The 71,484-nt window shown below is 38.2% G+C and overlaps 3 protein-coding genes across 6 annotated transcripts; all 3 read left to right on the forward strand.

Annotated features, from left to right (window-relative positions):
• Positions 1–5,185: 5,185 nt before the first annotated feature.
• On the forward strand, positions 5,186–48,196 carry LOC105938865 (high choriolytic enzyme 2). 4 transcript variants are annotated; one of them, XM_036135914.1, is made up of 9 exons: positions 5,187–5,238; positions 5,355–5,420; positions 5,679–5,709; positions 19,204–19,344; positions 39,277–39,397; positions 40,270–40,448; positions 47,429–47,510; positions 47,592–47,716; positions 47,894–48,196. In XM_036135914.1, coding segments are annotated over exons 2-9 (735 nt in total). In that variant the 5' UTR covers positions 5,187–5,238; positions 5,355–5,366; the 3' UTR covers positions 47,896–48,196. The 4 variants fall into 4 exon arrangements, with proteins under 4 accessions (XP_035991804.1, XP_035991807.1, XP_035991806.1 ...); XM_036135913.1 differs by lacking the exons at positions 39,277–39,397; positions 40,270–40,448; positions 47,429–47,510; positions 47,592–47,716; positions 47,894–48,196 and adding exons at positions 19,463–19,583; positions 21,555–21,733; positions 22,114–22,195; positions 22,275–22,399; positions 22,569–22,661; XM_036135912.1 differs by lacking the exons at positions 5,355–5,420; positions 5,679–5,709; positions 19,204–19,344 and adding exons at positions 38,340–38,405; positions 38,662–38,701; positions 39,017–39,157 and having other exon boundaries at positions 5,193–5,238.
• Positions 48,197–51,693: 3,497 nt separating this feature from the next.
• LOC105922486 (low choriolytic enzyme) lies at positions 51,694–60,271 on the forward strand. Its single transcript, XM_036135697.1, has 10 exons — positions 51,694–51,708; positions 55,029–55,055; positions 55,164–55,229; positions 55,490–55,520; positions 57,600–57,740; positions 57,850–57,970; positions 58,373–58,551; positions 59,419–59,500; positions 59,583–59,711; positions 59,812–60,271. Coding segments are annotated over exons 1-10 (792 nt in total). The 3' UTR covers positions 59,813–60,271.
• Positions 60,272–64,748: 4,477 nt separating this feature from the next.
• LOC105922485 (high choriolytic enzyme 1) lies at positions 64,749–68,682 on the forward strand. The gene is made up of 9 exons (XM_012858376.3): positions 64,749–64,870; positions 65,134–65,164; positions 65,245–65,286; positions 65,583–65,720; positions 65,827–65,947; positions 67,750–67,928; positions 68,033–68,114; positions 68,290–68,414; positions 68,512–68,682. Exons 1-9 carry the CDS (start codon positions 64,817–64,819, stop codon positions 68,550–68,552), a joined length of 813 nt encoding a protein of 270 aa, XP_012713830.2. The 5' UTR covers positions 64,749–64,816; the 3' UTR covers positions 68,553–68,682.
• Positions 68,683–71,484: the final 2,802 nt, after the last annotated feature.

A 71,484-nucleotide genomic window follows, 5' to 3' on the forward strand; every position in this document is an offset into this window, starting at 1 on the left:
TGACACAGACATATAATACATATTTATAAACACACATAGATGAACCTCTTCATATTAATACTGACTAAATATACTTTATTTATACATTAACATTAAATTGACAAATATTGTTACAACGTTTGAGATCTTCATGAAGTGAGTTTCACAGTTTAACCCCAATAACTGAAGAACACATCTGTTTAAGTGTTGTACGTGTATATCAATGTTTGAAATTATATTTTCTCCTATTAAACTCAATTTCAAAATGGGTGTTGTATTTTTCTGGTAAATTACTACATCTTGCTTTAAACATAATTAATAATGGCCGGAACTTAACCAAATCTTCAAACTTTAATGTTCTGGATAGAGCAAATAGTTTGCTGGTGTGTTCTTGATAACCAACTTTGTGTATAACTGTTACAGCCTTCTTCTGTAATATAAATAAAGGTTTTATATTTGACTGATATGTTTCCCCAGACTTTTACACAGTAGTTAACAATGGCAAAATGAGGGAACTGTACAATATTTTCATTGTTTCATAATTTGACGCATTCTTCACTTTATAACAAAATATTTTGGCAGATTTTTCCTTTAATATATGCTATATGAGGTTTCCATGACAACTTATTAATAATTACACCAAGAAAACGAAACTCAAAGACTCTCTCAATGTCAACTCCATCTACAGCTAATGTAACACCTACTATTTACCGATTTCCAAAAATCATAAATTTGTCTTTTTTATATTAAATGATGACCTATTTACATCAAACCATTTGTCATGTCTTATTTAATGCATTGTACATGTTCCCATACATTATTTCTGGAACTGAATAAATTAGTGTCATCTGCAAGTAAAACAAACTAATAATTTGGAAACATCACATATATCATCAATGCACAAAACAAAATGTTTAGGCCTCAAAACCGAACCCTGTGGGATCCCACATTTAATTTTCATCAGTTAAGATTTGACATCTGTTAACTATACATTATTTCCTATTGTGAAGATAAATTCTCAACCAATTTAATACTATTCCTTTCATACCATATAAACTTAATTTAGAAATCAAAATATCATGATGAAAAGTATCAAATGCCTTTCTCAAATCAATAAACACCCTATTGTAAATTTATTTTCATCTGTTGCTGTTATTATTTCTTCGATAATATTTATTAAGGAAGTTGCTGTGGACTGTTGTTGCCTAAAGCCATACTAGCTTTCACTTAGCAGGTGATACTTTTCTAAAAAAAAAAAAAAAACTAATTTATGAACAAAAAGCTTTTCAAGTGTTAGAGATTGTGAGATTACAGAGACTGGACTGCAAAGTCAGTTACCATGGACATTAAAGATAGACAACAGACTCTGAAGGCACAGAGTCTGACATAGACTGGAAAGAATGACTGATGACATAACACTTTTAATGCAAAGTTTCTCTGAAAGTTGCATTGAAAGCCCATTAAAAGTGCAAACTTTGCATTAAAGTGTCATTATTTACAAAATGATAAAAAATTGGTACTTTTAATGGACTTTCAATTCAACTTTTAGAGTAATTTTAAAAGTGTAGCAATCATGACAACTTTCATAGAATTAGTAAAGACTCTTTTTAATGTTCATGAGAGGTGTTATGTCCTGTTTGACAGTATCATGTCAATCTTATGCACACCCCGTCAAATAAAGTGTTACCTAAAAAAGTTTGATTTTCTCAGATGTGTCTAATTATTGTAAAAGGAATTTGACTGCTTCTCACAGAAGCAGTCAAATGTATTTGCATTTCTGTTGTTATGTGCACATTATCAAATTTCATAAATAAATGTGATTGTAAATAAAGCATTTGTTAGGCCAATTGTTTTTATATAAACTTGGTAACAAAGATAAAGCAAAATTTATATTGACAGTACTGACAATAGTGCAACTTAAGATTTATTTTTTTGCATTAAGTGAACTTTTTTTTTTTTTACAGGTAAGTCTAAATGAAAATTACAAGAACTTGCAAGGACTTTGAATGCAGTGACATCAGCCAAAAAAAAAAAAAAAAAAAAGAGGTAGAGATGGGCTATTAAAGTCTCTCAATGAACATTGATGCTTAAAGTGCAGCCCCAGAATTATTTTGAGTGGCCCACAAAAATAAATTAATGCAGGTGTAAAGTTTGCCTGCGTAGCCAAACATTTGGATACTACTGTCACAGAATGAGAATGTTACACGGTATGTGCTGCACGTCTCATTGAGAGGTACTTTTGCATATAAATGTTGAAATAGCAGTGGTCACATTTCTGTCTAATTATTTTTTGAACCTCCATGTTTGGATCCAGATGCTGCACAAAGAAATCCTCCTGTGCCCAAACAAAGAAGTCACACCACATAAGACCAGCAACAAGAAGCTGGCCTGGTACCTGCCGATAGCAAGCATGAGTTTTCTTTAATTTGAAAACTCCATCTGACATCTGCAAATACTTGCAGTCAACGTAACTTTTTACATTTGGACATTCTATTTCAACCAAGCCAAATGATGGTGTTTCCTTGGGGTCATAAATGAGGCCATCAGGGGAGGCACCTAACCATGGGGCATCGGAGTGAATTACTAGCCCACAAATTGAATAATTCACTATATAATGGTGGGCGTATTCTTTTGCTATCTGAAACTCTATGTCAGAACCTCTCCGCATTTCTGCAGATTCTTTGGTACCCCTGATTATTCGCTCTGCAAGAGATTCAGCAGTGCTGTGACCCCTCACATGACACACTTCCCTAAATCTTGAGGAGGTTATTCTTGATTGTCGCAGCATGTGCCACTCGTGAATTTAGCTCTGGTCTCGTTGATGTCTCAATTCTGTGAGCCATATCAAAGGATAACTGTAAACTCTGCAAATGAAACTGTTCCTCTTCAGTGCAAACCCAGGCACACTTTGTTGGTGACAGATGACTACAAAGTGGAAGAGAATGAGAAGGTAGAGCATGGTGATGTAAATTCAGCATCCACAAGCTGCTTCTCCACACTCATCCCCATGGTTGTCAGCAGCGGCTTCTCCAGTGGATCCAAATCGCTGTATGCCTCTGCCACTCGAAGAACAGACAGGTCAGAAAGAGGCCCAGTCATTCCCATGAAGAGGGTACTCCTTTAAGTAAGAAAAAAAGAAAAGAAAAAAAACATGTATTTAACTCAGGGCAAATGGCTTGTACTTGTATAGCGCTTTTTTAACTAGTATTGACGACCTCCAAAGCGCAAGACGAACTCCCTAACCTCTGTGCCACGTCGCCCCTAAAATATATAAGGCAGCAAGACATGAAAATTAAGTATTATGCACATTATTTACCTTAATCCTCCTTTAGACAGTCGGCCCTGTACAGCCTTTATCATGTGTTCATAGATCAAGTGCAACTTAAATTTCATTGTACTTAAAATTTAGTCATATATTTTTATATAGTACTTCCCTATAAAATAGTATATTTTTTAAATAAAACTACAAAATAGTGTTATGTTAAAGTCATTATACGTAATGACTATAAAAATACAATGAACATAGCCATTAATTACTTGCTAAGCTTTACTGCATCACAGACTGAACTATTTTTAATGAAACATGTCATGCATGTGCACAGCTTTGAAACCTACAGCAGTTTGGGGTTTGTGTCATTGCTGTTCTGTTTCAGTACAGCTGTGACATAGAGCTCCTCAAAAGAAGCATGCAAAAGTAATAAAACGAAATAACACGGAGGCCTTAAGGAACACGACCATATGTTTATCAAAAATTTTGAACCTGAACATTCAGCTGAACTCGAACTCTCACAAATTAACAGTGCTGCCTTGCTTTTAGGTTTTGTGGCTTTTCGTGGTTCCTCATGCTTTCGGAAACAAAAAGAACCGTTGTTTCCCCCGTTACTTGGTCTATGTTTGACACTAACGACGGCAAACACACATTAAAGCAATACACTTAAAAATAAAATAAAAAATAACGTAAGAACATTGTCCGTTAGAAAGAATAATAATGTTTAGATACTTAAATAGCACAATTGTTTGTATAAGCAAAATTCCCGAGAATATTGCCTTCTAGCATAAGCTAAAGTTAATGCTAGCCACAAAGGTTAAAGAACTTTAAAGTAAGACTCACCTTCGTATCTATCCATCTATCCATACATCTTAAAACCTTTTTCCAGGTTGCTTGATAGGGCTTTGGATCCCGCCTTACAAATACGATGTACATCGTTAACACTAGGCAAACACCTACTGTAAAATAAAATTTTTAATAAAGCCAAGCCGCTTTTCCCCAAACAGGGAAGCTGACGTGCAAAGAGCCCATTGTTTTTTTTTAATATGACCATGTCTATCCCATCACAGTCAATTGAAGCCTTATTCAAAAATGTAAAAACAATAGGCCTAATTTCAATTTCAGCAACATCCCCCAAAACCCTTAACTGTACTATCTCGTCTCCACCCTTCCTGCAATTAAGTGTCATGTAACTTATCGCTATCTGTCTGATTTGGCCCCACATTTACAAAAAAAAATTATTAAATTCATTAGCTACTAGCATTCATATTATGCAGCGTCCTATTATTGTTAATAGAATGATCAGGCACAGTTGTAGACGCTGATTTATTACCCATTATCTTATTCAGAATATCCCAAGTTCCTTTAATATTATTTCAACATCTAAGATCTAAGATTTTATCATAATAATCCTTCTTAGCCTGAATGATTGTAATCCCTGTGACTGAGAAGGACATATATGCCACATGTCCATATAGTTATTTTATCGAGTGAACAGACTGTGATGATTAACCACATTAACATTGATTAAGTTACGCTTTTTAACGCTAATGGATACATTTACTACAGGCGGCCGGATAGTATAATTCATCATAACATATAGTATTGACATAGTAGGTATATTTACATACATGTATGTACATTTTGATTTTATTAAATTTTGTGTTGAATCTTATTGTGATTACAAGAGGCTGTTTTACCATTTATGCTGGTCAGTCATGTTACTCGCTGGTGGACGCAGTGTGGCAGAAAGAGTTTTTGCCTTTTACAGTTTAAACTTGGCTTATATTTAAAATGTAAAAAGGCAGATGTTGCTTAGATCAGATTGCACTTTAGATCCCCCCCCCCCATTTTTTTCTTAGGCCAATGAAAACCCAAACAGTCAAGCTGAGCCACACCCTGTGTGAGGTGCATAAAAACAGAGAGGAGATTAACTTTAACTTACATCCTGCATTGAACTCCCGGGTCATCAGGTCTCTTCTTTTAATCAGGCAAGTTCTTAAATGTTAATTTACTCTTTTACATATTTTCTGAAGCATTTTTGTCACTATAAATATCCTAAACATGCATTTTATAAATTAAGCACTATATGTGATTTGAATTTTAGGTCACCTTCATCATGGTTCCAGCTTTTTTCTTCTTACTCTTCCTCTCAGTGCCAAGTGTCTTACTGGTAAGAGTTTAAGACCAACTTTATACCCAGTGAAAAGTGTTGTAATTACTCGAAATGTTTGATAGACTATATCAAAAATAAACATGCTTCTAACCTTGGAAATAAATCACTTGGAGATAAATTAATTTTAGATTTAGCCAAAGGAAAAACTGAAATGTTTAGTCTTTAAAAAACACTGCTTGATTTTCCTTTTTGTAGAAACACATTTATTTGCATTGAAAAAGCTATTTTAGCAGGAATGTTTTGTATGTTTTGCAGTGCGCACCAGTTGATGTTGACGATGCATCTGGTGAGTTAAATAATATCTATTAGACATTTCACATTTAAATAATTGTTTAATATCCCATTCCTGTATTCACAAAGATTCTCAGAGTCCTCTCAGAGAGAGTCTTAGCTTAAGAGAGTTTCAGATCGCTGCTGAGAACAACTCTGAGTAAGCAAATGACTTTGATCTTAGTGATGAGGTGTTGTTGACTCCTTGGCTAGGTGTGATGCTGTCTTTCAAGGGCTGTGATTGGTTGAAAAAAACAACAACACAACTGCGCTTCCAGTGATCAAAGGAGAGAAATTAACCAATTAAACTTGATTAAGAAAGGTGTTTCATGTTGATGGTCCCTCAATCACAGTGTAAATAGGTGGGCTTTGAAGGGTATTGCTGCAGATCAATGCACCTTTCTCTCTGCGTGTCTTGGTGCTGTTTCACACAAGCCTGGAATATATATATATATATATATATATATATATATATATATATATATATATATATATATATATATATATATGTATATATGTGTATATATATATTCTTTGTCTATTTTCCTCTTTTTATTAATGATTATCCAACATTTTCTTCTTATTTATTTATCCTCTGGTAAAATTTCTGCTGCGTGCGATCTCTGACCTGGTCTTGTTTAAAGCAAAAGTTCAGACCTGTTTATTTAAAAGGGCTTTAGTACTCATAATTTGAACTTTTGTGTGATTGCATTTTAACTGTTCTTTTTGTGCTCTGTATTTATTTGTTTTAATTTGTAAAGCACTTTGGTCAATGCTAGGCATTGTTGGAAAGTACTTTATAAATAAGATGTATCTTTATCTTATATTTATATTTATATTTAGCAGACAAAGGTAATCCTCCTTCAATACTTCTGATTGTCTTTTGACAACTTCACCCAAGGCTTCAATGTGTATTATGAAGTTTTCCACATTCAGATAGATAGATAGATAGATAGATAGATAGATAGATAGATAGATAGATAGATAGATAGATAGATAGATACCAGGTTACCGTACTTTTAGGACTATAAGGCAAATAGTGAATTTACCCTGTTTAGAATTCCTGTGAGACCTTTTCAGCTAGATAAGTAGGACACGACTGATCTACTAACCACCTCCGTCCTAGGGCCACACCCTTCTTCAGTGGACAGGACAGGCAACCTAGTAGCCTGAGGCCACCTGTTCCCCAACCACTGCCCTAGTTTACAGTGGCTCCTACTTTTATACAACGGCACTTGTTACACAATCAGTATTTTTTTTAGAAACTCAAAAGTCCCTAAGGGGTTGTTTTAAAGTTTGGGCTACAGGCAACCTTTCAAGACCTCCTAAATATTTCTAGAACCATACACCATGTCTGTTTTACAATCATAGAAGAACTCAGAAAAACGTTGACTCAAAAAGTGAATGTCCACAACTTCTAACAAAATTTTTCATTAATACGCTTTAGCAGGGGACTAGCAACAGCATTAAGCAATATAACAAATTACAAAATTAAACTTCTAATCAACTCCCTATTTCTTATCTAAGGCTGCGTACTAATGTGTTCAGGAAAGAATTTTAAATTTGGAGGAGCAAACTAACCCAAACTTAAGGTGGAAACCCAAAATGTCTTTGAACTCTGGGTAAAGGAGTTGTCCAGCCGAACAACTTCCCTTCTCTCGATGGCTACCCCGATGTCCTGTTAATGTCCCTCTCACAAAGACTCACACTCTGAGCCCCTGCTTTGATGTCTGTGCCTGAGGCGCGTCTCTTCTGCTCGACAAGTTGGTTCAGCTTGAGAACTCACATCTTCGGCACATCTAGGCTCTTCTCATCGACCAGGTCAAACCACAGCAGTTCTTCTTAACAGGATTTGTAGAATCGTTGGCCCACAATTGTGGAGGAACACAGTCAAGTGGATAACGGCTCAGTCCCGGTGGTTCTCAGAGACTGGTGTTCTTCCCCTCGGCCCGTTGCTCTTCTTTTCCTGTCTTGGATCTTTTGTTCTTCTGCTCCATGCAGCGTGTCTTCTTGAGACGAGATCTGAGCCACGAGCACACAGATAATCTTTCCTTTATGTGGTGAAAGAACTGTTGGGAGGTTGCAGCGCTTCACACCCTCCCCTGCATCGAACAGCAGCATCACATCTCTCATTTCCCTTTATCCTTTACCGCAGGCAGCGAGTAAGGGGAGTTGAAGGCCTGGTTCCTCTTTGTCGGTGGAGCTGATGGTCTAGTTCCTCCTTTCTAACATTGCAAGGGGCCCTTCGACCCTTTACCCCACTCACAAACTTGATGGAACCAAATGTCTAGTTCCTCTTCTTCTGCTATAGATGGACCACATCCTCCTTTCTTCTCGGGCAGACTTACTGCAAACAACATCTGCTCCTTCTCTCTAACCGTTGTTACATTTTTCCATTCAGCGCTCACTTACTCCTCCACGGTACCACATCCTCCTCGCTGAATACGCCAATTCCATTTTCCACTCAGCCTGTCTGCACTAAAACACTCATTACTTCATTTATTTAATACATAAGTACTTGATCCTTTTAGAAAAAGAAAAACAATTGGTCAATCATATAATTCAATACAGAGAAAGCAACCAGTTTAAACATACAATTACAGAGCTCTCTATGTTGTCCTTCTTTAACTTTACAAATTTATTGTCCAAATTAATTCCTAATTTGTAAGCAACAGGGGATATGGTCGAGCTCACCACATCACCGATTTTAGAGGTATTTTGACAGCACTTAACCCCAAGTTGCCTACCGAGCTGTGTATCGGTGTATAAATGTGAGCGTGTTAGTGAGTACGATTGGGTGAATGTGGCTTTAGTGTACAGCGCTTTGGGTGGTCAGCATGACTGAAAAAAACGCTATACAAGTTCACTCCATTTACCATATAAGAGACACTGAATTATAAGACGCGTCAGATATTCTTCCTAAGTGTGTAATATCACGCCGCCCCTCCGGTAGGGTGACCAGATGTCCCCCATTTCTGGGGAGCGACCCCGTTTTGGATGACCTGTCCCCAGCAAAAGCTGTACCCAGAAATGGCCCCGATTTCAGTGTATCATGGTGGCGTAAAAAAGTTTAGTGCAACAATATTTAACCATTACTGCTGCTGTCCCAGACATAGTAGAGCTAATCCTAATCCAAGACCTGGGCTAAACACACCTTTCCCACTCCATCGGCTAAGGCAAAAATAACCAACCCCCAGGCAGAGACACTGTGTAGTTGTCATCGCCTCCGCTTAACAAACTCAGAGACGTTCCCGGTTTTTATTAGCAAAATCTGGTGTTAAATACTTGACCTGTTTGCAGTCACCTTACAAAAAAGGCATGGTCCAAAAAATAGATAGCTCAATGTCCAGAATAAAGAAACCAAATGAGAATTTGACAAGGGCTAAGCAGAGGAGGCAAATCCACAATACAATACCGAGTCAAAAACAGGCAAGGCAGGCCAAAAACACTGGAAGTCTATTCAAACTAATGGCTTTTCAGGAATCTGACACTAGATGACTATGGGAGCTCAGTATATAAAGAGAGCAACAAAGGTGGAAGAGATAAAGTAAATGAGCTGCCACAGGTGCAGCTGCTCACACCAATCAGCAGAGCAGAGACCGAGACACAGCCAGGTGCACCGCAATTGACAACAGATCATGGGGAAAACAGGCAAACAGAACAGAATGAATGACACTTCTGGGGCAACGGTGGCTCAACAGGAAGTCATCTTGTGATTGGGAAGTTGCGGTTTCAATTTCCTCTTCCTTCCTTACCACATATTACTATTGCTCCGACCAGGCACTCAACCCCAAGTTACCTATCCTTAATACAGTGTATAAATGTGTGCATAATTGCAAAGTGTTACTGGATGAATGTGCACTTTGAGTGGTCAGTTTGACTAAAAAACACAGCATATAAACACCTTTACCACTATATGCCAGAAATCTTGTAAGTAACATACTTTCAATGTCTGAGCACAACGTCTCCTGTGCAGAGAGGAGCAGAGCTTTTCAATTATCAAGTGATCTTTTAGCTTCCCTGTTAAACCGCCTTGACGGCCACGTTTCCACCGCTGGTCACAACGCCTACGCTTGCTCCTCCTCCAGCGTGTGCTGCTCAGCGAGTCCGCCGCATTGTGGGCCTCTGAAGCCACGTGAACAATCTAGAGTAGTTTTATTTACAAGTCCAAAAACACTTGATGACCGTAACTGCAGCAGGCGCTGGCGGTCATATACTAACCTTCTGGATCGATGTATAGTTTGTAGCGTGCTAGGCGGCATATGTTGGTAGAAATGCTCGCAGGTTGTCGGGAGCTGTAGCAGTCGCAGCCGTTCAGGGCGCCGCTATCTTGGAGTCAGGCCCCTTGATTCAGACCTTGTCTTCAAAAATATGCCAATTGCTCTTGTCTGTTGTGGTGAATAAAGAGCTGTGCGAAAATGCAGAGTCCCAAAATGTACTGACTGACACCTATACAGTGGCAACAAGATTTGGAGCATGGCTGAGACTAGATACAAGCAGTTTTCCTTTGGCAGGAGGAGCTAAACTTTAGAGATAGTACAAGCAGCTCCGCAATCCGGATAGAGTTGCTTTTTCTCACTGTTGAGCAGGCGCACTGGAAGCTGTTTCAAGCGAGGGGGGCTGATGGCTTGGTTGGAAAACATGTGACGTCATTGTGTTGAGGGCTGTGGCTGACGGCTGACGTTAGGGTCACGGGGGGCGTAATGCAGCCGCTGTCTGGTGAACATTATTGTACACTGATTGCACGAAGAAAACTAAAATGATGCGGCGTGCTGCTGCTGCAGCGCATCAACTCCGCTTCTCCGGCCCCGTCTAGCGATCGCCACCTCCCCTCCGCCGCTATTTAAGTAGTAGAACAATGACTAGTGCAGAATTAAGTTGTATTTACCGGAGATGAAGTGTAGACTGCAAATTCTGTCGTGGTATGATGGCTCCCACAGTGCGCTCTTTTCATTGAAAATATCCATTTCTTTCTTTCTCTTAAATGACAGAAACGTACATCCGACGATTTGGAATGCCTCTGTGTGCAACCGGGAGCACAACAAGTCGTAGGCATTGTTTAGATTCCAAAAATAAACTAACTAAACAGGGCAGTCAAACTTTTTTAAAGTAGCAGGCCGCACACTATCAAGTAGGAGGGTGCACTTATGCCGGTGCCCAAACCCTGGAGGGGAGAATTTTGAAAAATAGTCTCCCTGATGTATTTTGGAAGCTTTCAAGACAGGTGATTATTTAAACAATAGAGTCACAGTGCATGTTTCAAATTCAATAAAAGGCAAAAAATGTGAATGATCAATTCTTCAAAAACATTTCTTTTTTATCATTATTCTTAAAACATTATTTTTTCACATGATGTTATCATCATGTTTTAACAAGGTAAGGTAATCTCCATTTGCATAAAATTAGTTTAATTTGAATTACTAGCACCACATAAAACAGATCAGATTAGGTGAGGTCTATTCATCTTAATATTATTATTCACAGTTCTGTTCTAAAAACGATCGTAACATTTCTTCAAGAACCAAGTCGAATTTTTATGATAAAAATACAGGGTTGGAATTTGAAATTGAATTTACATGTTGAATTTATTTCAGTCAAATCGCTCTTTCGAAATCTCTTATCTCAGTTTAATTTCACTTGCACTCATCACACACACAATATCATATCATCTACGAGGATTCTAGAGACAAACACAAAATGCATCCCCTGAAAAACTTCGATAATTTGCTGCTGTAATATTATATTATATGTAATATTATTGATTTTTCAGAATAAAAAGCTAACAGATGTGCATAATCAAAAAATATCAGAAATACAATTAAAGAGCATTCAGTATTGTAAGAAAGCCCGCACTGTTTCTGGATAAATACATTACTGTATGAGTTAAGTTCTGTTCCGTTTTATGCCTCTTTCCTTGTAAGTTTGAAATGTCCCATGCTCCTGAATGCACCATAGCTTTCTGACGCTCGTGAATGCATCACACTGGTCTATGAACCACTGAGCTATATAATATACTGGAGTGCTGATTTTGCCGAAAAACTGAAGTCACTGGCCGCCATCTTGCTGCTCCCTACTCTCATAGAATCCCATAGGATTTGGTTGCAATAACAAGCAGTTTTCTGGCTGTGTGAAAACGTTTCGCAGGTAATTCTACAGTCAGTGGATGTACTAACACTATCAACTACTAGGAAATTAGGTGCTGAAATATTTTACATGTTATTCATATTAAATATATATATGTATATATAAGTATGTGTATATCTATATATGTATATATATATGTATACACATATGTAAATATATGTTTTTGTATATTGTTATTTATATATTTATAAATGTTAAACATATATATTTAAATAAATAAAATGCAAAATATTTCAGCACATGACTTTCTCAGTTCTTGATATTTTTAGAACATAACATAAAAGTATATGGCATTTGACATTTTAAAAGTCTTAAGCCCCCACTGATCATGAGAAAATCCTCGTTATTTGATGCTGTAGCGCACATATTCCCTAGTTACTGGGGGAAAATAGGGAGTACCAATATGGCGGCTGGTGGCTTCAAAGCGACTCGTTCAAACAGACGGTGATTAGCACTCCAGTGTATTATATAGCTCAGTGCTATGAACGCGGTGCTGTGCACGTTTGATCTTCCGCTTAAAAAGCTTTGCAGTTTCAAAACTCACGTCGGCTCTCACGGTTTTATTGCACTTTTCGGCATAACACCGGTCTGTGTTTTGATCGGAAAAGAAAAGTAGCATCTCGGTTGGAACAAGGAACCCAATCACTCGTTAATGTTGCTCTCAGTGGAAACAGATGCTAAGGTGATTCTTGGGATGTATAATCGGGGAAAAGTAGGTGGCGGCAGGAGCTGCTATAGACGGAGATTTGCCGCCGTTGACGGGCTACTTTTGACTACACTGTAAAAAAAAGTGTAATATAACAGAATTTTACTGTTTATTTTACAGATTTTGTCTGTATTTTTAAAATACCATTTAATTTATAAAAAAAACCTGTGATTTTACATGTCAAATGTAAACTAACATGAAATCACTGTAACTGTGAAAACACACAATATTCCTGTTCTTTTACAATAAAACCCTATTAGAAATCCATATATTTATTGTTAAAATACGTTCACAAATATATCGTAATTTCACAAATATTTCGCTGTTATTTAAGGGAATAAACTGTAAAATTCAACTTTAAAACTGTAAAAAAAGTTAAAAATCATTTAAAGTTACTGAGTAATTAAAAGTAAAATAACTATTTAATTAGTAATTTTACTATAATTTCTTTGTTAATTGACTAATGTTTTCATTAAAAATAACTACAATTAGTGCAATTTCCTAGATGGTAACATGTATTAATATTATTTTAACATTTAGTTTCAAAGGTCTTCTAAACAGGAAAGTTAAGGAGGCCAATACCAGGATAAAACCACATAAACTAGGCCTACATGCTTTTCATCTGATGTAATTTACAGGAATAAAAAGTAATAGAAAGTATGAAACATTGCAGGGCCACACTGTAGGCTAATGTTTATTTATATATAAATCCAAACAATGTAAATCGCAAGGTCTTGAATTATGTTACAGCAAGTCTGAACAAAACACGTTTAATCAGGAGACATGCTACAACGTTTCCCTGCACACACACGTACACCAAAAAACAACAACGTCTCACAGCACCTGAATGGAACAACGTGATGACAACAACGCGACAACTCATTTGTGAAAAGCGTGGGTCCCGTTTGGGTTGGTCAACAGGATCTGTTTGAGAAGAAGAAGAAGAAGAAGAAGAAGAAGACGTCCCAGAATCTTTGCTAACCCTAAACAGGTGTCAACCCAACAACGTTGCGCGGCGGTTCCCGTTGGTCGTCTTCGAGTGAACAGCAGCTAATGCCCGATGTCAAGGCTGGAGGAAGGACGGAGGTAGAAGGCAAGTATCAAACTGAAGCTGAGTAGCATTAGATTTATTTACCATCATGCTTCTTAATTACTCAATCGGCACAAAATCCGCTAGCATGTGGACATGTTAGCTTAACTATGACGACAAAAGCATGACCGTTGGCGTCTTCACGTTGTGTAATTATATATTGTCGGCTGACGATTAAACTGAACGTTACAACCTTGAAATGATTATAGGAGTTGTTTTACCGATAAATCAATTAGAAGCGCCGTGAAAACGGCTGCAAAGCGCGCTCCCGAGACAGGGGGAACAGATTTTCACGGGGGAACAGAATTGCGCACACCTGTTCGCGCGACTTAACTAATACATGCAGCCTTTCTTTTCTTGCTATGTCCCGCACACTCTCCCGCTCTCATTCTCTTACACGAAGTTTATTTTTTTTAACATATGTTAAGATGCTTAATTTTGTTTCATCAACGTTGTCACGACCAGCCACTGACGTTAGCTTACCACTTAACAGTGAGCCATTACGTTTGCTTTTGTGATCTAACTGACACAGGCGGAGAGAAAGACGAACATTTGTTTAGAGCTGCAACAATTAACAATAATCGATTATTAACCCTCTTGCCTCTTCTACATTTTCACTAGTTTTTTGGCCACAACTTTCACTGTATCACTTGAAATTAATGTGTGATATTTGGCTAGGATAGGAAGCTTAATTTCATGTAACTTTCAAAATTTGGTTTTGAAATTTTGCTAACATCAATAATACACTGGGTAAAAAAAAATCATACTCGACCTACGCTTTTTTTAAATTATACTGAGATTTGGTAATGGTTTATTTCAACCAGTTACTTTCTTTCTTACTTGTCTTTCAACACTAGTCACTGGTCAACATTAAATTCAAAACAATATGGAAAAATATGTACATGATAAGTTAACAATCATCTTTATTGGGGGTAGATTGGCTAACACAGTTTAGGTCAACTATTTTACAACCAATAGCTTGGTTGTATTTCGATTTTTGGCAAATTTCATGGTTCATATTTTTTTTTCCACCATGTGTACTTTATTGTTACACCTCATGACGTGTCCTATATGCCAGCATTTGCATTGTATGAAGTGAAACAAGCAAGGCAGAGCATGAAATGTTGGAAGCCTGAGCAGAAACTAGATTATTATCCTTTGCCTGTGTACAAGCTTTGTGGGGCAAGGGTAATTTCACTTAAACATAGCATTGTTGACTCTGAGTAAGTTAAAAGTTAAAATATGACACTAATCCTTGAAAAACTGTATTTTTCATCCCTTCTAGTCCTCCTAGGCATGGATACAGAGAGCCCACTTCTGTCTTTCATCAAATCAAGTCTTCCTAAAATGAGAGACCATGAGCCTTTGTTGCAGCGTCTGCAAGATTTAGGAGTTGAGGACCTGGAAGACCTGAGCTACCTGCAGGAGAGTGACCCCCTTTCTGTCCTGAGACCAATTGAAGTCAGAAAGCTTCTGTCACTGCTCAAAAAGACAAGTATGTATTTCAATTTGTACAATAAACTTTGACATTAGAAAATTGTGCATAGTCAAAGTATATTTTTTAGGTACACCTGTTCAAATGAATGCAGTCCAATACAGAAGTTCTACTATTAATTATACTTCAAAGAATCTTCTCCACATTTTTGCTGATGTTTTCAAAAAAGGTGATAACTAGACTGTACCTTGTTCATCATTGATTTCATAGTGGGTGTTAGTGGTGGTGTACCGTACTGCATGATATTGAGAAGGGAACAGTTTGACGTGTGTCAATTGGCTACTTAGTATATAATTATGGTGGGTATTAATATACCCCGATTGAGCTATGTGATGTCTGTATGGCTAAATATTACTACTATCTGTCCTTTATTAAGGCCAACAAGATGTCTTGGGCACTCCTCCAAGCAACCAACAGTTCAGCAGAGCCAGTACCAGTACAAGTCCAGTAACACAGTCTGACGAGATGCACCTTTCTGGTGAGTATATGCATTTGTTGCACAGAATCACTTTTATGAAGAAATTACATTTCTGAGCCTGATGCTGATAAGGAAAAGGGCTCCATGAAAACCCACCTATTATTTCTGTATTCTCATCAGGTGGTTACAGCTTAGAAACTACAAGTTCACCGCAGTCAACACGTAGTTCAAGTGTGGGTATCACACCTCGTCGAAAGTCTGATAACAGCTGGCATTTTAAATTTCAAATTCCTTGGCAGAAAATTCCATCTGAGATCATCAGAAAGCTGGAAACGGGAAACCGGCCAACAAAAAGTGAGAGACTTGAAATCATAGTTGTTGGAAGTTGCGGTCTTTTGTCTCTGTTTATCACAAAATATTCCCCTTTTCTCTTGTCTTTGTACACAACAGGAAACTCAACTTTGGCAGCGGAGAATTTCATGCTGTCTGTGGACCAGACCATTGTGAATGGCCACATCAGAATCTTCAGTGATGCTCTTATGCTGATGTTTGGTTCGTACTACTGTATGAACATATCTTACCCAGCAGCCCAGGCATCAACTTTGGAGTTCTTACAGAGGTAAGACAGCACTAGTCAATTTAATACATCAAAATAAGATAATATATATATTATCTCCCAGTGCTAGTCGCCCCCCTTTTTGTTTTTCTTCAAAATTGCACATTGCCTATTTAAAATGTCCCTGTGTCCACATACTTTGACTTGAAATCAAGTGCCTGACCTCTTCTGAAAAGCTGAGGCCCTGTAGAATGGTACCAATAGATTGATTGTGTGATAAACTGCCAGTGTGGAACAAAGGGTAGAATATTAGTTTTCTTTGGGGGCTGTTTTGTACACCTGTGGAAATGACCACATTCTGCCCCCTTGGTCACTTATATCGTCTTGGAAACACAGCTGAGACCCACTACCAGGTCTAGGATAAAGTATGACTTCTAGGGAGTCATTTTTGTGTGGGCATACACGTGCGATTTTCTCAGTGTTCTTTTGGAGACTCCAAAAAGGACCTTTGGTTGCCAAAGATAAAACATTCAGTACTAACCTGAAAAACCTGAGGAGGTTTGTGGAGGTTTAGCTGTATTACCTTCAGCGTACATTCACAGCAGGGAAGCCTGACAGGCTGCTGCGTATGAACACTCATGCTAGGAGTCACTCAAACCAGACGGGAACCAACACTGCCACTGAGGAGGCCCCACTGGGAGGTGGAGTTGGGTCGCGGAGAAAAGCAGCATGGAGCTGCTGAGATGGACCTGAATGGACATTATTGAAGATGGCGCTGGCTCCTGCCCGGTCTAGGAGACTTGTCTTGCAGTCAGCAGGCAGATCTCCGGTCAGGCTTTTCTGCTGTGCATGTAGGCTGAAAGTAAAGCACCTGCACTTCCACAAGTCTCCAAGCATTTCCTGAATTTATCCAAATATCACATAACAAAATAATATCAAAAACTTAATTTGAATGTTCTGATTTTATTGTAAGAGGAAAAACAACCTTGTTTTCTTTTTTTCTGATTGAGTTATGAAATGGAAAAATGAAAGACCGACCCATGAAAACAATTAGAGTACAGTCCACACTGACTTTTTTTTTTCCCATTTGACAGGTGCCTCTTCAAGATAAATCCAGACAAGGGATCAAAAGTGGAGCGGAACGCCACCAAAAGAAAACTTGCAGTCAGTCCAAAGGTTCTCATACTGATCACCAGAATTGCAGACTGCGAGTGGAGGGAATAAGAAGTGCTCACAAGTTATGTATAATTTGTCCAAGTTACAGACTGTTATGGATTAATATCCAGTGAGGTTTCACATAAGCTGTTATGTAGCTTTGCTTTCAATGATGTGGATTACTTGGCCAAGTTATGGATGCCTTTTGGATGTATGATTACTTGACCCAGGTTATGGAAATGTTACTGTAAATTGGTAACAACTTTTTTCTTTTCTTTTTTTTACCTTTTTTTTGTTTTAGAACCAGTCATTTTAATTTAATTGTTTTTATTTTTTGAATATTGCTGTAATAATGGTTACAGTTAAATAAAAATACAGAGAATGGGAAATTATGGCTATTGTTCAGCTTAGTGTCATTCAAGCACAACAGTTCATTTAAGCCCCTTTTCCCACTAGCCAAAAACCGGTTTAAACCATTTAAAATTTAAATAATTCTGGTGTTATTAGGTGATTATAGTTTTAGTTGAAAGTCTGTTAAATATTCGGGAAATCAATGTAAAAGAAAACAAAAAATTAAATTTACACCTAAGTTTTGAAAGATTAAAAAAAATATTGTTGTATACTGTTACTTTACATCTAATATAAAGTAATATACAGCTTTTTTACATAAAACAATGCCATTAAAGCCAACTAATAGCACATTTCTGTAAATGTAAGCATTATTATTCATATTATAATGTTAATTTACCATCTTTATGGGTAATTTCATTGTTTTAAAACATAATGTTTAAGTAAATGTTAAAAACAAATATAACTAAATATGCATTTGATGTGATCTAAAAATAATGGTAAATTATTGCAATTGTAAACCCAAGATCACGTTTTTCAACATTTTTTTAACATGTTTTGAAAGATGAATCACATTATTTTGTGTCCATATACTGTTATATTACATCAAATATAAATTATTATACAACCTTTTTCCATTAAAAAAACAGCTAGGAACAGAACATTTCTGTGAATTTAAGCAGTATTATTCGTAAGACAACATTTATTTACCATATTTCTAGGTAATTTCATTGTTTTTAAAATGTGACTGTTTGTAATTAAACATTAAAAATAGGATGAAAATACGACAAAAACTTGTTAAATTACAACTACAAACTGTATTTTAATTATGGAAAATAACCGTATTTTTATGAGAAAGTAATTATCTGTTATTTCACAGTATTTTTCTGGCACCCCAGCTGCCAGAATATTACCGTTTTTTTAAGGTTTTTTTTTTACAGTGTACCCTGCTAAAGGTACGCTCTAAATCACCCGTTTTGTCATGTAGTAGACGAGAACAGTACTGTTTTTTGCCTACCCGCGGGACCCGGATGTAGCGCTGACGTCACGTCACGTGTGAACTGGTCTATTATGTTACTCCACAGCCCCCGTAAAGCCCTTTGATATTGTATCTGTTTGTAATTATTATTATTCTATATTGTTCTTGTATGTTCTTTTTTACGAAAAAAAAAAAAAACTACACAGCCCCCCACCATGGGGGGCTGATGCTATGACGAGGGAGACTGCAGCCCCCGCAGCACCCTCCTTCCCGCGTCTATGCTGTTGAGAGGACCCAACTGTGGTGATACCACCGTTTAAAAGCTTATTTAATTAATTCAAGTTTAATCATTTTAATGTAATTGGACACATCTCCCTGATGGGAGACTTCAGAGCAGAAGCATAATCTGTAGTCATCCTATATTGAATAGTAGAAAATAATGGGGGATTGATACCAAACAGTGCTAAAACCAAAGTCCAACTTGCAAGTATATGTCCAAGTATTGTTGAGATTTTTTTAAGTAGAGAATGCAACATCAAATTATACAGTAACTTTGAAGTAAATTTCTAAATGATTATTGTTTTGATATTCTGAAATTCTTTTGTTTTTTTATTTGCAGCAGAAACACCGATGCTGCTTGATGACATTGTCATACCTGATATACAGTCCAGGAACGCAGACCCATGCACTGCCTGGGGCTGCAAGTGGCCCAAATCTGAACGCTTTGTCTACGTGCCCTACAACATCTCCACTGCCTATAGTGAGCAGAACTGCTTTTAAATAACAATTTACATTAAGCGAACAATATTGCCTTCATGTTTAATTAAATATTCTGAGATTGGTAAAAAGCTTTAACCGATCATTCTACTTGTCCATAGGTGAGGAGGAGCGCAACCGCATCATTGATGCTCTAAAGAGCTTCAATGAGTCTACTTGCATTCGCTTTGTCCCACGTAAATCATCTCATCGTGATTACATACACTTTTTTTCAGGCGAAGGGTATGAACACACACACACACACACACACACACACACACACACACACACACACACACACACACACACACACACACACACACACACACACACACACACACACACGTCACTGTTCCAACATAAAACTGAATCATATCACATTATAATTCTGTTATATATATATATATATATATATATATATACTGTATACAGGACTGTCTCAGAAAATTTGAATATTGTGATAAAGTTCTTTATTTTCTGTAATGCAATTAAAAAACATGAAATGTCATACATTCTGGATTAATTCCAAATCAACTGAAATATCGCAAGTCTTTTATTGTTTTAATATCGCTGATTATGGCGTACAGCTGAAGAAAACTCAAAAATCTTATCTCAAAATATTAGAATTTTTCCTCAGACCAAGTAAAAAAAATAAATTATAACAGCAAAACAAAATCAAACATTTGAAAATGTCCATTAATGCACTCAATACTTGGTTGGGAATCCTTTTGCACAGATTACTGCATCAATGCGGCGTAGCATGGAGGCAATCAGCCTGTGGCATTGCTGAGGTGTTATGGATGCCCAGGATGCTTCAATAGCGGCCTTTAGCTCATTTGCATTGTTGGGTCTGCTGTCTTTCAGCTTCTTCTTCACAATACCCCACAAATTCTCGATGGGGTTCAGGTCAGGGGAATTGGCAGGCCAATCAAGGACAGTAATGCCATGGTCAGTACACCAGTTACTGGTGGTTTTGGCACTTTGGGCAGGTGCCAGATCTTGGTTGTGCAGCGTTTCCTGACACATTTCCCCCTTCCAACACACTTTTTGTGAATGTGCTTTGAAACTGCACTCTGTGAACAGCCTGCTCTTTGAGAAACTTCTTTTTGTGTCTTACCCTCCTGATGGAGGGTGTCAATGATGGTCTTCTGGACAGCAGTCAGATCAGCAGTCTTCCCCATACTTGGGATTTAGTTTACTGAACCAAGCTGAGTGTTTTTCAAGGCGCAGGAAACCCTTGCAGGTGTTTTGAGTTAATTACGAGTGACGATTCAAGTGATTAGTTGAATAGCCTACTAGTATACTTTTTCACGATATTCAAATTTTCTGAGACAGTCCTGTATATATATATATATATATATATATATATATATATGTATATATATATATATATATATATATATATATATATATATATATATATATAAATAAATATATATATATATATATCTATATATCTATCTATATATATATATATATATATATATATATATATATATATATATATATATATATATATATAAATACGTAGCTGCACAGTGATGTAGTGGATTGCATTGTTGCCAGGCAGCAAGAAGTTCCTGGGTTCAAATCCTACCTTTGTCCTGAGTCTTTCTGCATGGGGTTTGCATGTTCTCCCTGTGCATGCGTGGGTTCTCTCCGGGTACTCCGGCTTCCTCCCACAGTCCAAAAATATGACAGTTAGGTTAATTGGCCTCTCTAAATTGTCCTTAGGTGTAAGTGTGTGCGTGAATGGCTGTTTTTCTCTGTGTTGCCCTGCGATAAACTGGCAACCTGTCCAGGGTGAACCCCGCCTCTTGCCCATTGACAGCTGGAGATAGGCACCAGCACCCCTCGTGACCCCACAAGGGATAGGTGTGTTAGAAAATGGATGGTCAAAATGGATTAACTCTTTGTCAAACTTTTAAGTAAAAAAAAAATAAATGAAAAAACACCAGACAAACAGACATAAGCAATTGTCCCCTTAATCAGCTGTTTCTTGATTTTTCCAGGATGGCACAATCACTATTTTAACCAAAAAAGGTTAAGAATGTCACAACAAATGGCTATCCTTTTCCCCATAAAATTTCTCAAAGAGCTTAAACAATTAAATCAATTTAATAAGGTTGTATAAAGTAAACCATATTTACAACAAAGACCAGGACCTGAACAAGTATTTATTTTTCCACTTGTCACTCTGCGTGTACCTTTCAGGTGTTGGTCCTACCTAGGACGTCAGAAAGGAGGACAGAAAATCTCCCTGAAAAGAAAGGGCTGTTTCCGTTTTGGCACAATACAACATGAGATACTTCACGCTCTGGGCTTCAACCATGAACAGTCCCGCTCTGACAGAGACGAATACGTTTGGATTCTCTTCAAAAACATTGAGGAAGGTAAGTTTGAAGTAAAAAAAAAAAGCTGTTTCAAAGTTCGATCTTTCACTTGTATAGATACAAATTTTAAAGATTTGTTTAGTTTTAGCAAATTTAGTGTCTTAGAAATATTGTAATGTTACTTTAAAAAGTGTAATTAATTCAATGTTTGTGCTGCAAAAATTGTGTTTCCCACATTCATACTTTCAGGTTTTTAAAATAAAAATATTTAGTCCACAAACCAGGTCAAACACTTTTTTTTTGTAAAATTTAAAGAGTTTTGGGGGCCGACTACCCTCAGATCTCAAATTTTGCAATTTTTGGCAGCTAAACTGCAACATTTGACCAATATTTGCCAACAGCTGACACTGAATATTTTCTCTGTTCTGAATGCGGGGCAGGAAAGGAGGGCAACTTTAAAAAGAAGAAAACTAACAACTTGGGGACTCCGTATGACTTCAACTCTGTCATGGAATACCCCAAGTGAGTCTTCACCAGCACTCATACAGTTATTAACTATAATGCTCCACTTATTATTTTGACTCCAATTCTCTTTTTAAAGCAAAGCCTTCTCTAAAAATGGGAAACAAACCATCGTTGCCAAAAGCGACCCAGATCTGGTGTTTGGACAACGCATAAAAATGGACGTCAATGACATCGCCCGCGTCAACAAGCTTTACGAGTGCTGTTAGTAAAAAAATTAAATAAAAATAATAATATATATATATATATATATATATATATATATATATATATATATATATATATATATATATAGCTAATGGGTGTGTAAATCTGCCTAAATGAAAAGTTACTCATTACTTTCTATGTTTTTCTTTGTCTTGTACTCAATCAGAACTCCATGGTTTGACAACTTCAACTTCCAGGTGGATCAGGATCGTATTCAATACTGCCTTCGTACTGAAAACTACTGGGAAAGAAACAGCAAGCATCTACAATCACATTTATTTTATTTCTTTTTTGTTTTTGCTTTGGCATTTAGGGATAATAAACAAATATAGGAAAAAACATGTATGGCTCTTAAAGGGGAAAAAACAACAAAATTATGGGTTAAGGAATTCTGCTTTGCAATGAACCTTATTTGTAGAAGAATGTACTAATCTTTCAATAAAGAAGCATATTTCGAAAAAGGCTGTGGAGAAGTTTTCTCAGATCATTGCTTTAAAGGGATAGAAAAGATAAAGTTTTAAGTATCCCTGTACTAGAACTGGTGCGTCTATATGGTATATTGTATGTTTTACTAAAAGATGAGCTAATAGATATTTCACAGTCTAATTTTTGGGATTAAATGTTGTCATAGCAGACATTTTAAGAGTAGTAACAAATATGTTGTTACATAGAAAAAAAAGATGGACTGAAATGGAATGAATTTATAAAGCATGTTTGTAGTCATAGTGAACACTCAAAGCACTTTACACTATAGCCACATTCACCCAATCACACTCACTACGGGCCGCCTGCGGTAGAAATTCAGCCCGACAGTCAGATTTGGAGAGGCATTCAATTTTATTGTATTGATGGATGCAAGTGAAGACATAATGTTGACATGAACAGTTTATTTTCAGAATAAAAACACCATCTTCAGCAACTAAAACTGTATATGTATTTAATGATTGCAGTGGTGCTGCAATCATTAAACACAATACATATTTATGGTGGGGATGTTTCATCAACTTGCACTCTATTAGTAGGCACCTTTACTGTAGAGGCACACATGTTCATTGTTGTCACATATGTTCACATATAGCCTTTTAATCATCAAAAGAAGTTTAAAAGTAACTTACCAATATTTTTTTTTGATATTCTGTAAGAAACCACAGAGTTCAGGAATATGATGGTGCCCTTTTTCCACAAAGAGGAGTGGTGAGCTTCTCCAGACCCGTCACTTCCGCAAACACCAGCTCCAGCCTCTACGTCACGCGCAGTCATGTCACTTCCAGAACCTCGTCTCACCCTGCCCAAGCTCTTTAGGGGTGATCCCGAGCATTGTCGGGCATTCCTCACCCAGTGTGACATTCATTTTGAGCTTCAGCCGTCATCTTATCCCACTGATCGCTCAAAAGTCACATATGCTATATCCTTGCTGGCTGGTAAAGCAAGACTGTGGGGAACATCTGAGTGGCAGAACGACTCCCCTCTATGCCACTCATATTATGATTTTTCCCGGGAGTTGGTCAGAGTGTTCAGCCCAGTGTTGCCCTGCTAGGAGTCCACTAGGGGGCTTTTGGCTCTCAGGCATGTACGACCGGTGTCAGAGTCTGGTCCGCATTGCCGGGAGTAAGTCGGACTTGTTTCTGGTGAGAGTTGGACTCCGCCAAGGCTGCCCTTTGTCACCGATTCTGGTCATAATTTTTTTGGACAGAATTTCTAGGCGCAGCCAAGGTGTTGAGGGGATCCGTTTTGGTGGCCTTAGGAATGCGTCTCTGCTATTCGCGGATGACATGGTCCTATTGGCTTCATCAGGGCGTGATCTACAGCTCTCACTGGAGCGGTTCGCAGCCGAGTGTGAAGCAGCCGGGATGAAAATCAGTGCCTCCAAATCCGAGACCATGGTCTTGAACCGGAAAAGGGTAGAGTGCCTTCTCCGGGTTGGGGAGGATGTGCTGCCCCTAGTGGAGGAGTTCAAGTATCTTGGGGTCTTGTTCACGAATTAGGGGAAGATGGAGCGGGAGATCGACAGGCGGATTGGTGCAGCGTCTGCTGTGAAGCGGGCGCTGTACCTCGATTTACCAGTGGATCTACGTTCCTACCCTCATCTATGGTCACAAGCTTTGGGTCGTGACCGAAAGAACGAGATCCCGGATACAAGCGGCTGAAATGAGTTTTCTCCGTAGTGTGTCTGGGCTCTCCCTTAGAGATAGGGTGAGGAGCTCAGTCATCCGGGGAGGACTCAGAGTAGAGCCGCTGCTCCTCCACGTCGAGAGGAGCCAGTTGAGGTGGCTCGGGTATCTGGTCAGGATGCCTCCTGGACGCCTCCCTGGTGAGATGTTTCAGACACGTCCCACCGGGAGGAGGCCCAGGGTAAGACCCAGGACACGCTGGAGGGACTATGTCTCCTGGCTGGCCTGGGAACGCCTTGGGATTCCTCCTGAGGAGCTGGCCCAAGTGGCTGGGGAGAGGGACGTCTGGGCCTCCCTACTGAAGCTGCTACCCCCGAGACCCGACCCCGGATAAGCGGAAGAAGACGGACGGACGGACGGTTATGTCTAGCTCGGTTCAGTTCAGTCTGCTTACTGTTTACACTTGAGAGTTATCTCGGTTACCAAGCTTGGACTGGTCTCAGCTCAGTTAAAAAAGGGTAGTGTAAACGGGGTAAAAAAGCCTTTGTTTGGACTACAATCCTCGGCTCTCAAGATTTCTGTCATGAACAGGGGCGGAGGACCCAGTATTCAGCCAGACAAGCAGATGCTGTTTTAAAGGCAATTTATTAAAGGACGGGTAATGGGTCAAAATGGGAGTGACAGGCAGGCAGAATGATAAATGGAAACCAGTTCAGGGTCAAACCAGGTGATAAATGTGCATGATAGTCCAGAGCAGATGCTGGGCACAGATTTGGGGAACAGATCCAAGTTTGGAAACGGGCAGGCTCAATAAACAGGGGTCAGGCAAGCTCAGAAAACAGATTCTGTACAAGCCAGAAATACAGCAGTACAATGGTGTTATTTGGTGACGCTTTGCCTTAACTACCACTCCAGTCTCCTCACTCACTCTTCTGCAGGCTTGGTCCTTTCTGGATTTATCTTGGTAGTATTAATTGGTTGAGTCATACAACCCAGGCCAACCATAGGCTGCTATTATCAGCTTGTCTTCAATGTAAAATGAAAACAGCTTTGTCTCCGCAGCAGTACTTCTGCCCACGTCACAGCCACATCAAGTTCCTGATTGGTTGTCGTAATGCGACAAGACACAAACATTTGGATTTTTCAACCCCAGCCACTGTTGCTTTTCATCCATCCCAGGTCTAGCTTTCCTTTAATCGCCAAAACCGCTCCTTTTGCATGGCTAGAAAAGCTTCTTTTGCCTTGCTTTGCGTAACATCGCTCCTGTGTTGCACCTGTCACTCAGACTTTCACTAATCAGTGATTAGTGAAAGTCTGAGACAACTAGAAAAAAATATTATTGGTCTTAAAGGGGAAGAAAACACAAAAATATAAATTAAGGAAGTTCTGCTTTGCAATGAACATTGTTTGTGCAACAATGTAATAACCTGCCCAATAAAGAAGGATATTTCAAAGACAAGATTGGTGTTGAGAAATTATTTTCCTGGATCATTGTTTTAAATACAATGATTGTTTTAAATAAAATGTACCCTTTTAACAGGTAAAAAAAAAAAAAAACATCAGGTAAACACAAACAGTGACATAACAGGAAAAAAACCCAATGTATAATATTAATAATAATAATAATAATAATAATGTATAAATCACAACACTCTAAAAACAGTCATAACTTGATGCCCCCATAATGTACTTTCCATAAATATCAAAGTAAGTTAGCATAATTGTCTAACACTGTATCTTGACTCCAACTTCTTTTCCCATCTGTACCTTTCTGTATAGTTTATCAGGAATGTTATGGACATGAAAAGAGTGTCAAATAGTCTGAGTCTGACCCTAGAAATTGAAACTTGTGTGCTGTTCAATGTTATTTGTGGTTATGCCCCATGGGTGTAACCTGACTCTAGCCAGATTGATATCGCTCCGCCTAGCTCAGGGGTCCCTGGTCTGACACACCTGAGTCAAATAATCAGCAGGACACTGAAGAACCTGACTGCATACTGAGGAGCTAATTGTGCTATTTGATTCAGGTGTGTGGGGCCAGGGAAATCTCTAAAGGTTTCAGGACACCGGCTCTCGAGGACCGGAGTTGGCCACCCCTGGCCTAGCTTCATTCACATACATCTGGGACCTCTTCCATAGAGAGTGATATCTCCAACCAATTTTATTGTCTAGCCAATCAGGACACAGAGCTGGAGTTTCATAGAGGTGACGTAGTGGAGAAGCGACCGTGACGTGAGACAGACAACAATGGCGGCTCGTCGAGGAAGCAAACGTTAACGTTGATGCTGCTATTTCTTTCGTGTTGTCCAATCTACCTAATATTGTTTCATTAAAAGAACATCAGAGAACGCCTCTGAAGGCTTTTGTTGGTGGAAACGATGTTTTCGCCCTTCTCCCGACTGGATTTGGAAAGTTTTGTTTTCCGAGACGCGCCCGTGGCGGAGCGGTTAGCACGAACCAAGTTAGGAGGCCTTTAGTCCTCAACACGGTCGGCCCGGGGTCGACTCCGACCCGCGGCACTTTGCCGCCTGTCTTCCCCCCTCTTCCTGTCAGCTCACTGTCAATAAAACGTGTGCTGCTAGAGCCGCAAACACATAAAAAAAAAAGTTTTGTTTTTTCCTGCGTCTCTCTCATCAGTGTCACGGGTTAGCTTCGATGTGAGTGGTTGAAATAGCACGTTGATAAAGATGACAGACAAGTGGCTTATCCAATCATATGCAAGGATTTTTGATAAGGCCCAGCCTTCAAAAAAGGCAATTCCTATGGAGAGGTCCCAGATGGATGTGAGTGGAGCTAGGTGGGACGAAATACATCTGGCTAGAGTCAGGTTACCATGGGTGGGGTGTGAGATGAGAATTTCTGGATTGAGTTAGATGTTGTGATGCAGAATACCTCTAGAGACTTTAAAAAATATCAACATCAGCTCTTCTCTGACAGGATGGTGGGAGTTCCTTAAAATGATGGAGTCCTAATTTATCCCATGCAGCTGTACACCCATCTGCAATCATCCAACAAAAAAATAGAAACTTTCCCTACTGGAAGGGTAAAGGTATTGAATACCTGGAATATGTAGTTGAAGAAACTGAGTTTGCTCTTATAATATCAACAAATTAAATATATAATTAAAAATGAATTTAAGCATATTAAAGGTGGTTCCTGGATCTAAACCCCCCAAAACTACTGTCTAAATTATACAGGACACCGTCTAAATTAGATGATTCAATATCTCTTCCTATTATGAAATGGAAAGAGGATTTATCAGTCAGCTTTGAACAAAACACCTGGGCTCAAATATGTTTAAAAACTTTCAAAATTACTAAAAGCACAAATTTACAACAAATACAATACAAAATCATTCACAGAGTACACTTTACAGGTCAAAGATTATTCGGGATGGGTTTGCACAATATAATATCTCTTCACAGTGCACAGGCAATAATTCTGACAATTATATTCATGCACTACGGTTATGTACACCTGTTCAGAGGTGTTGGGTGCAGTTATGTAAGGACTTGTCAAAGTGAGATGTAAAATTCCACCTTCCCCTCAGTTTGCTTGCTGGGTAACTTGGATGTTTTGGGGGGGGAAAAAATCACCTTCCATGCTTTCACTGCCTTTTGTATTGCAAAGAAAACCATCCTCATGAATTGGAAAAGCAAAGAAATTCTCAGTATCAATCACCAGAGGTGAAGATGGTTGAGAATCAGCCTCTCGAGAGACTTCATCAGGTGCCATATTAGTGCTACCGGCCTGTAGCTGTTGAGGTTTTTGGGTTGTGGGGTCTTAAGCACTGGTACCACACAAGAGGCTTTCCACAGCTGGTGTCCTCTCCTCTGCTTCAGACTAATGTGCAAGATGTGCCCTATGATGCCACACAGCCCATCTGCGCAGCACCTCAGAAGCCTGGAGCTGATGCCATCCCGACCTGCAGCCTTCCTTACTTTGGTCTTCCGCAGAATGTTCCTCACTTGAGGTGTTCAGAAGGATAGGGTGGTACAGTGGAGTCCATCTCCTCAAAATGCAAGGTAAAATTGGTTCCCTGTTCACCAAAACAGATGTAAACAACCATTCGTGCAATAATTAAACATAAAATAAACAGTACAGCATATTAAAGGTAGAGTCAGCAATTTTTCCCCCCAAAAGTTTCCCTTTTATGAATAACTGCACATGTGCAAGACCATCTTTCCTCCTCTCCCTCTCCTCATAGGGGATCTCGTGAAAAAAATCCAAATTCATTCTGGTCATTACTTTCTACTGAGGCCTTCCTCTTCTCATAAACTTGTACGCTGTTTGCTTTTTGCGGCTCTCAGCCATATTCAAAGTATACAGTGAGAGCATCAGAGCTACAATGACTGGCTAACACTAAATCTAACTGCTAAGCTAACCGCTGAGCTAACCGGATACATAAACACTAGAAGTGTGCATGCACAGACAGCAAGCAGAAACTTACAAGGTACGAGCACGCACACTGGCATTACGTGAGCACGTCAGAATGATTGGCATGTGGGACAACCTATGGATAACGTGATCCTCCCGTAACTTAAGGGACAGAGGTGAGTGTGGCCAGAACCAAAACTATGACCAATCCCTGCCGTTTGGACCGAACAACAGAGATTGGTTCTGCAGCTCCCACAGAAATTTTCACCTCCTATTTCTGAATACATACTGTATTGACTACTTTCAGGATGGAAGGACCATTTTACCCAGTATAACAAAAAGTGTTTACCAACTACAGCTTTAAGCATCCCAGTGTATAATTAATATTCTTAGCTGTCCAACAGTTCCCTCTTGTGGTGATAGGGCTGGAGTTATTCTTAGATGTTTGAGTTTTCAGGTTTCTACAAGTTTCTGTATTTTCTGTTATTTTGTATTTCGACTATTTTATTGCTGTTATGTTTCCTTGATTGTGCTTTAATTAGTTATTTCCTTTTGCTTATTATTCTTAGGTGCTTGAGCTTTAGGATTTCTCTTTCTGTTTTTTACTGTGTTTTTCCAGCTGCTACCAGTTTAGTTCATACCTTTGTGTATTGTGTTTTTAATCCATCCTTTATATATTTTGTAATATTTTTTTAGATTCCTTCCATGTATTTCTCTTCAGTCCCTGTTCATTGTGCTCCTCCACTCAGCTCATCTGTTTTCTTTGGTCTCAGTTGTTGCTCATCTCCTCCTCTTTGCCTTTTTCTTTTTCTGCCTCAATTTTTTCCACATGCTCCTTCATGTTTAAACTCCCTTGTTTCCATTTCTCCACACTGGTTTCTTCCATTTGATTTCTTGCACCCTGTTGCTGCCCTGTTCTAACTGATTTTAAAGTTTACTTTTGTAACTTCAATTAAATATTTTTTCTCCATGCAGCTTTCAAGTTCCAGCTTTTGGTCCTGTTAAACCCTCACAGAACATGGAAGATTTAGATTTGCAGAGTTGGATCTTCTGGAACTCTGTCCATTAGTCTGATTTGGCCAAAGTAAAGATGTTTCACATTCTGGTGCAAACAAGTTTGTGTCTTTCAGACATGGTGGTGGAGGGTTAACGACCTTGGCCTGTTTTGCATTGACAGTACCTGGGCACCTTGTAGTTATTGAGTCAACCACTGTTTACCAAGGCAAGGCAAGGCAAGGCAAGGCAAATTTATTTATATAGCACAATTCAGTACAAGACAATACAAAGTGCTTTACATGATTAAGATATACCAAAATAATAAAATGTAGATAGAAAATAGAATAAAAGCAAGTAGGGATAGAATGTAGTAACAAAAAAGAACATTAAAAACAGTAAAACAGTTTAACTAGAACAGTCAAAGGCAATTTTAAACAGATGTGTTTTTAATCTTGATTTAAAAGAACTCACTTTTACAGTTTTCTGGAAGTTTGTTCCAGATAAACGGAGCATAGGAACTAAATGCTGCTTCTCCATGTTTAGTTCTGGTTCTAGGTATGTGGAGTAGACTGGAGCCAGAAGACCTTAGTGGTCTGGAGGGTTGATACACTGATAACAAGTCTGTGATGTATTTAGGTGCTAAGCCATTTAAGGATTTATAGACTAACAGAAGTATTTTAAAGTCTATTCTCTAAGATACAGGGAGCCAGTGTAAGGACTTTAGAACTGCGGTTATGTGCTCTACTTTCTTAGTCTTAGTGAGGACGCGGGCAGCAGCGTTCTGGATCAGCTGCAGCTGTCTGACCCACTTTTTAGGAAGTCCTGTGAAAACACCGTTGCAGTAATCAATTCTACTAAATATAAACGCATGGATTAGTTTTTCCAGATCCTGCTAAGACATTAGTCCTTTAATCCTAGAAATGTTCTTCAGGTGATAGAAAGCTGACCTTGTAATTGTCTTTAGATGCTTTTGGAGGTTCAGGTCTGAGTCCATCACTACTCCCAGATTTCGGGCCTGATTGGTGGTTTTTAGCTGAAGCGACTGAAGCTGTGTGCTAACTTTTGATCTTTCCTCTATTGGTCCAAATATTATTACTTCAGTTTTGTTTTTATTCAATTGGAGAAAATTTTGGCACATCCATGCATTGATTTCTTCTAGGCATTTACTCAGTGCTTGAACTGGTTCATAGTCACCTGGTGACATGGTGATGTAGAGCTGTGTGTCATCTGCGTAGTGATGGTAGCTGATGTGGTTGTTTTTTATTATCTGAGCAAGAGGGAGCATGTAGATATTGAATAGGAGGGGACCCAGGATGGACCCTTGGGGAACCCCACATGTGATTTTTGTCATCTCTGATGTAAAGTTACCTACTGATACAAAACGTCCCTGTCCTTTAAGTAGGATTTAAACCAGTTGAGAGCTGTAGCAGAGAGACCGACCCAGTTCTCCAGGCGTTCTAACAGGATGGAGTGATCAACAGTATCAAATGCTGCACTGAGGTCCAATAGAACCAGCACGGTGGTTCTTCCACAGTCTGTATTTATATGGATGTCATTAAACACCTTGATAAGGGCGGTCTCTGTACTGTGGTGAGCACGGAAACCTGACTGGAAAACATCAAAGCGGCAGGTCGTAGTTAAGAAGGTGTTTAATTGTTGAAATACAACTTTTTCAATGATCTTACTGATAAAGGGGAGGTTTGAGATGGGCCTATAGTTCTGGAGTAGAAGTTTGTCTAAATTGTTCTTTTTCAGCAGTGGTTTGATAATTGCTGTTTTTAGGGACTGGGGGAAAACACCTGACAGAAGGGACGCGTTTATTATCTGAGTCAAATCAGACGCTATGACAGGTAAAACTTTTTTAAAGAAAGCTGCGGGGAGAACATCAAGGCAGCTTGAGGAGGAACTTAACTGCTGAATTATCTGCTCTAAGCTTTTGGAGTTTATTTGGCTGAATTGGGACATTTGGTCAAAATCAATTATGGTAGGAGACAACGTTGGTACTCAAACCAACAGATTGTAGAGACAAATGTGAGACCATCTGTCCAGCAACTGAAGTTGGCTCCAAACTGGGTCTACCGTACAACGATTCCAAACATATTTATAACAAAATGTGCACCTCTTGATGCTAAAACTTAAGACGACTCAACATTCTAATTCAATGTGTTGCGTCTAATTTCTTTTAACATTTTCTCTTCTGGGTGTTGTCATCAATGTCTTCTTGTGTGAAATTCAGGAGGAATGTGCCCATTTCAGAGCAAACCACTTTGGTTCTCTTTAGGGAAGTGCAAGAAATTATTAAGAAAACCACAGATAATACCAACACACCGAGTGTTTTTCCTCATGTTATGAGTTTTTATAGCAATAAGCCATACTAAATGTGCTGGTAAACAAAAGCTGTTGCATGTTCAAAGGGATCAAATTTGGGAAATCTTTGTTCAAATTAATAAATTATCATTCCTCGCCTCACTTTTTCCCATTTATTGACCTTTCCTCTGAAAAAGAAAATACTTTTTTTATATACTTTTCAGTGGGTGTGGGCTTTTTAGTGGGCTCTCTTCTCCTTTGAGAATCTTCACTGTGGGCGTGGCTGGCCTATCCTGACTGCACACCTGCCAATAGTTCCCTCGTCAAGCTGCTGGGGAATATAGGGATCTGCAGGACACTCTATATTCATCTGATGGTCAACCTGTGTTGGCAGTATCCAGCTTTAATGTTCTTGGTTCTTTACAAATGAAGCCTTGTGAAGCGCTGAAGCTTCCCTTTCAATTGCTTGACTGAAGAGCCAAAGCATCATGATTTTTTGTGTGTTCTGCTGGGCTATGAAGTGGACAGTAAGACTGAGCAAAGGGCACTCCTGAATATCTTCTTTGACTCTGTGGTGGCATCAGCCAACTTCTATTGCAGGGGTTCCCAAGGTGGGGGTCCTGAGATGATTTGATACTGATGTGCTAAAAAGATTTTGTATTTCTTTTTTTCCCTTTTTTTTCTTTTTCTTTCTTTTTCTTCTTTTTTTTCCTTTTTTTTCTTCTTTTTTTTCCCAGAAAAAAAAGAAAAGAAAAAAGAAAAGAAAAAAAAAAGATTTTGTATTTCTGAAACCAGTGCCAAGTAGACAGTGATGGGTAGATGAGGTGTCATGAAGCGTTTCGACATGTTGCCAAACTGTGTTGATACTGTGTCACTGAATACTGACACCTGCTGGACCTTAAAATCTCTACAGGCAACTTAGTTGACAGTTAACTGACACTGATCTGATGACTTAGTATACACAATATTACAATTTAAGTCATTGTATGTTGTATTACTTAATATTTTCATTTAAATTTAAGATATCTTTGATATTTTTAGATACAGTCAACAAATGATGTACACCTGTATCATAACGTAATAACCTCTAATTAAAGATGGTGTGAATGAGGATGCTTCTGGACTGAAATTTCTCCTTACACATTTTCATTGAAAAAAATAAGTTGTTCCAACATTTTGAAAATGAGTCTGTTATGCTTTTTTGATATCACATATTCAGCTGTAGAAAACACCCGCTCACACAACACAGATGAGGCTGGACTGCAGATAAATTGTAATGAAAGGCGTGAGAGGTTTGGATAGATTGTTTTGTTTTTTATCATGTATTTTATCAGGTTTTTATCCAGTATATCATAGGATCCTGGCACCTAGCATTATTGCCCTCTGCCAAGTATCTGTGCACCTCCTGGATTGCATCAGCAGTGGGACTTTTGGTCTGCCTGCCCACTTCGATGTTAAGATGTTGGCAAAGGTTATCTAAAAATAACAAATTGGCATTTTAGTACATGATTGACAGACGACAAACTAACAATGCTCAATAACATGCCTGAAGTGGGGGCAGACAGCTGTTGTGAAGATTCAATTCAATTCAATTCAATTTTATTTATATAGCGCCAAATCATGAAACATGTCATCTCAAGGCACTTTACAAAATCAAGTTCAATCAGATTATACAGATTGGGTCAGATTATACAGATTGGTCAAAAATGTCCTATATAAGGAAACCAGTTGATTGCATCAAAGTCCCAACAAGCAGCATTCACTCCTGGAGAAGCGTAGAGCCACAGGGAGAGTCGTCTGCATTGTACATGGCTTTGCTGCAATCCCTCATACTGAGCAAGCATGAAGCGACAGTGGGAAGAAAAACTCCCCATTAACGGGAAGGAAAACCTCCGGCAGAACCGGGCTCAGTATGAACGGTCATCTGCCTCGACCGACTGGGGTTACAGAAGACAGAGCAGAGACACAACAAGAAAGACAAAAAAGCACAGAAGCACACATTGATCTAGTAATCTGTTCTACATTAGATGGTAGTAGCGGGTGAGCCGTCTTCTCTGGATGATGTCACAGTTAACAGAACGCCAGACCAGGTGTACCTACTATGAAGAAAAAGAGAGAGAGCAAAAAGTTAAAAGCTGAAATGACGACAGTCATTTCAATGACGAAAAAAGCCCAGCCAGATGTTCCTGGCTGGGCTTCTGATTACAAATGCACATTCTGACTGTAGTCTGCTGATGGCCTCATTGCACGACTTGGAGGAACTGATTTACATCTGAGGTCTAGAAGTGTTGCCAGGGTGAACTCACTTAATGACTCCAGATTGGAAGCTTGATGGTTAAGATTGAGATAACCTGCAGAAAACTAAGAGTCACTTTGAAATTAATTTCAATTCAGATAGATCCAGTGGAAACTCTGAGAGGAACAGGATGAAACAACAAGGAAATTAAAACAAATACCTTTTTTTTTCTCCAATGTGAGATCAAAATGGTCCCACACGGCGGAAACCTTTCTTTTGGCTTGAGGAAGCTCCATAATTCTCGATGAATTTGTTGAACCGCTAAAGATCAAAGATTCTTTTTGGCAGATGCATCCCATTGATGGATATCCTTCCTTATAAACACAGTGTAGCGCGTCAGTTTCAAATCGAAACAGTTCCTGTATCGGCATCGACATGGGTTTTGCTCTATGAGCTCGACGCATGTGCCAATGCTTTGGTGTTGCCGGACCCATCACTAGCGCCAAGTATAACTTTATAAGGCACTCAACATTTCTCATTTGAAAGCCAGAAGAAGGCTGCATTTGTTTTGTAAGAAATCTTATAAAAATACAACTTTATTCTCATAATTTTACACTTTGTTCTCAAAATGTTATGACTTTATTCTCATAATTTCCCTACAAAAAATAAATAAAAAATTAAATCCCACCAGCGAAAGGAGGGTCACCAGTCTGTGACACTGTTATTTTAGGGTCCCAGGCTGAAAAGTTTGTGAACCTGTGTTTTATGGTGTGGTCTGTTGGAGCAGCAGATGATGGACAACGTCTCCTTTGCCATGCATGGAGCTGTTGCAGAGCTGGAGGGTTCTTTTCAGTGACACCCTAGATCAGGGGTTCTCCGACCTTTGGGGGCCAGGGACCCCCTTATCAAAAGTAAAAAAAATTCCAAGGACCCCTTTAGAATTTTCATCCATTTCTAACTCACTTATCCCTCAAGGGGTTGTGAGGGGTTGCTGGTGCCTATCTCCAGGAGTTCAATAGGCGAGAGGCGGGGTACACCCTGGACGGGTCACAAGTCTGTCGCAGGGCTAGATTATTTTTATACTGTTTTTTATATTCTTAAATACTATAAGATGCTTATTTTACAAAATCCTGTACATATACCCAATCTGTTATAGAAATCTGTATATAGAATTTTTTTTTACATGTGAACATGTTAAACACAAGAAAAAAAAGTTTGGGTTATATTTTATCTGAATCGTTGGCCTGGCTTACAGGGGAGATCTCCTCTGGAGATCCTAACGACTCCCTGTTACAAAGGGGTGGACCAGTTTTAGTTCAATTTGCATGTTATCTAAGCCATAAAAAGGCCTTTTTGGGCGATAATATAAACCTTGGAACTCCACACTACTCCAGACATTTGAATTGTGAAAGCTTTCTGGATGGGAAGTGAAACGTCTTCAACTTTGGAAAAAAGTCCAGTTGTTATTTTCTTTTCTTTTTTTTTACTTTTTTTGGTAAAAAAAATGTGAGCTTCTGTGCTTTCTGTGTCTCTGCTCTGTCTTCTCTAAGCCCCAGTGGGTGGAGGCAGATGAGCGTTCACACTGAGCCTGGTTCTGGTTCTGCTGGAGGTTCTCCTCCCTGTTAAAGGGGAGTTTTCCTCTCCACTGTCGCTTCATGCATGCTCAGTATGAGGGATTGCTGCAAAGCCATCAACAATGCAGACGACTGTCCACTGTGGCTCTACGCTCTTTCAGGAGGAGTGAATGCTGCTTGGAGAGACTTGATGCAACCTGCTGGGTTTCCTTAGAGAGGAAACTTTCTGACCAACCTGGAGGATCTGATGGAGTCTGACTTTGGAAAGAGCCTTGAGACGATGTGTGCTGTGAATTGGCGCTTTGTACGTAAATTTTAATTGAACTGAAGGGAAAAGCAGAGACTCGTACTTCTTACTTTCACTGCACAATTATCTTATTCAAACACAATTTGTGTAGCTCTAGTATTAAATATATATTATATGTAAAGCTTTTTGTCTGAGTCCATGACAAATACACACATCACTTAATGCTCCTAAACTTAGATAAACAAGACCAACATAGAGACATTTTACCAGAATGGACTTCCACATATTCAATGAAAACCAAACACAGTATCAGCCCAGACCTGCAGGGAAGAACAGCGGTGGAGGGCTGACAATGTGGGCCTGCTTTGGAGCGACAGGAATTTGGCACCTCATTAAGTGAGCCTCAAACCCCTCTTTATACCAAAATATTCCAAATAAAAAAAATCAAGCCATCTTTCTGTCTCCTGAAACTTGGACCAAACTGGGTCGTCATTGGAAATGCCGCCCCAAACACAGCAGAAAATCTAGTACAGAACAGCAGAACAGGAATAGCATCAAAGTGTTACAACAGACTGAGGTCGATAACTCAACCTGATTTAAATGCTTCCACAGAAGCAGCGTTCTAAAGAAATCTTGTAACATTGTTTTTTAAGCTCTGCTTCTGCATTTTTTAAGCAAGGACTATGTAAGTTTATTTCCTTTCTCCCACACACAGAAACCAGGCATCTATGATGCTTTGAAAACTAATGTCTTCAGTTTATGGTTTTTCTCTGTTACAAACACTTTAATGGATCTTGGCATCGAGATTATTGAGCATTTGAATAAACTTGCCTCTAAAATACTGCTTGTACACCATATTTTTGCCATTGTATTGTATGGGGTCTTTATGAAACAAAGCTGAAATGACACACCTTCTTTTTTTTTTCTTTTGTTTTTTAAATAGTGTCCTGTCTGGCAATGTGGCAATAAGAATTGTTGTCTTAATGCCAAAAACAGCCCAACAGATTTTACTTTCACAAAGGGAGCCTTACCGCTTTCACCATAGTGCTGCGCTTGATTTATACATGCAAGAAGCTTTATTATAATTTATGCAGGGAATATTTCATGTTATATGGACACTGAAACAAGAAGGTAGAAGAGAAAAAAAGGAGAAAAGGTGAAAGAGAAAGAGGAGAGAAAATGGGGAGAACGATACTACAACATCCTGTTTGCTTCTTTACCTGCAAAGAGAGATGTAAAAAGATTAGCACAACCATCCGATAAAGTATTAAAGATACAACCAAGTAACGCCTTGATACCATCACTGAAGAATATACAGTATTAATTAATATGACATGTATAAAGTGACAGTTGAAGATAATAATAGGGGTTTTCTGTGAAATGACACCTGTTCTAATTGTCTTGGTTCTGGGTCCTTGATATATATATATATATATATATATATATATATATATATATATATATATATATATATATATATATATGTATATATATATATATATATATACACATATATATATATATATATATATATATATATATCCATCCATCCATCCATTTTCCAAACCGCTTCTCCCTCATGGGGTCGCGGGGGGTGCTGGTGCCTATCTCCAGCGTTCACTGGGCGAGAGGCGGGGTACACCCTGGACAGGTCGCCAGTCTGTCGCAGGGCAACACAGAGAGACAAACAGGACAAACAACCATTCACACACACTATATATATATATATATATATATATATATATATATATATATGTGTGTGTGTATAACTGATTTCTCAGTTTTGATGTTAGTTCCTTGTTCTGAAATTTTTTGTGGCTCAGTTTTTTCTCTCTCGTTGTTTTCAAGCCTTTGAAATACCAAACAGTCAAGCTAAGCCACACCCTGTGTGAGCTTATAAAAACAGAGAAGAGATGAACTTTAACTCCATCCTGCATCGGACTCTCAGGTCATCAGGTCTCTTCTTTTAATCAGGCAAGTTCTTATGGTTTCTTTACGCTTTTAAATCTTTTCTGATTCATGTTTATCACTCTACATATCCTAAACATAAATTTTATAAATAAAGCACTGTATGCATTTTAAATTTTAGATCACCTTCATCATGGTTCCAGCTTTTCTTTTCCTCCTTTTCCTCTCAGGGACAAGTGTCTTACTGGTAAGTTTGGGACAAGAAGGTTAACTTTATTCCCAGTGAAAAGTAATACAATTCTTAAAAATGATTGATAGACCAAATTCAAATAAACAAGATTTTAATCTTGGAAATAAATTACTTTGAGGTAAATTAATGTTAGATTTGGCTAAAGGTAAAACTGAAGTGTTTAGTCTTTGAAAAAAAGAAATAACTGCACAGCTTTCCTTTAGTAGAAAACATTTATTTGCCTAGAAGGAAAACTATTTTGAATGTTTTGCAGAGCACAGCGGTCGACGTTGATGATGATGATGATGCCTCAAGTGAGTAAAATGAAATCTATATCAGACATTTTACATTTGAAATTGTTAAATTCTTAAAGAAGATAAATGTTTCTGCTTTTCTAGTGGTATGGTGTCTTTTTGCATGATTAAGACATAAGATGGTTTGGTTTGCTAAAACATGTTCAGTTATTTCTTTTCAAAATAATAACTGAATATACAAAATTAACTTGGGTCTTAGTTAGGTAGAGAATGTAGCATCAACGTAAAACACCTCAGTTCGCTCACAGCAACTTCAAAGTAAATCTCTAAATTATCATTGTTTTAATATTGATTTTAATTTCATTTAATTTGCAGCAGAAACACCGATGCTGCTTGATGACATTGTCATACCTGATATAAAGACCAGGAACGCAGACCCATGCACTGCCAGGGGCTGCAAGTGGCCCAAATCTGGACGCTTTGTCTACGTGCCCTACGAGATCTCCTCTGCCTATAGTGAGCAGAACTGGTTTTAAATAACAACTTACGTGAAGCGAACAATATTGCCTTCATGTTTAATTAAATCATCTGAGATTGGTAAAGCTTTAACCGATCATTCATTCACTTGTCCATAGGTGAGAAGGAGCGCAACCGCATCATTGATGCTCTAAAGAGCTTCCGTAAGTCTACCTGCATTCGCTTTGTCCGACGTAAATCATCTCATCGTGACTACATCCACTTTTTCTCAGGCCAAGGGTATGAACACACACACACACACACACACACACACACACACACACACACACACACACACACACACACACACACACACACACACTGTTCCAACATAAGACTAAATCATATCACATAAAAAAAATCATAAAATGTTTTCAACAACTCTTCAAATTATAATGATATGTTTGCTAATTTCGCTTCTCTACTTGAAAAAATTATTTAACACTTTTTATTTTATTTTATTATCAGTCATAGACTACCTGCAGTTTTGTTTTGGAGTATTTTCCAAGGTAAAATTATTACCTCATTACCTCAAGAGGGCAAAAAATGATTGATTACCTTAATTATATATATATATATATATATATATATATATATATATATATATATATATATATATATATATATATATATATATATCCTCCTTTTTGTCAAGCATTTAAGAAGAAAATGCAAATAAAAAAAGAAAATAAATCAGTAATGATTAAAAAAAAACAGCATACAACAAAAAATATCAGCTGTCACATATTTAAAACCTTACTTCATTTACAAAAGACAAATATTGATTCCAGACATGAATATGTTATTCCTTTCGACAAAGCAGTTTGGCTATCAATGAATCGAAACATGCAATCTCCATCATTTCTTTTATCCATTCCCCTTAATCAGGTGATTCTTGATTTTTTCAGGATGGCACAATCACTTTTTTAACCAAAACATTAAAATGTTAATAATCTGACAGTAAATGGCCATCCTTTCCCCATAAAATGTCTCAAAGAGCCTAAAAAAATAAATAAAAACAGGTTTAAATAAAGTAAACCATATTTACAACAAACACCAGGACCTGAAAAAGTATTTATTTTTCCACTTGTCACTCTGCGTGTACCTTTCAGGTGTTGGTCCTACCTAGGACGTCAGAAAGGAGGACAGAAAATCTCCCTGAATAGAAAGGGCTGTTTCCGTTTTGGCACAATACAACATGAGATACTTCACGCCCTGGGCTTCAACCATGAACAGGTCCGCTCTGACAGAGACAAATACGTTCGCATTATCTTCAAAAACATTGAGGAAGGTAAGTTTGAAGTGAAAAAAAAGCTGTTTCCAAGTTCGATCCTTTACTTATACAGACAAATATTTTTAGTTTTAAAAAATTTTGTGTCTTAGAAATACTATAATGCTACTTTAAAGAGCGTAATTAATTCCATGTTTGTGCAGCAAAAATTGTTATTCCTATATTCATACTTTCAGGTCTTCAAAAAATTAAAATATTTGGTCCACAAACCAGGTCAAACACATTTTTTTGTACATTTTTGTAAAAACAATTTTAATTTTTTTAATTTATTTTCAATTTCTTTGAGCAAAAATACAAGTAAGATTTACATTGAGATGTTAAGACATTTTAGTAGCGCTCAAAAAGAGTAGGTAGAAGTTCAAGAACTTATGAGAACCTACCCCCAATTACAATATTCATGACATTTAACATATGCAGTCTTTTGATAAAAGGAGGCATTACAAATCAAAGCACACTTACATGAATACAGTGTCTTATTTTAAGGCAATTGTACAGAAGGAAGATATCTAGTAGTACTTATTGAAAATGTTACAAATTATCACATTAAATGTTTGGGTTACATGCATATTTTTTAAAGATGACATATTTATACCTGCTTTTAAATTGTCTTAGCGTGGTACTCCTTTTTATTTCTATATCTAACCTATTCCACAACACAACTCCTGTTTGGCTGAGCCCCAGACTTTTAAGTCTCAACACAAATTTTCCTCTCAAATTATAATTCTCTTCTCTACTTTTGAACGTTTTTTGTATATTGCCAGAAAGTAGATCACGGCTTGCTTTGTACACTACAGCAAGAGTTTTAAATTTGATTAAGTCTTCGATTTTCATTATGTGAGATTTTAAGAAAAGTGCATTAGTATGATCTCTGAATCCAACATTATGAACGATTCGTAAGGCTTTTTTCTGAAGTTTGATAAGTGAATTGAGATTACTTTTGTACGTATTACCCCAAGCCTCTATGCAATAACTAATGTATGGAAGAACTAATGAATTGTAGAGGATATGTCGTGCTCTATAATCAATCAGGTGTCTTACTCTATAAAGTATTGATATACTTCTTGCCATTTTTGATTGAACATTTGCTAGTTGGGGTTTCCAGCTTACATCATGACTTAAAATCACGCCCAGAATTGCATGTTCATTAACTCTCTCAATATTAATATTGTTTATTTGAACATTTACTTGAATGTCTTTTGGTCGTTTGCCAAAAATGATCACTTTAGTTTTAGAAATGTTCATTGATAATTTATTATCGTCAAAGCATTGTTTTAACTTGTTTAATTCTGTTGAGATTTCGGTCATTAGGAGCTGTAGATCTTTCTCTGAGCAGACTACGGTAGTGTTGTCTGCAAATAATGTAAATTTTGCTGAGATATGGATATGACAAAGGTCATTTATATATAATAAAAACAGTTTAGGGCCCAAAATAGATCCTTGGGGCACACCACAAGTGATGTACCGTCTTCTAGATGTGATGTACCTAGCTGTACATATTGTTCTCTATTAGACAAGTAGGATTTGACCCAGTTCAGTGGAACTCCTTGAATGCCATTTTTCTCAAGTTATTGTAATAATATTTGATGATCCAATGCTTTTTTCATATCTACAAAAACTCCTACGGCGATTAACTTATTATCTATATTATCAATAATCACCTCAATAACATTCATTAAGGCTAAGGCAGTACATTGTTTCGAAAACCATATTGATTTTCATTAAGTAATTCATGCTTCTCTATAAACCTATCGAGACGAGCTGAGAAAACCTTTTCTAGAATGTTAGAAAACTGGGGTAAAACGGATATGGGCCTATAATATGATATTTCCTGCCTATCCCCACTTTTAAATATAGGCCCAACTTTTGCAATCTTCATTTGAGCTGGGAATGTTCCCGTTTCCAGAGATAGATTACGTATATGAGTTATGGGTACAACTATTTCATGAATGATTCTTTTGATTAGAATCATGTCAGTTTCATCGTGATCTTTTGATTGTTTGCTCTTGCAATGATTTATAATGTTTATTATTTATTTACTGTTTGCTGGAGTCAAGAACTGCGACTCCTTAATTTCCAAAACATTTCCTAAAATATTTCCATTATTTGAATTATTAATTTTATTTGCCATTTCAGGTCTAATATTAACAAAGTACTCATTAAATATATTTACAATGTTTTATAGATTTGTCTCTTTGTAATCATTTTGTGTAATACAGTCTGGTACAAATTTTTTTTCAAGGTTTTTCTTAATGACTCTATAGGGTAGTTCACGTGTGACGTCCCGCGTGACGTCAGCGCTACATCCGGGTCCCGCTGGTAGGCAGAAAACAGTACTGTTCTCGTCTACTACATGACAAAACGGGTGATTTAGAGCGTACTTTTACTTCGTTTATTTATGGAATCTAAGCAATGCCTACGACTTGTTGTGCTCCCGGTTGCACAGAGAGGCATTCCAAATCGTTGGATGTACGTTTCTGTCGTTTTCCAAAGGAGGAAGGACGAAGAAAGAAATGGATATTTTCAATGAAAAGAGCGCAGGCAGACACTCCCAATGGACTGGGGGGGCATCGTACTACGACAGAATTTGCAGTCTACACTTCATCTCCGGTAAATACAACTTAATTCTGCTCTAGTCATTGTTCTACTTAAATAGCAGCGGAGGGTACACAGATCGCTACACGGGCCGGAGAAGCGGTAGCAGCAGCAGCCAAGCAGCAGCGGCGGAGCAGGCAGCGGCTGCTCTGCCAGTTCACGGGCTGCGGCAGCAGCCAGCGGCTGCTGCGTAAACACTACACGGGCCGGCGCCCCGGCCCGGCTACACGGGCCGGCGCCGCCGGCGCCCCGGCCCGGCTACACGGCCCGGCCCGTGTAGCCGGCGGCGCCGGCCCGTGTAGTGTTTACGGCTACACGGGCCGGGCCGGGGCGGCTACACGGGCCGGGCCGGGGCTGCTAGCAGCAGCTAGCAGCAGGGGCTACAGCCGCTGCTGCTGCCATTACGCCCCGGTTCACGGGCGCTAGTACTTCTGTGTTTACGCTGCAATGTCGCCGACACCGCCACCCATTTTAACAAGACAAAAACACCTAAATAATCCGTAGTGAAATTTTTTTTTTTTTAACCTACCGGGCCTCTGCTGAGACGCGGCCTGTGTCCGACGCCGCTTTGTGCTGTTGCACAAACATGTGTGAACAACATCCATCCATCCATCCATTTTCTGACCGATTAATCCCTCATGGCGTCGCGGGCGTTGCTGGAGCCTTTTTCCCGATTTAAAATAATTGTAGCCGTCCAGTGGTTTCAGGGGCTTTCGTGCTCTCTGTCTGTACTGGCCTGTCGTGTTTATAAGGCGGCTGTATATGTCGCGGTACAGAAAACTTGGCCAGCATTTCACAGACTCGCTCCGTCCCTTAAGGCTTTTGCTGTGTGGATCTGGCAATCTGATACCATCAACCATCAACTTACTCTTAAAACGATCTTGTAGTACGTTATCTAAAGAAGAAAAATACGCGGAGAACTCGTCAGTTTCTCTGTTTGCGTCCGCCATTGTGTTCGCCTTTTGCCTACCAGTCCGGCGCGCATGCGCGAAAAACCCGCCTCAAAACAATAACAATGAACTACCCTATTTAACGTACTCCACAAGCCTCTCATATTGTTTTTATTTTTCTCCAGCAGATTTGTGTAGTAAGCTTTTTCACAGCTTCTGATTATATTAGGTTGTCTATTTTTGTACTTTTTATATTTTATTTGTGATTCCACAGTTCCTTTTTTAACAAACATTTTATACAGTGCATTTTTCTTTTTACATGCATTTATTAAACCTTCCGTCATCCAAGGGTCTTCATTCTTTTTTGTTTAAATTGTATATGTTTTGATTGGACAGTGTAAGTCATAGGCAGCTATGAAGATTTGTAAAAACTTTTTGTATGCTTTATCCACATCATGTTCAACCAGAACTGTATCCCAGCTTTGTTTTGACAAACTTTCTTGTAAGGCAGTTATTGAACGTTTGCTTCTGGATCTACATTTAATCATCTTATGTGGTGTAGCATTTGAGCATTGTTCCACTTTGACATTGACTAATGTGAATACAGGTAAGTGATCACTTAAGTCATTTACCAAGACTCCACTCATCTTAATGTGCTCCAACTTATTGTTAAATATGTTGTCAATTAGTGATGCTGTATTAGCTGTTATTCTTGTAGGAAGTGAAATCAGTGGAAATAATGAGTCACTAAGCATAGTATTAAGAAAACATTCTGTTGGTTTATGGCTTTTGTGTTTAAGGAAATCAATATTTAGGTCCCCACATAAAATAATCACCTTGGATTGATCAACAAGCATCTTTTCCATGTAATCTGTAAATACTTGTACATCTGTTCCTGGGGCTCTATTCACATATGTTAAAATAATATTTTCCCTTTTCTCCAGGACTATTTCCACTGCTAAACTCATATGTTCCACTGCATTTGCTTGCATTCTTATGTTAACAAATAGAGTCACACCACCGCCACGTTTGTGTTCTCTGTTTTTATAGAACATCTCATAACCTTCAAATGTTAAATTTAGGTTTGAATTGCGATTTAACCACATCTCTGAAACTGTTGTGACATTAAACGAGAAATTAAGATTGGCTAAACATTACTTTATTTTATCAAAGTTGGCCTGTAGGCTCCGGCTATTAAAATGAATAATTGATTTAATATGTTCAAGCTTATCTAATGAAGGCATTTGTGTGTCTTCAAAGTACTTACAATTTGTTTTAATGTGGTTATGTAAGTGAATGCCAGGATCAACCTCATTTAAGACAGATTGAACATCATGGTTTTCTCAGTTGAATATTGCAAATTCCTGCACTACATTAAACCCATCCTCATCTTTAGAGGAAGATCTGTCACTGAACAAGTTATTCAAATTGATGAGGGGTGATTTTGCATTTACATTAATTAGTTAGCCTATACTTGTCCAGCTCATCTTCTTCTCTGATCCAGATTACCTTTGCTTCTCCAGGAGTTCCGTTAAGTTTGATGAACACTTTACAATTTGAGGTCAAAGTTGCTTGTATCTTATTTAGTTTTTTCAATGCATGCGCCTGCCTTGCAATGTTTACATTTCTTTTTGTTAGGACCCTTTGAGTTTTTTCCCTTGTTTGAGCACCAAATTTTTCTCTTTTCTGTTTGTAAACCTTATTATGACTGCAGGTTTCATCTGTTTGTCTCTACGTGGAAGTTGGTGGCAGGCCTCTATGTCCTGAGAGCTGGGCCGGATTTTAGCAGGGGCTTACCGGGGCTGCAGCCCGGGGCCCCAGCATTTCGGGGGCCCCGAAGGATGTTTTCTATTTTTGTGAATGGATAGTGCCCGCGAGGATCGTGCACCGCAGCGGCGCTTGGTTGCGAGGGCCGATCGACGCAGCTTGCGGCTTTAACATCCTTCATATGCGGCCTATCAGCGTACCTCGAGTCGCTGTTGCACGTTCCATAACAACAATGTTTAAAAACCATGGTTAGGAGACGTCTTAGACTTAGAAAAAGCGGTAGTTTTACCGAGTAAAACCAAGGGTAACGTACAGCGAAAGAGTGGAGGAAAACGCATATTTGCCCTACCTGTACCACGTGATATGACGTCACGTTCTAAAAATAACTCACTTGCGGAATGCCATTTTTTCTGGCAAACGTCCATCTTGAATGCTTGCTTGTTATTGGTCCACTTTTGACGCATCTTACGCATTGGGGAGGAGATGCGTCAAGGGAAACCTCCAGCAAAAAAAACAGAAAAGTGGGCAACTTTTCAAATTTCATATCAGACTAAGGCTTAAATGTCTGATAACCCTTTCACTCATTACTGAACGGGCTTGGTGTTACTGGTTAGGGCAGTGGTGTCCAAACTTTTTGACATGAGGGTTAATATTATGTTAAAAACAACTTTGGGGCTGTAAAATAATTTTGAAAACAAACTTGGTCTTTTTTAAAGTTTCTCTGTTAAATGAAAGTAAAAATTTAAATGAGTGTAGATACAAAACAAAGATTGTGCTTGTCTGAATTATAAGACAGGCTCAAAGTTTCAAACTTTTCGGGGTTGAGTATTGTTTTCTTATTTGGTTTGCGTTTGGGTAAATGTAGGTCGTGTTTGTGGTTCGAGTTCCTACAACGAAGTTGAATGCAAACGTGTCATTAATAAATGGAAATCTGTATTTTGTTCTTCATATTTTTCAAGATGTTCTCTGTAAAAACCTTGGTCTAGAAGATGAAAATTGTTCATTTGCACCCACCTCTGCTTTTATTGAGAACTGGGGGCTGTAAAAAAAATCCTTCAGAGGGCATATATATATATATATATATATATATATATATATATATATAATACTCGAGCCCAGGGGCCCCCATCCTGACTCCAGCCCAGGGGCCCCCATCCTCCTAAATCCGGCCCTGCCTGAGAGTCAAAAATAATTCCTTTACTGTGAAGATATTTTACCACCTGCAGTCCCGTTCATTGTGTTCCAACCCATCTGACGACACAGCTCTAGCATAACTTCTAGGTTTTATGTTCAAACCAGTGACTATAAGGTCGTTCAATCTTGAATATTGCTATAAGTCTGCTACTCGTCTCTCTAATGTTAGTATTGTGTTGTCTTTTTCCTCATTCATTTTTTTAATTGCTTCATTTCTTTTATCAGGTCCACAATGGTTTGCTGCTGCTTTGTCATTTTATCCATATGTTCAGTAAGATACTGCAGTCAGTTTTTTATTACCTCCAGTTCTTCCTCCATGGCCGCATATGTCTTTTTTGGACCCATATTAAAAACAGGTTCAATCAGTCTAGCTCCTCTCCCGAGGAAGCACTGGTGTAGCCTCATTTGAAGAGTGTTGGGGGCCAACTACCCTCAGATCTCAAATTTTGCAACTTTTGGCAACTAAACTATAATATTTGACCAATATTTTCAAACAGCCGACACTGAATATTTTCTCTGTTCTGATTCTGGGTGCAGGAAAGAGGGGCAACTTTGAAAAGAAGAAAACTAACAACTTGGGGACTCCGTATGACTTCAACTCTGTCATGGAATACCCCAAGTGAGTCTTCACCAGCACTCATGCAGTTATTAACTATAATGATCTACTGTTGTTATTTTGACTCCAATTCTCTTTTTAAAGCAAAGCCTTCTCTAAAAATGGGAAACCAACCATCGTTGCCAAATGCAACCCAAAGCTGAAGTTTGGACAACGCATAAAAATGGACGTCAATGACATCGCCCGTGTCAACAAGCTTTATAAATGCTGTTAGTAAAAAAATAAAGATTATATATATATATATATATATATATATATATATATATATATATATATATATATATATATATATATATATATATATAGTATAAATAATATTTATAAATCTGACCTAAATGTAAAGTTACTTATTATTTACTATGTTTTTCTTTCTTTTACTTAATCAGAACTCCTTGGTTTGACGAGGTCGGGCTCCAGGTGGATCAGGATCGTATTGCATGTTTTTTCTTTTGGGGTCTGCTTTTCTACTAAAAACCAATGAGAAATAAACAGCAAGAATCTAAAATCACTTTTTTTCTGCTTTTCTTTGGCATCTAGGGATAATAAACAAATATAGGACAAAAACATTTATGGCTCTTAAAGGGGAAAAAAAACAGCAAAATTAAGGGGTTAAGGAATTCTGCTTTGCAATGAACCTTATTTGTGAAAGAATGTACTCATTTTTCAATAAAGAAGAATATGTAAAAAAAAAAGTTTGTGGAGAAATCTCAGATCATTGCTTTAAAGGGATAGAAAAGGTAAAGTTTTACTATCTCCATACTCTGGAACTGCTGGGGTCTATATGGTATATTGTATAGTTTACTAAAATATGAGCTAATAGATCTTTCACAGTCTAGTTTTTGGCAATAAATGTTGTCATAGCAGACATTTTAAGATTAGTAACAGATATGTTGTTACATAGAATAAAAAGATTGACTGAAATGGAATGAATTTATAAAGCATGTTTGTAGTCATAGTGAACACTCAAAGCACTTTACACTATAGCCACATCCACCCAATCACACTCACTACAGGCCGGCTATGGTTCATATTCAGCCTGATTTGGAGAGGCATTCAGTTTTATTGCTCGAAGGATGCAAGTGAAGACATAATGTTGACATGAATAGTTTATTTCCAGAATAAAAACACCAGTTTCAGCAACTAAAAATGTGTATATGTATTTAATGATAGCAGTGGTGCCACTTTCATTTTTAAGATGGGGATGTTTCATCTATTAGTAGGCACCTGTAAAGGCACACATGTTCATTGTTGTCACACATGTTCACGTATAGCCTTTTAATCATCAAAAGAAGTAAGAAAGTAACTTACAAAAATAATCTTTTTTGATATGGAAATTTTGTAACAAACCACAGAGCTCAGGAATATCAAGGTGCTCTTTTTCTACAATAAGGAGTGGAACGGTGTTTGTGTGTTATTAATGAAACAAATTGTTTCTCTCTGTCACCTGTCATTGTTATGCAGGTCATTCATGAAGAATGGTGGTCATTAATAAAAACCACTGATACATAAACACTGACCACGACAAATGTAAATAATCTTCACTGTTGCAAGGACACAGTTTGGCGTTGCGGTAAAGGAACAAACCCACCCGGTCTAACACGGGAGGATTGCGACGAGTAAAGAAAATGATTCAGGGCACCTGCAGCTGTTCGGCTGTAACAGATCATGTCTAACCAACCTGATAGTACTTTTTTATTATTGTTTGACCTACATACGTCCTTACTAAAAATTTATTTGTGAGCTTGCTTGCTTGCTTTATCTTGCTGCTTACGCTTTATCCATAAACTTACTGTGGCTGTGCAGTGAAACATTTAAATATATACAGACTTTTTGGGAGAGGAGACATCTGTTCAGCGACAACGGTTCCATCCAAATAGGTCAGGTGCAAAACGGCTGATTTCAAACATCTTCTATTCTGTGAACCATGCACCATCAGCTTAGTCCCAAAACAAAACTCAACCAGTGCCAAAACAAATGATAAGCCCAGTACAGCCCGAACAAGCCAAGATAAAGATGGCCAGAAAGATGACACAGAAAGAGGCTATGTCAGAGCTACAGGAGGATTCAGCAGGACAAAGAGAGGACCAAAAACTTCCATCGTCAAAAGTAAGCCAGCTTTTCTATACCAAACTTAGAAAAACCCCTGTTGCTGAACTCATTTCTGGGAAAATAACCCGAAGTCTGAATAAAGTTCTGAAAGTGATTAAGTCAGAATTCAGCAAACATAAAAAAAATATCATTATGATGTGTTCATGGAGAAGCATCTCACACACCAAGGAATGTGACACTCAATTTCACAGAAATTGAGTGTCACATTCCTTGGATACATTCAGCACCTGCAAATTGATCCATTTGGTGTACATATGTACACAGAAACTGGAATCAACATTCTTGTACAACATCTGAGAAATAAAAAATATTGGCCTTGTACTTAGATGCTACTGGTAATGTTGCATCCAAAGTTCCAAGGCAGACCAGGAGACTTCTTTACTACTCTCTCACTCTTCCTGGGTGTGGTCAGGGTGCACCTCCCCTTTCAGCCAATCACATTCTGGGTGATGCAGTTTCTGCAATACCTGTCACAGTACACAAAGTTCATCAGGTAGAAACTGACAACAGCTGGGCACTGATACATAGTGTTCTTCTGACCTTCAACAAGGAGTTACCTGGACAAGGCTTTTGCAATTTGTTCAGTACAAAGGGCTTTGAAAAACATGAAGTTCACTGTGTTGCACATGTGCTCTGCACATGTGTTAAAAGCAGCTGCTCATTCTATTGGAAGAAAAACAGAAGATAAAGGTTTAAAGGCTTTTGCAACCTTTGCATTTGCCAGGTTGCAAAACACAACTTCACTGACTGATGCCCTCAACATTTTTTGATCACTATCCAGTGTTTTATGTAGGAAACATAACACCAAAACTGTCCTTTTTAACCTGAAAGTATGCAGGAAATAATAAAGAAAGGCAAGACACCTGACATGGACGAGACAGAAAGGTTGGAGGACCGCCAACTATTACAGCAGGAAGAGGATGAAGAAAAAAGACAAACCTGCACAATTATTGGTAGATCTCCCTTCATCTTCAAATTCAAGGAGGTTCTGGAGGAGGTACTTATTGAGCTCGAAAAAGAGGATGTCCAAACTCAACAAACTGCATTTCCATATGTGGTGGATAGGCATAGTTTTGATCACGTGGTGTCGGTAGTGACTGTAAGATCACCTGTTTGCTCACCTGATGAGTTTCAGTGAGTGGGTGATGAGGGATGTCTACTTTTTGCCGACCGCTTTAAGCTTTAGATGTTTTTTGTTTGTTTTTTTTGCCTTTCATCGCGGCTCGAATCTGTAGATCTGTTTTTATGCTGCTGCATTTGGAACTGGTGTTTTGAAGATCAATACCAATAAAAGAATCTTAACTGCAGCTTGGATTGACGTTTTGAACATTTCCCCTACTCAGCCGCTCGGCGACTCATTTTGTGTGATTGTGGCCCACACAACACCGCCACACCACACCTACCCAGGTGAAGATGTTGTGACCCCCCGTACGTTTTGCTGTTGGACTGTGGCTGTGGGATTTTGGTGTGCGTGTGTGCTGTGGCTCTGCGTGATTTCAGCAAGCTGGTGCTTTGACGTTTCCTTTATTTTGGATTTTGGCAAATGACATAAAATGAATGGATCATCTGCTGCATCTTTTATTGAAAAACCTGAAAAGGATAAAAGAACTATCGTTCTTACTGAGAAGGCTGTCGCAGATAAAATTGAAACGATCCAAACAGAAAAGAAAAAGGCATGTAAACAAAATAAAAGGTGTAACTGCGTCTCTCAAAGAGCTAATGAAAGATGAAGAAAATTATTCACAAGTAATGTTACAGTTGGATGAGTTAAGACACCTCTCTAAGGATGCCAGCCAGCCTCACTCAAAAGATCAAAAGTAAAGAGGGTCAATGCATGTCATTCATTTTATGAAACATTATTAATACTTTAATAACATTATTAATGCTTTCATTTCATGTCAGAGGAGGGCTTGTGATTTTTTTTAATCATTAAAAAATTTTCACAAACAGAGGCCACTTGTAACCAAAGAGCAACATTTTTGTTCCTCCTGAAACCGTGCAGAACACGACATTTTTAGGTTTGCAAAGTTGGATCTTCTGAAACAATTTACTATAGACTAATTGAACTAAAGTAAAGATGGTCTACACACTGGTGTGGAGATACCTCTTACTATCTTTCAGGCTCAATTGTTGAGGGCTAAAGATCTGGGCCTGTTTTGCACTGACAGTACATGGGCACTTTGCAGGTTTTGAGTCAACCACTGTTTACCAAGAAATTATAGAGTTAAATGTGAGGCCATCTGTCCAACAACTGAAGCTGGACGACTAAACATTCATTTCAAATGTTTCATGTTTCATATCTTTTAACTTTTTCTTCAACTGGGTATTGTTTTAAATGTCTTTATGTGTGAATCTTCAGGAGGAATGTGGCCATTTTAGAGGAAGCTGCATGAGATCCCTTTAGGGAAGTATAGCAAGAAAACTCTTTTGAAATTATTAAAAAGAACCACTAAAGACACCAGTGAACCAAGTGTTTTACAAGTTTTTATTGAAATAACTGGGAAGGTCTATTAAATGTGCTGCTGAACACCACCTATTGCATGGTCAAAGGGACCAGTTTTGGGAAATGTTATAAATTGTTAATCTTTGTCCAGATTAACAATTTATAATTCCTCGGCTCACTTTCTCATTTAATGGGATCTCCCTAAAAAACTAACCAAACTTTTTTCCAGAAATGACAGCAGTACCTACCAAAGTAAATTAGCTTAGCTGTCTAATATCAGGATTTAAATTAAGCATTCTGCTCTAACTATTGTTTGTCCGTATCCTGTATTGGAGCCCTGAATGTTGAAAGTTGCTGGAAGGTGCCTCTCCTGGGCTCTCTGTGGTAATACAAAGGGATTCATATCAGAATATCATATCATATTAAAAAAACATTTTCACAATTAAAATCAATCATGTCATGTTGTTGGACTTTGTTGGGAGTCAAAGTGTCAAGATCCAGGTGTCATTGTGGATGTGTGGATGTTGGTGTGAGTTGTCTTTCGCTCTGAGGCCTTGTACACACATAGCTGGTTCTTCATAAAAACAAATATTTCCTTCATATGGTTTTTAAAAATCATATTGTTCACACAGGATTATTTTCAAAATAGGTTTGCATCCACACAAACCCACACAAATAACCACTGAGCATTGTTCTAAACATACCAAACGCAAAAAACAGAGAATAAGAAAATTTAATTCTGCTTTGGGAAATAAAAAGTCATATTTATTATTTGAAATGCACGAAAGTCTTATTCAAACACAGTTTGTGAAACTCTTGTCTTAATGAAAATATTTTTGTTTGATTTCTATGACAAATAAACAGATCACTTAATGCTCCTGAACTTAGATAGACAAGACCAAAATAAAGACATTTTTTCCAGAATTCACATATTCAATGAAAACCAAACACAGTATCAGCCCAGACCCGCTGTGAAGAACAGCGGTGGAGGGCTGACAATGTGGGCCTGCTTTGGAGGGACAGGACTTTGACACGTCATTAAATGGACCCCAAACCTCTCTTTATACCAAAATATTCCAAAGAAAAAAAATTAGGCCATCTCTCTGAGTCCTGAAACTTGGAACAAACTGGGTCATAATTGGAAATGCCGCCCCAAACACAGCAGAAAATCTAGTACAGAACAGCAGAACAAGAATAGCATCAAGGTGTTACAACAGACTGAGGTCGATAACTCAACCTAATTTATATGCTTCCACAGAAGCAGCGTTCTAAAGAAATCTTGTAACATTGTTTTTTAAGCTCTGCTTCTGCATTTTTAAGCAATGGCCTTGGCCCTTAAATCCTTTCTGTTATGCACAGAAACCAGGCATCTATGATGCCTTCAGTTTATGTTTTTTCTCTTTTACAAACATTTAAAGGGAGATGTGGATCTTGTTATTGAGGTTCACACAATCTCAGAAATAGCAAACCATGTTTCTCCAAAAAATAAGCACTTTACCTCCCCATGTGTGAGCTTGTCTAAAGGAGCATAGTGCAAGTTCCAAGATTTATGCAGACGTCTGCCCCCTCTGGTGATAAGTTTAAATTACACCAGTGTGGTGCATAGGAGAAGATGAAAAGCATCTGCCTCTGCGACTGCACATGTCTGTTGTTTAAAGGTGTAATGTCTTCTGAGGCAAGAAAGCTTTAAATATCGAAGTTAGCCCGTGTTCTCTTGCTAATGAATTGATTATGGCAGAGACTCAACAAAGTAGCCACGTGAATCAGAGCATGAACGCCCATAGGGTTCGACCCAAATAACTCTCTCATTAATTTAAATATCCAATCTATAGAGGCAACTACGGTAAATAGAGGATAACACATTTTACATGTTGGGCAATTGTACGGGCATTTATGAGAAAATATTTTTACTTCAAAACTTAAATGAGGCATATTGCTCATTTCCCTCAACCCTAAAAAAGAGCACAATCCAAACAGTCAAATTAAACATAAAAAAATGTCTTAGTGAAATTTTCTCTGCAAGTTATTGATCACTTTAATGGATTTATTTTATTTTATTTAATTTATTTATCCTCTACTTATACAGATTGAGATCTGTTTTTCAAGAGAGACCTATTTAAAATACTGCTTGTATGTTATATCACTTTGGCCTGACCCAGAAGCATTGAAGTGTCTGGGATTGAGTGTTTTCTCTTTTACCATTTTACAGTTTTCTTTATATATATATATATATATATATATATATTTATATGTTTGTCATTCTAAGAGGAAGTTGCATTAAAGCAACACAGAACCAAACATTTGAGATTGAACGAATTGACTGAAAAGATCATGCAACACTTTCAACTTGTCTTGGTTCCATTAACTACCTCTTAAAGGTAGTTAATGGAACAGAAACCTTAAAATTTTCAATAAAACAAAATGAAAATATTTCAGCAGAAGATCAGCTTCTGTTTTATTCCAGGTTTTGGGAGATGAAAACCTTTTTCCAGCTCAAATTTGCTTTATTAAAGGCAACCTCTGGAAAATTTGCTGGCTTTACAAGTAATGACTTCTTAAGTTGGGTTTTAAACACAGTTAAGTTAAAGACAACTATCTGATTGTGTTATTGTTAGTTTGATCCATAAAAAAACTGTAGTGTTTTTTTCTTTTTTTCCCATTGGTTGTTGTGAAATTCAGACTTTGTGGAATTGTAAGACAAACCTCATTTTAATATTAATTTAACCCCTAAAAATCTTCTTGATTCAGTTGATATGAACATTCAACCTTGATGGACCTGGTTACTGATAATAATTTATTACTTTACTTTAGATGTTAGTTCCTCTTTCTGAATTTTTTATTGACTCTGTTTTTTGTTGCCTTTTTCCCCCCAAACCTATGAAAAACCAAACAGTCAAGCTAAGCCACACCTTGTGTGAGCTGCATAAAAACAGAGATGAACATCAACTCCATCCTGCGTCAGCCTCCAGGGTCATCAGGTCTCTTCTTTTAATCAGGCAAGTTCTTAAAGTTTCTTTGCTCTTTTGCATATTTTCTGATGCATGTCTACCATATCGCAAACATGCTTTTTATAAAAGAAGCACGTTATGTATGTTGAATTTTAGATCACCTTCATCATGGTTCCAGCTTTTCTCTTCTTCCTCTTCCTCTCAGTGACAAATGTCTTACTGGTAAGTTTGGAAGGTTTAGATCAATTTTATGCCAAGTAAAAAGTATAATAATTCTTAAAATTGATTGATATACTGAGTTAAAATTAACAAGCTTCTAAAGATGGAAATAAACCACTAAATGGAAAATTGGTTTTAGATTTAGCTCGAGGAAAAGCTGGCATGCCTGTTTTAATTATAAAAAACAAAAACCTCCATTTTTCCTTTCATAATTATCAGAAAAGCTTTTTGAGAAGGAAAACTATGTTTTGAATTTTTTGCAGACCACACCAGTTGACGATGAAGATGAATCTGGTGAGTGAAGAATATCTGTATTAAACATTTCATGTTTGAATTAGTCAAACTCTTAAAGTAATTCTTTTTGGCAGTTTTTCCAGTAGCACAGTGTCTTCATGCTTCAAGACATAAGATGGTTTAGGTTTACTAAAAGGTTTCTACAGTTTTATTCAAACTTAATAACTAAGTATCTTCACAATTTAAAAAAAAAAATAATTTTGATGAAGCCACTGAGAGACGTGACAAAACTGTTTAAGATCCAGGTTTACTTAAAGCCCTTTTACACATCCTCAGTTTGGTCGGGCTTTACTTGGGTTTTCCCACTTAAGAGCGTTTCAGCAACACTTTTTCTCAGCCCCAGCCCAGCTTTTTCCAGTCCTGCTCAGGAGTAAGGTTGATCAGAGCGGAATAGGGCCGAGTTGACTGCTGTTCACTGATTGACCAAGGGACGAGGAGAAACTAGAAGGTTTTCTCAGAGGAAGTCCTGGGAGAAGTTCAACTGAAGAGCGACGACATTAATATTATGGACCGCCATGAACAGAGTGGCTCAAACCGAAATATGATTTTACCATTTACAAACCATGAACCACCCCTGAAGGAAAAATAAGGAAAAGATTAAAGACACTTAAGCTTTCTATAGGCAGACAGTGAAACTACTGTGTGTGTGCGAGAGAAGACTGACTCTCTGCTTTGCTGCCGCAGCAGAAGTGGAGAGAGTGGAGGAAGGCAGAGCTGAATCAGAAAAGCACCAATATCCAACCTATAAAAATAATTTCACTGTGGTTAAAACTTTGTAGTTTTGCGCTTTGAAGTCCTTCTGGTCGTTCTCTCCATGGCTAAGGCAAAAGCTTTTGCCTTTCACTTAATTTCACTTATATTTTAACTCCATAAGTCGTATTTCTGAAGCTTGTACCCTCAAACTTGGTGAAATAAAGTTTGGTTCTGATTCTCTGATTCTGATGTTTGGTGCAACTGTGGCTCAATAGGAAGTGTAGTGGTTTCGTAATCAGGAGTTGTGGGTTCTATTTCCTCTTCTTTCCCTGCCACATGTTGATGTGACCCTGGATAAGGTTCTCAAGTCCAAGTTGCCTACAGTTCTGAATACAGGTGTATGATTATGTGTGCAATTGTGAGTGGGACTGGGTTAGTGTGTGTCAGTTTGACTAGAAAGGAAAAAAATAATACATTATCTATGATATGTATGGATTTGAATGATAGATGCGGGAATCCTGTGAAGAGAGGGGAAAGCTTTTCAGCGATCACTAATTGGTAATACATCAGATCTGGTCGTGTGAACTGCCAATCACAAACAAGTTGTGAGGATAACAGGGAACATCTGGCAGAGGTCACCATTTGGAACAACATGGCACATTTGCTAGAGAAAGTTGTCTCGCATTTGAATTTTAGGGTCCATGGTTTTGTAAGATAGTGTGATGCTTTTGGTATCTTCAGGTCTTGATCTTCAGTCTACGGTGGAATAGTGTGAAGCAAGTATGGAGCACCCATGATGATAGTCAGCTCCTCCAAGTCTGAGGCCATGGTTCTAACTAATGGTAGGATGCAGCAGATGAATAAAGAGCTGAGCTGAGTCCTCATATTTACTGACTGACAACTATACAGTAGCAATGAGATTTGGACCATGGCTGAGACTAGATAAAACTAGCGTATTCCTAAGGCAGGCAGTGCTAAAGCTTAGACAAAGTTCAAGGAACTTTACTACCTGGATAGAAATGCTGTTTCTCACTACTGAGAGGACTCAGCTGGTGGTTTGGTAAGATAGTGTGGTGCTTTTGTTATCTTTAGGTCTTGATCTTCAGCCTGCAGGGGAGTGGTGTGTCTACAAGGCAGAAACAGAACTTGCAGACGTACTATCCCAGCTGAAGACAATGGAGAAACATTACAAAACAGTTAAAGTTAAAAGTTAAAAGTTACATCTAACTCATATGAATATGTGCAACTATTGCTGGGTCTTACTTAGAGAATGCTGCATCAAGGTGTAACACCTCAGTTTGCGGACAACAACTTTGAAGTAAATCTCTAGATTATAATCATTGTTTTAATATTCATGTTGTTTTTTTATTTTTTTTTCATTTTCAGCGGAAATGCCGATGCTGCTTGATGACATTGCTGTACCTGATATATGGACCAGGAATGCAGACCCATGCACTGCCAGGGGCTGCAAGTGGCCCAAATCTGGACGCTTTGTCTACGTGCCCTACGAGATCTCCTCTGCCTACTGTGAGCAGAACTGGTTTTAAATAATAACTTACATAAAGCAAACAATATTGCCTTAGCATTTAATTGATTCAACTGAGAGATTAAACTGATAAATCCTACTTATCTGTAGGCAAAAGTGAACGGAACCGCATTGTTAAGGGCCTAAAGAGCTTCCATAAGCGCACTTGCATTCGCTTTGTGCCACGAAGATCATGTCATCGTGATTACATCCATTTCTTTTCAGGCGATGGGTAAACACACACACACACACACACACACACACACACACACACACACACACACACACACACACATCCATCCATCCATATTTTAAATACTTACTGAAGACCTTGCCTTGACTTCCATTGACATCTTTTATCGACACCACAGGTGACGATAAAAAATCTTGGATGAAACAGGCAAAGCATTGCCGTTCCACTTTTTATAGACCACAACTGCATGATTTCAATGTGACAAGGATGGATTTAAAAGCATAATATATCCCATTTAAATAAACTTTGAAGAAAAAAAAGTTTAAATGAAAAAAATACATGTTTACACTAAACACTGGAATAAGAACAATTAAACTTTGGTCGGGTTCCGGCCTGAAAATGTATTTGTTTTTCTGCGGTGGTCCTGTGTGTACCTTTCAGGTGTTGGTCCTACATCGGACGTCAGAATGGAGGACAGAGAATCTCCCTGAAGAGACATGGCTGTTTGAGTCTTTCCACAATACAACACGAGGTACTTCACGCCCTGGGCTTCAACCACGAACAGGTCCGCTCTGACAGAGACAGATATGTTCGGATTCTCTTCAATAACATCGAGCCAGGTAAGCTTAAAATCAAAATAATCTGTTTCATAGTTCAGTCCTTCACTTATACAAATAAAAAAAGACAAGGTCAGTTTCATTTTAGCACATTTTGTATCTTAAAAGTCCTGTAATAGTACTTTAAAGAGTGCCATTATTATATGATGTAACTCCAGTGGATTATTAAAAGTCTGACCATTACTCAAATCCATCTATCTATCTATCTACCTACCTACCTACCTACCTACCTACCTACCTACCTACCTACCTACCTACCTACCTACCTACCTACCTGTCTGTCTGTCTGTCTGTCTGTCTGTCTCTATATCGATACCAATATCAATATAGATAGATAGATAGATATACATATATATACATATATACATATATATATATATATAAATATATATATATATATATATATATATATATATATATATATATATATATATATATATATATATATATATATATATAGATAGATATAGATATATGTGTGTGTGTGTGTGAAAATATTGTGTCTGTGTGTATATGTTATCTGTGTACATTATGATCACAATGCAGATTCTCGATTGATTTAAAGGTCAACCAGGCCCCTTCTCATTAATTAACTCGGAAAACACAAACCCTTTTTATTTATTTTTCTGGTATGCTGCAAAAAATACTCTTTGAGCCACATTTACACATTCATGTCTTTAAAATTACAATATTTTTTCCACAAACGAGGCCAGACATTTGACACCATTTTTGTTAAATTAGAAGAATGATGGGGGCCAACTTCATTCAGATCTCAGATCTTTTAACTTTTAGCAGCTAAACTGGAGCATTTGACCAATATTTGCAAACAGCGGTGACTGAATATTTTCTCTGTTCTGAAACCATGGACAGGAAAGGAGCACAACTTTGATAAGAAGAAAACTAACAACTTGGGGACTCCGTATGACTTCAACTCTGTCATGGAATACTCCAAGTGAGTCTCCACCAGCACTCATGCAGTTATTAACTATAATGCTCCACTGTTATGATATTGATCATATTTCATCTTTTAAAAGCACTGCTTTTTCTAAAAATGGCAAACCAACCATCGTTGCCAAGTGCAACCCAAAGCTGAAGTTTGGATATGCCCAAAAAATGAGCGTCAATGACATCGCCCGCATCAACAGGCTTTATAAGTGCTGTTGGTAAAAACAATAAATATATATATATAATAAGTTTATTTATGTGTAAAACAGAACTAGATGAGAATTTTTTAATTGTTTCTTGTCTTTTCCATTCAATCAGAACTCCACGGTTTGAAGAGGCCGGCTTCCAGACAGACTGCAACTGCCCAGAACTTGAAACTAAAAACCAAATCTCAGAAAAACTAATTGGGAAGCAGCAGAGAATAAGTTCATATTGTTATTTTCTTTAAATTAAGGGGGGATGTTACTGTCTGTATTGCATGTTTTTCATTTGAGGCCTCCCTTTGTACTACTATCCACCGAGAAATAAACTGCAAGCATCCATAGTCACATTTTTTTTTTTGGTTTTTGCTTTGGCATTTAGAGACTATAGTTGAATATGGAAAACAACAGCTGGGCAAAGCTAACAAAAACATTATTTCTGCTTTGCAATGAACATTATTTGCACAATAATGTGCCTAATAAAGAAGCATATTGCAAAGAATTTTTATTTGTGGACAAATAGTTTTCTTGGATCATTGCTTTAAAGGGATAGAAACTTTCTTAACCATCCCTACAGCATACCGGGACTTTTTTGTCCCAGAATGCCAGTATACCCGTATGACGCGTCTTAACACAGCACAACTCCTGTTGCCTCGCAACGGAGAGAGCATGAAGCAGTTGTCTCTGTTTAAAGTTTGCTAATAAATGTTTTTTACATAAAATAAAAAAGTCTAAACTGTTGGGTAAACTTTTATATATATTTGTATTTTTTCCTCTGTTGTTATCTTAGGGACACCTAGACTGAAAGTTAGCGTTTCTAAAGTTTCAAATATGTTGTATAGATAATTTCATCTTGCGCTTGAAGAAAAAGTAGAAAAATTGTTACAGCAATGTCTATCGCGAGTATCAGCTGGAGGTCCCAAAGTCAATGTGGGAGACGCCATCAAAGTTGGAAACAAGTATGACATGAGCTAAAATCCTGTAGGACGTTTAGGTTCATAATTAAAGAGATAATTTATTTTTTGAATGCATTTTGGTGATTTGGAGATGTTTGGTCATAACATGCAGCACCACATTTGCTGAAAGCCAAACATAGTACTCCAGCACACATATGGCAGGTAACGTTCAGTTCAATTCAATTAAAATCAGTTATATTCAATTTTATTTATATAGCGCCAATTCACCACACACGTCATTTCAAGGCTCTTTACAAAGACAAATTAAATCATATCATCCAGAGAGATTGGTCAGAAAGTTTCCTCTCTAAGGAAACCCAGCAGGTTGCATCAAGTCTCTCCAAGCAGCATTCACTCCTCCTGAAAGAGCGTAGAGCCACAGTGGACAGTCGTCTGCATTGTTGATGGCTTTGCAGCAATCCCTCATACTGAGCATGCATGAAGCGACAGTGGAGAGGAAAACTCCCCTTTAACAGGGAGGAGAACCTCCAGCAGAACCAGAACCAGGCTCAGTGTGAACGCTCATCTGCCTCCACCCACTGGGGCTTAGAGAAGACAGAGCAGAGACACAGAAAGCACAGAAGCTCACATTGACCCAGGAGTACTACAGAGATAGCTCAGGGTAACCTAAGCTTTGTCAAAAAAGAAAGTTTTAAGATTAGTCTTAAAAGTAGACGGGGTGTCTGCCTCACAGACCAAAACTGGGAGTTGGTTCCACATGAGAGGAGCCTGATAGCTAAAGGATCTGCCTCCCATTCTACTTTTAGAGACTCTAGGAACCACCAGCAGATCTGCAGTCTGAGAGCGAAGTGCTCTGTTAGGAACATACGGGGTAATCAGAGCTCTGATATATGATGGAGCTTGATTATTAAGGGCTTTATACGTTAGAAGAAGAATTTAAAATTGTATTCTTGATTTAACAGGAAGCCAATGAAGGGAAGCTAAAATTGGAGAAATATGATCCCTCTTGTTGATTTTCATGAGAACTCTTGCTGCAGCATTTTGGATCAGCTGAAGACTTTGAACTGCATTTTGTGGACTTCCTGATAGTAAAGAATTACAATAGTCCAGCCTTGAGGTAACAAATTTTAATGCCATCGAGATTAAGTGATTGATTAAGAAGTTTGTTTTTAAGTACTCTGGACCAAAGATGACAACTTTTCTCTTGTCAGAACTTAAAAGGAGGACATTTAAAGTCCTCCAGGTTTCAATGTCATCAAGACATGCCTGTAGTCAAAGTAATTGATTCATCAGGATTTATAAATAAATATAATTGAGTGTCATCAGCATAATGGTGAAAACGAAACCCATGCTGTCTGATAAATATACCAATCACGAGCATATATATAGTAAAGACAATTGGCCCAATGACTGACCCTGTGGTACTTCACAAATGACCCAAGATGTTTTGAGTGAAGATCATGTTGAGTAATAGATTTATAAAATATATTTTCAATATTTATAAATATATTTTTTATAAAGACTGTATTGCCCTGACAAAGCTGTCAGCTGGCCTGATGGGCAGGTTTAGCACCGACGCCCTGTTCTTCTCCCAGATGAGAGCAGATTCACTCTGACCTCATGTGACAGAGTCTAGAGAAGCTATAGTGAACATTATGCTGCCTGCAACATTGTTCAGCATGATTGATTTGGTGATAAGCCCGTGTTGATCTGAGGAGGCATGTCCATGGCCATACCTATACGTGGCCTCATGTTGTAAGACTATGCAGGTAGTTCCTGGAGGATGACAGAATTGATACCTACGGCTGGCCTCCACACTCCTCAAAATCGGACCAGCATGCAGCATCAGTTTTTCATTTTCATTTTCTCTGTGACTTTAGATTAAGCCCTCTGTGGGTTGACCATTTACATCAAATAGTAGTGGCTGTCAGAATCTCAGGTCTGGGTGCAGGTTTGGTTCTCTCTCTCTCTCTCCACATCACCTCTGATTGGAACCCTTCTTAAGGAGCTGATTCCAGCAGGAGGGCGTCAGTTCTTTCTCGCTCCCAGCGTGGTACTTAACCAATCTAGTAATCTTGTTCTTGTTAAACCCTAGTCTGGACCTAACTCAGTGTTGCTCATCGGTACCTTCCTCTGCTCACCGATCTCCACACCTTTCCCCAGTGGAACCCGGACAATCCGACCAGCCAGAACCATCACAGAACTAACCACAGCAGCTTTACAATAAACTCTCTTACAGAACTGTCTGTCTCTGTGGTTGCCCTCATTCTGAGTCTCACTTTGTAAATCATGACAGTGGCATCCTTTTGTTCTCAACATATTACCCATGCCATATCAGTATAGATATCCAGTAGGGTTAATATTATTCTTTTAAAATCAGGTTTTTATGTTCTTTCAAAGTGTTCCCTTACTTTATTCGAGCAGTGCATGCAGATGTCCAATTCTCGTCCTCGGGGCCAATGTCCTGCGACTTTTAGATACCTCTTCTCTTTAACACACCTGAATAGCATTAAGTACATTCTGAGGAGGAAATTTAGACCTTTGATTCATATGTGTTGAACCAGAGGCTAATCTTAAAGGGGCGGGACAACGGTCCTTGAAAACTGCAAAAATTATATAGTTATAATATTACTTTAATTACTTATTTATAGCTCTCTTTATTATTCATCATGCACAATTTTGTTCACAGTATGTTTTTCATTTCAGAATCAGAATCAGATCAGAATCAGATATACTTTAATAATCCCAGAAGGAAATTGCTGTTTTAGTACCATCACCATTACATAAACATCACAAACATTTTAAATTTCTGATAAAAAATGCAGTTTCACAGATTACGGGATTAAGATTAGAACCATCTGTTTATAACTTTTTTACCACTAGGTAGTGTCCTGTGTAGGGTTGTCATAATACTCCATTTATTGATATTGATATCGATGCTAAAAAAAATTCTTCAGAGATGCTAATTTGCATCGAAGTACCACCGGTGGTGGTTTTACTTTTAACATCATAGTTTAACACCAACAGCATTATGTTAATATGGATATATTAGCAACAGCTGCTGTTAACTCCTCACTACACCTAACATTTTCTGACTTTAGAAGCCCCCTTAAGTCCTAAGATGTTTTATAAATAACTTTTATTCAAAAAACGTCTTATTTATATTTAAAAGGTAAACATTTACAAGCTTCTCCATCTGGTGCACCTGACATGGCGTGACTAGACTCTTGGAAAATAAATAGAAAATAACATTCAGACAAAGTCTGTTATTATGTTGATTTTTATTTTTTTCATTAGACCATGCATGACGAAACCACATTAACGTTGTGCTTGGTGGTGAAGAACGTGTGCACTGTTTTCCTTCAGTAAAAGCAGAGTTCAGCTCTAATTAGTAGAAATGTTTCAGATGGCTCAACAGATTCTGCAATACTGCACAACATAAGCATGTTCTGAACTTCTCTTATTTTAATTCTGAGTAATTTGTGGGATTCAGAGTGTTTTGAAAACAAATGTTGCAACCCTGAACACCCCTTCCCAGCCACTGTTGCTGTGTTCAGTTCCAAGTAAACCTAACCTTTCACACCTCTCTGGAACAGTTTAAAGCTCACTTGAATAAAATGGCAAAAAGAGGGACATCCATCTCTAAGACAAACGGTGATCTGAGACAAGTAGCCTGTGTGGGTGTGGAGTGTGACAAGTGACAACACATGGAAACTTTATCACTGTGGCTGGTTTGAAAACCATCAAGCTGTAAGGCTTAATATTATTACACACGTCAAGAGCTCAACATCCACCCCAAAGACTTGCCGTTGCGCTTACTTCTTGCACTCTTACCTCATCTTGTTTATTTCCCCTAACAGGTTTTACCCTTTTTTTAGGTTTTCACAGGACTAGTGGCTTGTTTTTAGTGGGCTGACAGGAAAGGGGGTATGAGAGAATGGGGGAGAGACATGCAGCAAAGGACCACAAGTCGGAGTTGAACCTGGATCAGCCGCGTCGAGGACTAAGGGTTGTGTGCGCTGACCACTGTGCCACCGAAGCACGCCCCTTTTTGTGTTTTTTTTTAACTCAACCTATCAGATAAAATGTTTCAGACTGATGGCCTTAAAAGGTCTGTTTGGAATTTGACTGAGCTTCTAAAAAGCAGTAGACCTGCGAATCAGCTATTAGTACTTGTTAGAGTTTGGGCTTTAGAGGACCACCATCATGACTCCAGCTCTTCTCTTCATCCTCTTCCTCTCAATGGCAGATGTTTCTATGGTGAGTTTTCTAAAGTGCAGAGTTTAACCTTTTGACATTAAACTCCACTTTTTCCCCCTCAGTAAACTTTACAAAAGTCCTCACAATGTCGAGCTGATGTAACTTAGAAGATTTATGGAGAACTGAGAAGAGTACATTTTGATCTAAAATTATTTATTAAATTTATGATGAAAAGTAAGATGGCTGTTTTCTGATCAAAATTGCATTTGAGAAAACATACATTGGAATATTTTAGAAGTTGAACCTGTAAGCATCTGTTGCAGAGTGCACCAGTCGACAGTGAATATCAAAATGGTGAGTGAAATATAATTCTCAAGGTTTGATGCATTGATCATTCAATTTGTGATTTATTTTTGTTTTTTTGCTTTATCCAGATGAGTCAGTGGATGATTCTGAAATCCCCCCAAGACCCAAAGGTGATTCACGTAACACACATTCAAAAAGAAAAAAGACAACCTAGTCATGGTAAAAGGAACCAGACGGCAGACGTAATCTCCTGGTTAGTTAAATGTATGGTTTGGACGATGAATTACTTGATTCAGTAAATACATCAACAAAGATGTTTTGTTTTAGTTGTTTGAGCTGCAGCCCAAATAATCAATGGTATGAAACTATTAAAAGCAGGAAGACTCAGTTTACAATGTAAACCACCCTTAAACCAATCATGCATTTTGCTGCTTTAGAAATGCGTTTCCTTTCGGCTGTGGTACAGAAGCAGTTGTGCTGTACGGCGACATCGCAGAGCCGAAAACGTCAAGCAGGAATGCAGACCCTTGCACTGCCATAGGCTGCAAGTGGCCAAAATCAGGACGCTACGTTAACGTGCCGTACTACATCTCTTCTGACTACAGTAAGGATCTCTGATTTCTACTGTTGACCGAAGAAATACAAAAGGATTAGTTCTCCCCTATAAAATCAAGCTTTGCTGAGATTTCCATTATTTAACCTCTCTGTAGGTGAGTACGAGCGCAACATCATCCTCAGAGGACTGCAGAGCTTCAGCCTATCCACCTGTATTCGCCTCGTCCCGTGGAAGTCTGGAGATCGTGATTACATTTACATTGAATCTAAGGATGGGTAGGAACACACACGGCTAAAATAGCAAAGCACACATATGCAAGTCTTTAAGGACCAATACTACATCACACTGTAAGAAATATGGGGAAAAAAATCACTCGTAAAAACTTTGAACGTCTTATTTTTATATTTACCTTCCACAAATCCTTTTACTTTTTGTAGTAAAAATATTTAGTTGTGTGCTTAGCAAATGTATGTCTTTTACAGAAAATCTTTTTAATTTAAATATAATCTTATTGCTCTGCTGTCATCTCCTTTTAGAAGGCACCCAAAAGCAGATTCAGAGTCAGTGGCACGATCTCTGGTTTAATAGATGGCATGAGCATAAGATGAAATCTGTTGTAGGGGTAGATGAAGAGAGATCTTGTAGCTTGGCAAAGATTGAGATCTGATGGGACTGGATCAAAAGACAAAGAATACAAGATTAGAATAGTATTTTAAATAATTTTAGTTCAAAGGTTCATAATTGTTTTTTTAGCTTCTGAATAAATGCTGGTATTTTACTGTTATTTAAAAGAAATCTGAACTGCATTTGATCAGCTCTAGTTAAAGATTTTAAAAACTGACTGGTCAGTCGTGAACTTAAAGGTATATAGCCACGTCATATGCTTATATAAAAAAAATGTTTGATCATAATAACATAAGGTTATATGCAATAGGCCTCCATCTTGATAATGTTTTGATGGTCCTTTTAGAGACGAAAAATAACTCCCTCTTGGGCGCGATTAACAAATATAAACAGACGTGTGGCCATCTAGTGGCAGTATAGCAGAACTATCATAATGCTGGTTTGCTTAATTGATAAATCAATTATAAATAATGCCAGACCGAGCCTGACCCTCTGCAATGCCACACAGTAAAGCGGCAGCTCGGCGTGTTTGAAGACCATCCATCCATTTTCCTACACGCTTAGGGAAGAAAAGCGTGGGGTGCTGGTGCCTGTCTCCAGCTGTCAATGGGTGGGGTACACCCTGGACAAGTCGCCAGTCTGTCGCAGGGCAACACAGAGACAAACAACCATTCACGCACACACTCACACCTAAGGAGAAGCAAACCCAGAAAGAACCCACACATGCACAGGGAAAACAAGCAAACTCCATACAGAAAGACCAAGGGTGGACTCAAACCCAGGACCTTCTTGCTGCAAGGCAACAGTGCTACCCACTACCCCACTGTGCAGTCCACATGATCAACCATTATTAATTAAATAAACCAATCTACAGCAAATTTAAGAGCCTTATATCAGAACATTTACTCTCATCAGTCAACTCTGCGGTCACATCTAACCCTCGGCAGGTTCAGCGTCCGCTTCAGTGAACACCAACATTCATACTGTATTACCAGAGACATTCCAGTCTATTTCCTCTTGGAATCATAAACCTGGACCAACTTATACTTACAATATATTTTGGAATGTGTGAAACCCTTATTGGATCAGTTCTCACAGGTTTCAAAGTAAATATTTAGCTTTTTTTCTAGACTTGACTGTTGGTTTTCTGTTTTTTTGTGTGTGGTTGTGTGCTATGGAGGAACAGGCACGCCCATCGAATCATTCATGCAGCTTCTCAGAGTAAATTCTGCCATTTAAACCATCCATCTCCAGCCCAGAAAGTTCTGGACACAGTAAATTAAAATACAACAATAAAGTTGTCTATTAAAATAAGATTTTTTTTCTTTTCTATTCTTTTCAATATTGGTCAGATCTTCACTACAGGTCCAGTACTGTCAGCACAAAGCTTGGTGCCGATGTGTCTTCCACTTTTTGCAACAAAACACAAATGTTTAGACTTTTTCCATTTTAGCTGCTGGTCCTACCTGGGCCGTCAGAATGGAGGGCAGTACGTTTCCTTGGCGAAAAATGGCTGCTTGTACCAAAGCACTGTGCAACATGAGGTTCTTCACGCTCTTGGCTTCAACCATGAACAGGTCCGCTCCGACAGGGACACATACGTCCGGATCCTCTTTGAGAACATAGAGCCTGGTTAGTTACAAACCAAAGCTGTAAGTTGATTCTTAGCTATTTCTGTGGAAAAAACGATTCTCACGTGTTTACCTAAACCTTGTCTGCTCTGGATTCTTGGACAGGACGGGAATTTGCTTTCGAAAAGAAGCAGACGAACAACTTGGGAACACCTTACGACTTTAACTCTGTCATGGAGTACAGGAAGTGAGTTTTTGTGATAATACATGGTTTTACATTAAGAGAAATTATGGTATGTTCTCCTGTTGGGTTATTTCATATTTGCTCACAGAAATTAGGGAAATTTACACTAATGCAAATCTGTAAATTACGCTAAACTGGTTTGATAATTATGCGCAATAACTGAATGCTTTTTTTTAAGTGATGCCTTTTCCAAAAATGGAAAACCAACCATCGTTGCCAAGTGTAATCCATACATGAAATTTGGAAATGCAGAGAATATGAGTGCCAATGACATCCTTCGTATCAACAAACTTTATGAATGCAGTGAGTAAAAAAAGATACCTAAACAAATCATGCTGTTGGCAATTATGCAATGTTAATTATTCATGTTACTTAATCTTTTTTTTTCTTCCCTAAACAGAACTCCCTGTGTTGAAGTGGTCGGCTTCCGGATGGTCCTGAAAGGGCAGAACTTCCTTTCTAGATATGAGAGATGCAAGAAGAAAAAAACAATCCCCCCCTTTTTGCTTGATATAACTGACTGCTAAAAGTAGTTATTGACGCCTGTTTGAAATTAAACTGATTTTCTTTGCTATCCTTATGTTTGCAGATTGTTCAGTTCTTCTGATGCACTTTGGACTAAAAATGTGTAATTAGCTGAATGTTTTTGCAAAACGTAGGTATATATTTGCTATTGTAAGTCTTATAAAAAAAACTGCTGAAATAATTAATTCTGAAATAAAACAAATTTTAATGTCATACAGAAAGAAAAAACACTGAAAGTAAAATTGTTACTTTATTCTTATGTCTAAAATAAGGGTAACAAACAGAAAGTATAATAGCTAATCAAATGTGTTTAATCATTAGAAAAAAAATAAGTATTGTTTAAATGGATATTCTGTTTTCTCTTTTCCTATATTTGTTCTTCACAGAATGCAAATTAAAAGCAAAATACATGCATATTTTTTTGTTTGATGCTTTAGACTATTCTGTTTATTTGAAGTATTGTACTAACCAACTTTCAGTTCTGAAATGTGCAGTGTTAAAAAGGAGGTTTTATCTGCAAGTGATATGCTATTACATCTCAGTGCACTGGAATGCATATTCCAAAGGAATATGCATTCCAAATTAAAAGTACTTTAATTTTTAATTGTCAAATTAAAAGTACTTTAATAAAAACGTTTAAGCAAAAGTTAAAGACTCTTGTTTGAGGAATACTGCAGCCTCAGGTTCTCCAGGAACTCTCGCTGTTTCCCTGAGGATTACTGCAGCAGCTGCTCACTCTGTGCTCCGCTGGATCTACTGCAGCCCCGCGTTCTATGGACACTCTCCATGCTGCCTTCCTGGTCGTCCTGCAGCACCACGTCCAAGGAACTCTATCTCTGCGCCTCTGTTTCTAAAGCAGTCTTAGTACCTCAAAGAACTCGTCACAAGATCCTGCTCTGTGTTTTCCAGTATCTTCTGACAGCCTGCTCCTGCACCCATCATCTACAGTCCGGTAACTAACTCTGGTCATCATCATCCACAAGTCATTACTTTCAATAAACTTTCAAAACAAGCTCTCTGTATGTGTGTGCTCTGTCCGGGTTCATGAAGACAAATCATGACTATATATAACTGTAGACTATAATCATGACTATATATATATATATATATATATATATATATATATATATATAGTTTTTTCATAGTTTGGCCGATCATGCGACTTATAGTCAGGTGCCTCTTATATATCCATTTTAAATGGTAAATCACACTAAACTATGTGAACCAAATAGTAAACAATACCATCTATAGCCACAGGAGGGCGCACTAGGCTTATGCTATACGCTGCTCCTGTACCGCTTAATAATTAATTGAAACCTTTACTTATAAACAACAAAGATTGAACGCATATTTGTATGTTGTTTCAGTATGCATTCACACAGCAGAGTTGTGTGGTCCAGCTCCAAAGGAGAGCCCAGACTGAGACATAACCCTTTTATTGGGTTTGTTGCTTTTATGCTAGTTTATCCCTTTTAGCCTCCCAGGCATGCTCCATATTATTCAGCCGTTTGTGGATGCAGCTGTGTCATTGACAACTTGACTTGAAGCTGCCTTATCAGATTTAATGTCAGTTCTTTGTTTTGGATTGTGTAAAATAGATTTGTAAATAAATGCAATTTATAGTCTGATGCAACTTATGTTTTTTTTTCCTCTTTAAGGTGAAGAAGATGATATTGAAGTGCTTGACTGGGATAGAAAATGCGAGATTCTGAGATCCAACACTGTCACCTGCATGCGGTAGTTTGACAAGCGTGTTGAGGAACTTTTCAGAGATTTGCTGCTGTCAGATGTTCAGCCTGTGACTATTTCTACAGAATCGAGTTTCAGCATATAGGAAGTCCTCACATCCATTGTCTGATTTGGACTGAGAACAGCCCTCAGATGATTCTGATGATCAAACGGTGTGTGATTTTTGTTGATGAATACATCTCAGCACAACTTCCAGACCCAGAAACCCAACCTGAGCTGTTCCAGAAAGTCACAGAAATTCAAAACAGTAAGAACCACTAAACAGATAAGCGTCCTACACTACCTTTCCACAGATGGCCAGCAAAGGTGGTGGTGGAGTTGCTGTGTATGTTAAAATCCACATTCAGGTGTGTGAAAGACAGGCTTTGAAGGTTGAGGCTCCATTCAGGGCAATGATTGCTGCTGTGTACAGATCTCCTGACTACAATCTGAGACCCTTCCTGGAAAATCTGGTGAGCCTTTGGGATGCGCTGGAGGTGTTAAACTATCATCCTGTCATTGTGTGTGGAGACTTCAATGACAATCAGGTACTCAGGTCATCAAAGCCAATTCTGGAGCAGTTTCTGTCTCGAGGATATGTACTGCAACCACAGACAAAAACTCACCATTTGATGTCATTTTCATTTCTCAGCCACAGCAATGCCTTCATTCAAGTGTCATGAGAACCTATTACTGCTACCACAACTGTTCTTTTATTCTGTCCACCACTGAACCATGAGGAGGTTGGTGAGTTTAGAAAATCCTGAACAATGTGAAGAATCTATAATTGAAATTCGTATTTCAAATGTTTTGAAGAACTGTTTTATCCTGAAATCTAATTCATTGAAGTATGCTTTGAAATTGTGTTGGTCTTCATGCAGAGAATAATGAAAAGTATGAAAGGGTTACTATTCAAGTTTTAGGCTGATAGCCAAGGTGTCAGGAGTTGTTCAGATGAACCCGGACGCAACCACACACAGAGCATCGTTTTGAGAGTTTTATTGGATGAGATGAGTAGTAGAGGATGAGAACCAGAGAGTCTTTTACGGGGAAGGGGCAGGTGGATGGTGAAAGCAGGAGGAGTGTGGGTAAACTTTGGGGTGGAACCCAGGACTGGCAG

Source organism: Fundulus heteroclitus, chromosome 4 (assembly GCF_011125445.2).
Source record: "Fundulus heteroclitus isolate FHET01 chromosome 4, MU-UCD_Fhet_4.1, whole genome shotgun sequence".
Lineage (NCBI taxonomy): Eukaryota > Metazoa > Chordata > Actinopteri > Cyprinodontiformes > Fundulidae > Fundulus > Fundulus heteroclitus.

Excerpts from the sequence above, each read along its gene's own strand:
- LOC105938865 (XM_036135911.1), top strand. The coding sequence starts at position 5,367 with ATGGTTCCAGCTTTTTTCTTCTTACTCTTCCTCTCAGTGCCAAGTGTC. Across the intron at positions 5,710-19,203 it reads TGATGTTGACGATGCATCTG|CAGAAACACCGATGCTGCTT; the intron begins GTGAGTTAAATA and ends TTTTATTTGCAG. Across the intron at positions 19,345-19,462 it reads CAACATCTCCACTGCCTATA|GTGAGGAGGAGCGCAACCGC; the intron begins GTGAGCAGAACT and ends ACTTGTCCATAG.
- LOC105922486 (XM_036135697.1), top strand. Across the intron at positions 55,230-55,489 it reads CAGTGACAAATGTCTTACTG|ACCACACCAGTTGACGATGA; the intron begins GTAAGTTTGGAA and ends AATTTTTTGCAG. Across the intron at positions 57,971-58,372 it reads CATTTCTTTTCAGGCGATGG|GTGTTGGTCCTACATCGGAC; the intron begins GTAAACACACAC and ends TGTACCTTTCAG.
- LOC105922485 (XM_012858376.3), top strand. The coding sequence starts at position 64,817 with ATGACTCCAGCTCTTCTCTTCATCCTCTTCCTCTCAATGGCAGATGTT. Across the intron at positions 67,929-68,032 it reads CTTTGAGAACATAGAGCCTG|GACGGGAATTTGCTTTCGAA; the intron begins GTTAGTTACAAA and ends ATTCTTGGACAG. Across the intron at positions 68,115-68,289 it reads TCTGTCATGGAGTACAGGAA|TGATGCCTTTTCCAAAAATG; the intron begins GTGAGTTTTTGT and ends CTTTTTTTTAAG.